This window comes from Dreissena polymorpha, chromosome 15, assembly GCF_020536995.1.
Source record: "Dreissena polymorpha isolate Duluth1 chromosome 15, UMN_Dpol_1.0, whole genome shotgun sequence".
In the NCBI taxonomy this organism is placed as follows: Eukaryota; Metazoa; Mollusca; class Bivalvia; order Myida; family Dreissenidae; genus Dreissena; species Dreissena polymorpha.
Window position 1 is genome coordinate 22,835,822 of NC_068369.1, and position 72,089 is coordinate 22,907,910.

The following is a 72,089-nucleotide window of genomic DNA, read 5'->3' on the forward strand; positions in this document are numbered from 1 at the left end:
TGTTTGACTTTTGAACTCAAAGTGTGACCTTGACCTTGGAGATATCAAGGTAATTCTTTTGCATGACACACCGTCCAATGATTGTGAACAAATGTACCGAGTAATTTTAAAATCTCACAATGAATGAAATAGTTATGACCCGGACAAGATCATTTAGTGCCATTGTTTACCTTTGAACTCAATATGTGACCTTGACGTTGCAGAAGTCGACGTTATTCTTTCGCATGACACACCGTCCAATGATGGTGAACAAATGTGCTAAATGATTTTAAAATCTCACAATGAACGACATAGTTATGGCCCGGACAAGCTCATTGATGGTCATTTTTACCTTTGAACTCAAAGTGTGACCTTGACCTTGGAGATATCGGCGTAATTCTTTCTCATGACACACCGCCCATTGATGGTTAACAAATGTGTCAAATGATTTTAAAGTTTCACAATAAATAACAAAGCTATGGCCCGGACAAGCTCATTATGGGCATCTCCAAGTGTGACCTTGACCTTGGAGATATCGACATACTTCTTTCGCATGACACACCGTCCCATGATGGTAAACAAATGTATCAAGTCATTTTAAAATCTAACGACAAATCTCCGGACAAACTTTCGGTTTAAAACGCACTAAGTGACCCCGTGACCTAGTTTTTGACACAACATGACCAATATTCAAACTTGACCTAGACATCATCTAGATACAACTTCTGACCAAGTTTGGTGAAGATCGGATGAAATTTGAGACAGACAGGTCGACCGCCCGGCAGACCGACCGACCGATAGTGACTCCTATATAGCCCCCATTACCCATGGTAATGGGGTATAATAACTATATCTACGATTCCTGCATACTAGACAGAAGATTGGTTCTGACACATCCACGCACGTACAGTGATTTCAGGCGTGTTTCACGCGATATTAAATGATAATAAGTGATGATAATATATGAATAGTACAAGTCGAAATAAACTGTCATTATGGTGTGTAGGATAACATTTAATCAACGTGTTATTTACATAAACGACTGTTATCTAGGAACAAATCAAATATAATTTCCAATGTTAATGTATTAACAAAATCATACGAATCTGTGTCGAAGGAATTTGTGCATATGACTGACGTCTGTAAAACTTGTAACAATATGTAATGTTATCATTTATTTTTTTGGAATAATTAATTTTGTGTTCATTATATTTTTTCTTAATGTGCATGTGATATTACGAATATCGCTTTCTTCTTTTGAATTATGACTTTGAAACTGCGTCAACGTCATCAAAATCTGATATGAATGGGAAACACCTTTCATAATTTACACGTTGGGTTGGGCATGTATCATGGAAACCAAAATATTTACTGTATTACTTGGTATTTTGACTACTAATTAAATTGTTAAACATATTTTGATTAATACATTTAATATACATATGGTCATTAACTGTATATATTTTAGCAGTGAATATCAATATAATTATAAAGAAACAGTAAATGTTATTTAAAGCATTCCCTTCCTACCACCCTCTCAGCATGGCAGATGAAACCACATTTTACGCCTTCTTACAAATCAAAGCATAAAATTCTGAATACATTAGTTATGCTGTCGGTCTAAGACAATGGGAGGTAATGTCCCCGATTCTTTTTTCACTGTCTGTTGAAGATTTAGAACTATTTTTACAAGATAGCACATTGTCTGGCCTAAATATAGACGACATAACCTTAATTTTATTGTTATTTGCGGATGACATGGCTGTACTAGGTAAATCGCCAGAAGAGGTGCAGAACCATTTAGATAATCTGTATGCCTATTGTAATACATGGGAGCTTAATGTGAATACTTCAAAAACAAAAATACTGGTTTTTGGTAAAAGGGTTAAATTTCGAAAAGATGAAAAATGGACATATAATGGCCAAGATATAGAAATCGTCGACAATTTTAATTATCTCGGCACTGTTTTGAATTACACTGGTAGTTTCACTTTAAATCAAGAACATTTGGTTGGAAAAGCACTTAAGGCTATGAATATTTTACTTTATAAATGTAAGCAGTATGATCTTAAGCCGAAATTATTTTGTCAGTTGTTTGATTCTTTTGTTGGATCTATTTGTTGCTATGCCTCTGAAATATGGGGTTTTAATAAATCAAAAGCGATTGAACACATTCATTTAAAATTTTGCAAGAGATTGTTAAACGTAAAAATAAACACATGTAACGCTACAGTGTATGGTGAGCTAGGCAGATATCCATTGTATGTAAATAGATAAATAAGAATTGTTAAGTACTGGTTACAAATTATTAACAGTAAAAATATTATTATAAAAACCGTGTATTTTCAAGCATTAAATGATTGTAATAAGGGATGCAACAATTGGGTTGCAAATGTTAAACAATTGTTAAACGATTACGGATATTCCTATGTTTTTGAAGCTGCAAATATAACAAATAGTCATGCTTTTGTAAGTGAATTTAAATACAAAATTATTGACACCTTTAAGCAAGAATGGTTTGGTGATATGAATAGAACTTCTATTCTAGATATGTATAGAATGTTTAAAACTACTCTTGAATATGAAAACTACTTAGATGTATTACCCAAGAGTCTACGTTTATACTTTGTGAAATTAAGGGCTTCTGCCCATCCATTGAGAATTCAGACAGGAAGATACGCACGCAACAATATCCCCCGTGAAGAACGTTATTGCCTTTGTTGTAATCAACGGGACATAGAGGATGAATTCCATTTTATTTGTGTTTGTTCATGTTACCGTTTTCTACGGAAAAAATTCATTAAACGTTTTTATTTCATGAATCCATCGGTTGTTAAGTTCCATAGTTATTAACATCAACTTGTAAATTTGAAATATTAAACGTATGTAAATTTGTAAAGGAAGCATGAACTGTTCGAAATGGTATTTTAAATACCGCTACTTGAATTAATAGTTTGACTTGCTTGTAAGAAGTGTTTGTATCACATTGCAGTAACTGATATTATTTGTAATAGTTTGTCCTTACTGCCTTTAAAACTATTATGTTTCTCCTTGTCAAAATCGTTATTATTCTCTGTTCTTATTTTGTCTAGAAATGTCAATTCATTGAATTTAGTTCAGAAATGTCATTTAACTTACTAATATATATATATATATATATATATATATATATATATATATATATATATATATATATATATATATATATTATATATATATATATATAATTATAATGATTTGGTTACCTACTATAGTAAACTGATACGCGACATTAATTATTTTATAATTATATGCATAATTGCATTAAAGATGATGTACTTATGTATAAGTCTTAATAAACTGTCTGTTCTGTTCGGTTCTGTTCATATAATATGCATGGTTGAACATATACAGGCCGGATCATTATTTAACAAAGTAAATGATGTTTTATATGGTTTAAATGCATCCATTTCTGTAAAGTAATATTTAGCAGCTTTAATTTATAAATGATGCATGACTTTTTTTAAGTGCAACATTGTGTTATGTCCATTTCTAACTATCAACAAATGGAATATGTATATACCATTCATTTTGGTTTCCAATTTGAATATAATCATCCGTTAAAATTAAAAATAAGTAAGTCCACATTTGAAATATAAAACTTTATTTCAAAATCAGATTGTATAAAATTATAATATTCATCGTATCATGAAATAAATAATGACAGTCAGTTAATACGTATATAATTAGGGTAAGTGTGAATAATGTGATGCGGATATAAGAAACCTTTATGATGGACACATAATCATATGAGTCTGCATCATGTGATGGGATAATGAGAATAAACTATTCAAAACTATTTTAAATTCACAGGGAAATTAATTATTATCCCCGTTTCATCATGATTTTTAATTACATTACTTGGAATCGCTTTACTCCCACTTTGAACTATTGAAAGTCAAGTTTTGTTAAAATATACATAATTAATGACATCTTTGTTTCAGTTCACCATCCAATATCATATATTCTGTCAAAATTAGAATGTAACATTGTTATTATCGTCATGCAGTGCAATAAATATTGTTCAATGTATCAATAAAAACGTAAATGCAGATGAATCAAACCTTCATGAAAGCATGAGGACCTCACACATAGACCTTGCTAGAGCCATAGATTATACAAAAAATAATGGACTGAAATGTTTATGGCGGTATAATCTAGCAAGGCGCGCCGTATTTTGATTAAATCATCTTCTCGGAAGACCACGTCTGCCATTGCAAAAAGAGGAATGGAAATAAACACAGTACGACACCGAAATAAAGATTCACTTCCAGAAATACGCCCCACCCAAAAGTATATGGTGTGTTTTTTCGATGCTAGTGGCAAAGTTAAATGTTGAAACTGCTGCGAATGTTAGGCACTTGTACTTTTTCAGCGAAATCAGCGGTTCGATTCCAAATAATCATGTTATTGCTATTTGTAGTTCATTTTTTGTTTTGTCATTCAACTTTTTAATTACCTCTGACATATTATATTTATGTATTACTATAGAAACTGCGCGACGCTGACTAGTTACAGTATTTCAAATAAATCTGTCCGATTGCCCAAAGTAACTGCATGTTGCACTATGAGTATTTCCGATATATGGAACATTCTCGGAATGTGTTCTTCTCTGATATAATTGAAAGTAAATAGTGATGACTTGTGAACGTGTTGCATAGTAAATGTAGGACATAAAGACGAGGCTGCTGGGATGTCTTCTCGTATAAGCCAGGGTCCGAAATCCAAGATCCGTATTCACCAACCGTTCTAGGTCAATAAGATAACACACAATACAACTAATACAAAACAAGAACTGTATTTGATAAACACGCATGCCTCTTGTGAAAACTGTATGAGTTCATATAAGGTTAATGTAAAAGTCAAGTTTGGTAAAATGGATGTGTTGGAAATGACCTATGTAAATAACTGTATAAGTATCAATGCCTTGAACCAAATGGTTTGTGTAATAAAGGAACCGTTACAAATTGTATCGCCAAAGATTGAAAGTTTGTATTGTTCTTAATCCAAATTAGGTCTTGGTCAACGTAAGTTTTGATAATATGGGTGGATCATTTATGATTTTAAGCAAGAATTCTGACAGGATCTATTGATGCTTGACGATACAGTAAAATCTATCAAGAACCGAATTAGGTTAATGTCAAAATGAAGTTTGCAATGGTAAAATCAAAGCACTTTGTCACGGACAAACGGTTTTTGAAATTATTAGTCCATATTTGGTGAAGTTCAAAGCAAAAATGTCGGTCTAATCATATAGGTGGTTAGAGAATGGTAAACGGTACAATTGTGTTCTAAATGAAGTTATTACACAAGCGGTCATGAGTGAAAGCATCCAAATTACGTTACAAACGGTGTTGGTGTTAAGAGAAATTATAATTTCTACTTAACAAATTAATTTACCATTTTAGACATTATAGATCCAAATACGATTAAGGTTTTCCTTGAGGTTATGTGATATGTTTGCTTAGGAATGGTCAAACAAAACACATTTTGGGGTACCACACAGTCAAAGTAATATGTTTTGATGCTAAACAAAACGCTAAATCTTCTTGATATATCTCGGATGAAATGAGGGACGAAAGGACAAGTTAGTCACTCTATTCCTCGCGCATCAAGATATCACTGTCTGGTGTCTAGCCAGAATAACCAGCTATGCCGCTTTGTCAGAGGGCGTAGCTTCTTCGGTTTTAAAGATTTTTGTATTCATTAGATTTAGAGGGTAAAATTTTCAACGCTTATTGTGTATGTGTCAAAGCCCTAGGCCAAAGGTAAACTATGAAAACTCACATGGGGCAATAACTTGCAATTATAGCAAGCGTGATTTACGGTTTGTGTGCACTTCAGTTCCCCTCGATGCTAGCATTCTACCAATAAGGTTTTACGTTGAACCTTTTATAGTTTCGAGATATGCCAAAATATGTTATAGATTAAAAATGAAGCAATAGCGTATAAAATATAAAAGCCAGAGTAATGGCTTCTCTACACTTGAATTTCGGTCAGTGAGATATATTTATTAACCTATGCAGTTTCAAGTAGACACCTATTTTATTTTTGAAAGATATTTTCCGAAAAAAAATCAATAAAAATATAACAAAGGGCAATAATTTTTAAAATATATATTAAATCTGTAGTAATGTCATTTGTTCACTTTATTTTCGCGCAATGAGTTGCATATATCTATACGTACAAAGTCTATATACATTGTATCTAATATTTATGAGATATGCTCCGGACGAAATTTGAAGATAAAAATTAACAAATGGCAATAGCTCTACCAAAATGGATTTAGACATACGATTCTTTTACCGTGCACGAATTATGAATTGTAATATGAAGTTTAAATTGTATACTTTTTATATGTTCGAGATATGTCTCCGGTAATAAAAAAATCACACATGTGGTGCTATAATTCTGCTTCATTGAATAAGTAACTAATTCAGAATACCGAGTGAATCATGGTTACACTTCAAATCAATATAGATCAAAAACATCGTTCTTGGAATACATCCAATGCCAGAATTGTGTTATTTTTTATGATTGAATAAAAACGATTTTCATTTAATTTCGACGATTTTTTCCCATTCGTTTAATAACAATAGATTATACATGGGAAAAGGGATATCAAATATGAAAAAAAATATCTTTTAAAAGAAAGTTGGAGTATACGGTAGCCTGATTTTGAAAATAAAGGTCAATATTTGCATTTCTGATTAAGAAAATAATTTTAATTAAAACAGTTTTTTTTTGTTATTCTTGTTTAGTTCTGTTGTAAGTCGCTTATCCACCGTATGTAATGTTTTTCGGGTAGTTTAATACATTTTTACATTCACAATTTATAATGCATGTGTTTACACTTTATAGATCATTACTTTATTAGATAGTACTGAACACAGTTGTTGTGAACGTTTATTTACTTAAGCTTGCTGGTATTTGCAGAATTTAAGACACATATGAAAAACCCATTACATATATGTGCATGTACATTCAGACATCACACTTGTGTACAGAGATATAAAATATGACAGACAGACAGACAAACAGACAGACAGACAGACAGTTTATTTTGACCTGTACAATGTACATCGTCAACAACACATAATGAAAACAGTACATTGTCAATTGTGATAGGAACAAAGTTTTACACATATTAACAAATCATTTACTTAGCTAACAAAGTGACGTGAGTACAAATTAAATACAAAAACAGGAACACAGAAAAAAAAGAAAATAAAAAAGAGGATGAACATTTAAAGCATTATTGCGTTAATAATAGATGTTCGTACTTTAAGTGATTCTTTTACAAGAAGGCATACTTTTATAAGTTCTATTTTATTATTCGATTGCAGTAAACTTAAATATTTATACATAGATGGCCTTTTGTAATTACATGTTTTTATGTATTTTTTTTAATGTTACTTAACGCCGGGCAAATGCAAATTAATAGAAATTCGTCATCAATATCGGTCGAATTGTAACACTTGCAATATCGCTGATTTCTAGCAACGTCTCTTGCATAACGAGCGGTTTGAATTTGTAGTGGATGGGCTGACAATCTTAATCTGGTGAAAAAGTATCTCAAACTTCTTGGTAAAATGTCTAAGTAGGACTCATATTCAAAATTGATTTTAAAATTTCGATAAACATCTAACATCGAACTGTTATTCAACGTTCTATACCAGTCCTGTGTAAAGTTATCATATACTCTGCGTTTAAATTCCTCTACAAATGAGTTAATCTCAATATTAATAGTATTGATATCATCAAATGCATGACTAAAACCATAGTCATCAAACAATCTTTTAACATTAAAAATCCAATTTTGACAGCCTTTATGATAATCTGAGACGGCCAGTTATATATGGTTTTAATAATGATATTTTCAAATCTAAATGTCTTCAACCAATATTTAATGACACGGACATATCTATGTATATACATGGGATATCTACCCAGCTCACCATAAACATATGCATTACATGTGTTAAGTTTAACCTTTAATAATCGTTTGCAAAATTTCAAATGGATTCTTTCAAGCTCCTTAGATTTAGTATAGCCCCAGACTTCCGAAGCATAGTTTAAAATGGAACCAACAAATGTGTCAAATAATTGACAAAGTATCTTTGGCTTTAAATCATAGTCATTACATTTAGATAATAAAATATTCATTGCTTTTAATGCTTTACCCGTTAGGTGTTCCTGATTCAATGTGAAACTCCCAGTATAACTAAAAACAACTACAAGATAGTTAAAATCATTCACAACTTGAATGGCATGACCATTGTAGGTAAATTTTTCATTCGGCAATAATCCGCCTCTTTTCCGAAATACTTAATTTTTGTTTTCTCTGTATTTACTTTAAATCCCCATGAATTACAATAAAAATGTAGATTATCTAAATGTTTTTGAATTTCATCGGGCGATTTACCTACAATAGCCATATCATCAGAAAATAACAGTAAAATCAATACAATGTCGTCAATATGCAATCCGGATTGTAAATCATTTTGTAAAAACAACTCGAGGCCTTCTACAAACAAAAAGAATAATAAGGGGGACATAACTTCACCCTGTCAGAGCACCACTGCGTAAGAAAAATATTCAGAATATGAAGACAGTGACTTAACACAAGATTTGACTTTTTGATACATATCCCGAACAATCCTAAGAATTTTATCCTGTATGCCACATTTATACATTAACTGGAAATGGAATCGGTGTTACAAAATTCTTCCCAACTTTCGTATGTCTAGTAAGCAAAATTAGGTAAGAGTGCCTGAACACAATCCGGTTTCTTTAATAATGCAACCTTGGGACCTTATTAACTTTGAAACACACTATTTATTTTGCGAAATACGCGTGGAACTTTCGTAACCGCTCATTATTTATGTATGATATACAATAGCTTGACGCTAATGATCCGACTTACATGGTTTAACCCATTTATGCCTAGTTGACTTTCCCATCCTTCTTAATTGGATTAATTTATTATGCTCCCCGAAAAAAAATTTTTTTTTGGGGGGGGGGGGAGCATAAAGTCGCCGCTTCGTCTGTCCGTGCGTTTGTCCGTGTGTCCGTCCGTCTGTGCACAATTTTTGTCCGGGCTATTTCTCAGCAATTAATGACCGGAATTCAATTAAACTTTATGGGAAGCTTCACTACCAAGAGGAGATGTGCATATTATCAGCCGGTTCTGGTCGGATGATTTTTCACAGAGTTTTGGCCCTTTGAAATTTTTCATTAACTGTACATATGGTGCAATTCTTGTCCCCCCAACTACTAGACGTTTCCTTTTATCTGAATATATAGTGCAATATTGTGACCAAAAAACCTTTGGGGAGCATCACCCGTCTCCGACGGTTTCTTGTTTCCAATAGTAGGGGTGTCTAGTATATTTGTTTCTATATTTAGAATATTTCTTACAGAAATTCCTTTAAGCAAACAGCGCATCATGCGACGTCTCCTCTGGGTCTACGCTGTTTGCCAATGCCTTTTTTCTATACGCTTGGCATAAATGGGTTAAAAACCCAATGTTGCATCCCAATATTTTTCAATTTGACCAATGCGGCAGTAGACTTTTATTCATTCGTCACTTCTGTCAGGAAACACATTTCAGTATTCAATGTCGTTTTCTTTAACGAAATATTAGCTCTAAAGGTCTCTAAAAATGTTTATTTATGGATGATTGGCTACTCAAATACCGAAAAATTTAATCGTATTTGTTGAATAACCAAAACCCAAAGAGGTTGGAATTAATATGTCGCATATCAATTTTGTCATTACTTCAGAGCAAAGAAAAGCATTATATATTACAGATATTATATTTTGAAATGAAGGTACGTGGGTTTATTTGAATTGAACATTGAAGACTAATGGTATCCTTTTTTGGAAATTCCGACACAGTGGTAACCTTGATCCGAAAATTGTGGCACATGGTTTCCCCTGTTCTTTTATACCATAGGGAGAGGCCTGATTTTCACCCTTTCGTGTTTTCTGTAAGCGCTTTTGTGGATTCGTGTAGGAAAATGTTTGATCTCCAGTTATTAGTTGCATTACATGCAAATATTAACGCAGAAGGAGTTTGCAAAATCAATACTTATGCAAAAATAAAATGTTAATGTATCAATTGTATGAACTTGATAGAAACCTTATCGAGCAAATTGTTATCGTAGAACTACAGTGGACTTAACTTCTTGAATAAAAATTAATTATATCATAAGTGTGTTTATCATTATTATCAAGAAGAAAAACTATTAATTATGTATCATCGACTTACGATACAATTTTAGTCTGTGTAGTATTAACGCTCGTCTGCACGAGAACCAATATTGAAACTCACTTAAACGGACCGCCCATATTGCTTGCGCAGTCAACGCCCACCATGGTTACTGCGCAGATGCAATCGCGCGCATCCAATATGGCCGCCTACTTACCGAATGATGGATCTGGACCACACGCTTCGCCCTTGTGATCGTATAGAAGCCGAACCTCGCTCACTGGTGAAATGCATTTTACTGCTGTCTTGAAACGGTTATGGCTCTTTAAGGTGAGTTTTCATTACACTTATAAACGTTTATTTTCTGACGATGGTTTCATGTTTATTTTCATTATTTATGATTGGCTATTATTTTCCTCATAATGCAACAAATACTATTTGTGTATTATTATGGTGTTGATCAAAGGTATAACTAATATGCATGTGATGTGCATGTATGGATTGTTCTATTGCATTGCGGTTGTGTTTATTGCGTTTTCCTGAATTCCACAGTATAACAGTCTGTAATAAATACTTATTTGAAACATAACGGTTACTTTGGTACAATAAACCATGCACCGGTCAATCCCTTGGGAACAACGTAATAATAAATTGTTATATGCGTACAAAATCAATATAAGAAATTTACAGGTTAATCAATTTAATAGCAATAACAAAAGAGTTATCAAAATCATCGTTGTCGCGGTTGACATCATCAAATTAACAAAATTTCGTAGACACGTTGAAAAAAATCGATTGGCATATTAATAATAAAAATTAAAATTATACGAACGCTTGTATATGAATTATGCTGCGGGACTCTGGTGTTGACTGTTGACATGAAAGTGTAGTCTTCCTTCTAGAGCAGAATAATTAGGTGATGAACAGATATATCTTAAATGTAATAAACAGATTAGATTAGCCATCATTTGTTGATCGTAAAAAAAAACATAGTTCACATACCAAATCCAAATCCGAACAGACGCCGAATTTGGTGATGGCGTTTATTGCACTCTCAAAATTTGGAAAGAGGTATATGAATAACATAATGCTGGGGCGTGCACCATAATTTAATTGGTCAAAATGATGCAATTTTCTTTATTCCATGTATCTTTATTTGAAATCCTTTTAGAAAGTCGCACAAAGCAACAAAACACACTTAGTCGGGAAGTAAAATATCGTGTGTTTTTTTAGTATCAAAATATAATTTTGTGTGATGTATGAAGAAATTGTTCATTAAGTTGACACTATTATTCTATGATTATTATTCGATTTATATTTCGTATCTTTTCTCAATGTTTTTCATGGGTAAACTCCTTGATACATCTAATTTGAGTTTTTGTTATTATTTTGATAAATTACTTCTGCAAACAGTGAAAAGGGAAAAAAGTATTTGTGAATGGATTATGTTTTTATTGCCGTTTTTGTTTTCTGCACAAATTGAATTTAGTGTTATTTGATTTAAATTATATGACATACATATATAGAATTTTAAGTTTCTAATGTTAAACAAATTGATAACACACAATACATGAATATAGTTAATGGATTTTGCAGAAATATTATAATCTAGTAATTGATTAACTTAACAGATATTTAAACAAAACTTTATTTATATCACATGTTCATATTGTATCTAGCAAACTATTTAACCGTTTTATCTTAATGATCAATAATTTTAAATAAAGCAATAATTATAGTTGTGAAGGAACACAAAAATAATAAAATGTTACCATCGATCACATTTTATTTACGTAGCGGCGACAATAAGTCGAATTATATTTTACTAAATCTGTATGCAGTATCTTTATCAACTTATAAAATATTACCAATTAAATAAAACAATCCTTATAATTTTTAAGGAACACAAAACATACGATTTAGATTCCAATCACATATTATTTAAGTAGCAACTGCACAATACCGTATTATGTTTGTACTTAATGTGTACACAATATCTATATCAGCAAATTATAGCTACAAATATATTCAAGTTGAACTTTTCACTTAATGTCAGAATGTATTTAATTTAAAGTTTTGCAAATAACAATTTTATACATTATTTTGGTATAATTTAGCGAATCTTGTAAGCGTCTAATATTATCTGTCCTAACTTAAAAATTTCACTTTATTTTTGTAATTGATAACTCTGTCAGATTGAACATGCTAAGTATGACCTATACTATCACATATTTTTCAGGCACACATGTATTAAGATCATGCATTTGTGTTTTTGTTTGTTTATCATACTTTTCATTAACATTATTTATTAACGATAACCGTCAATGGTCATATCCGCCATCTTTGTTAACGTCATCCTTGTTAACGTCGACTTTTTTAGCGTCGTCGTATTCCAAGTATTGGTCGTATTTGTCATCTTAGCAGACCGACAGATAGACAGGCAGTTTATTCAAACTTATCAAATACGAATCCAAATCCAAAATTAATCAACATTTGCTTGACATTTGAGACCGAATTTGTATAACCTTTATTACAATCGTGTAAAGCTTGTTTGTTAACTTTTTGCATTTTTAAGATTTTAAAACCAATATTTTATGATTTTAACAATCCTGTTTGGATATAATGGTTATCTACCTAATTTACCATATATAGCAACATTACAAGTATTTATTTTAACATGTACACATCGTTTGCAAACATTTTAATGTATGCGTTCAATATCATCTGACTTTGTGAAGTCCCATACTTTGAAGCATAATTTAATACAGAACATAAATAAAAAGAGTCAAACAATTGACAAAATATTTTTGGTTTATGTAAAAGTCACTGCATTTAAACAATAATGTATTCATTGTCATTTTATCTTAGCCAAAACCGTCGTAGACGCCATTCTCGACGTAGTCTGTGTTTTACGTGTAATTTCAGTGTGTCTCCCAAAGTTTATATAATCGCACATAGATCCGGTCAGGTCTCACGCCACACAATTAGTTACTCATTCTACAGTTAAGATATGAAACTCTTTTAAATCATTGCTCAAATTTAGAATAATAACTTTATAAATGTCTATTAAGTGTATTGGTTGGTGTTTTAGAATTGCAGTTTTTTTATTTTTGTTGATGTGTTTTTGTTTTGGTTTATTTGATGTTTTTCAATGACACGGAAAACAAACAAACATTGAATGCAAATGTCTTAAATTTGTGAAATAATTACATTCTTTATAAGAACCCATGGAATGACGTTTTAAACTTAAATGCAGGATAGTTTTTATATATATGAGCTAGTATTGATAAAATGAATAAATGTGAAATTGTTACGTTTGTATCATCGACTTCTTTGTAAAATGTTGTTTTCAAAGAAAGACCGAATACATTGATTTGTTTAGCAACGCAATGAACAAAAAAAAAGTATTATCGCACTGTAACTGAAATAAAATGTCAACCAAACTGAGAAAAACGAAGATAACCTCTCCAAAAAGTTAAAATATGAGCATATGTACATAATAGTAGTTTGATGTGTTATTCGTAACTGTGTATTTCTTTTCCTTTTCTCAATAACACGATTAGACATGTCACATTAAAATGGTTCTATATTATTTATTTTTTACAACAGTTATCATGTTTATTCGATTCTAAAAAAGCATATTTAGATCTAATGTAACTTTTATTAAAACATATAAAAAATGACTTAATGCTATATCTACTGTTTTTTAAACCTTGACAGCCGTTTTTGGAAATTACCGTTTCCATCTAAGACATACCCTACTTTTCATGAATATACGAAGAAAATAACCTGGAATAAATCCTTGGAATAAAATCAAAAACTGGCATAAAACACGATTCGCTTACTTTTGAATTGTTACTAGTTGCGTCTCTAAGACACTCATAAATGAATTTCCTCGAAAAAGCATTGCTACAAATATTATAAACCAAGTACCAAAAGAACGATTAAACAAAGATAAAACTTACTTCGCAGAAGTTTTCGCAATTTTAAACGACTCTCCATTCTCGTCCGATTATCGTCAATCAATTTTGTACGGATATAAAATCGTGTCAGTTGCCTGCTTAATAATTTAACGAGTGAGTTGTTTGATAGTCAACGTATAGTTGCCTCCCTTGGACTTTTAACAAACCGGCAAATTATGTCAGCGCGTGTGATGTTTGTCACTGTAAACTAAATTGCAAAATTTCATATTGTGGTTTAAATGGTTTATTTGTGTCGTCGTTTATTATGGTTTACTACGGAATTCGGATAGTGCCATCTATATAATATAATCTCGTCCTTCTTTCATCAAGGGCGACACACGACACACGAAGCGATACACGATTTTTTGCGCGACACACGAAGCAACACACGATATTTTGCGCGATACTCAAAGCGATACACGATATTTTGCGCGACACACGAAGCGACACACGATTTTTTGCGCGATACACGAAGCGACGCGCGAGAATGTACCACGAAATATCGCCCTTGTGTAGGTAGCCCAAAAGGCTATGGGGTCGCTTTTTTCAATCACCAAAGACATGAATGTTCCTGTTAAAATAATGTTAAATTTGTTTGGTTCTTATGTTGCTTCAATACTGTGTTATGCGTGTGAGGTTTGGGCGTTTGTAAATGCTGATGATATTGAAAGAGTTCATAGAAGATTTTCTAAACGAATACTTGGTGTCAAAATGAGTACCCCTAACTCAGCTGTGTACGGGGAACTAGGGCGATACCCGTTATATATAAATCGCTATGTACGAATTATAAAATATTTTATTAAAATTTTGTATACTGTTAAACAAACTAATTGTATATTATATAGTACACTATGCTATAGGAGAAATGGCTGAAAATATAATACGATATAACAATTGGATTACCAAAGTACGGGACTTGCTTCAAAATACTGGTTTTGTAGATGTTTGGATATATCCAGAATCAGTAAATGCAAATGTATTTAAAATTAGACTTATTGGCTAAATGACTTAAATGTAAAAAGGTTATTAACTTTATTCAAAGAATTGAAACATCGATTTGAATTATCTGATTACCTTAACATAATCCCAAACTTTAATTTCAGAACAAACATATCAAAATTAAGACTTTCGTCCCACATATTAATACTAGTAATTGAATCTGTGAGACATAAATATTCCTAAAAAACGAACGCAGATGTAATCTTTGTAACTCAAATGATATTGAAGACGAATATCATTTTGTAATTGTATGTCCTCTTTATACATTATAAGAAAAAATGTATATCTACAAATTCTATTATAACCGACCTAGTATGCATAAATTTATTATTAACAAATATTAAAACCAAAGTCCTAAATAAACTCGCAAAATAAAAAAATGCTTTTAAAATGAGAACTGATCAATTGAATGCAAACGTTGAGTAATATCATGGCCCAAGTGCATTTTTAACACCTTTTTATTTACTATTTTGGTCACTTTCGCATAACTATGCATGTGCTTATTGCTTATATATTGTCAGTTTTGTATATGTAACGATGAACTGGAAATGTTCAAGTTATATGAATAAACTTTCTGTTCTGTCCTGTTCTGTTGTTATTTATCATGTATACAATTGAACATCAGTTTTGTAAGGCGCGCATGTTGTCGTCGGCTTTTTTGTTTGTATAAGCCCCCGCGCTGGCGTTAAAATTGCTTGTCCCGCAATTAGTTGAGATACTTCGCAAGGCTGGAGTAAACTTCATGTTCATATTAACATGTTTATTTCGACGTTTATCATTATTTTATACGTTCTTTTATAGATCACTACTAATGAAATCTATGTCAAAAACTGATCTTTATTGGTTCCGTAAATGGGCTTTTGAGGCGTTAATGTGCTCTTTATCAATAACTGTGATAATCTTGATAGTTACGTTAATTGTTCCTTGGGTTATTTAAGGTGTCTTTGCTGTTATTAAATTCACCTGTCACTGAAATAGTAGATCATCGTGCAGACACGTTGATTTACGCCTTAGTGTGTGCATTTAATGTTATAGTACAGTCGAGCGAAGATGAAAGTTCGGTTGTGTATGCATAATGACTTGCGCAATTCATATCCATTTATTGTGCTTCGTGTAATTGGTTTGCTTAAGCGCCTAGGAAAAGACTAATAATATGTTAACTTTTGTCAAGACACAAATAAATATATATGCGTATATTTTGAGATTTTATAAATTGTGTTTTATTCGCGTTTTCAGATGAAAAATGACTAATCTGCTTGATAATCACCATCACCTACTTTCAACCAAAATATATTATAATGCTTATAAATCATTTGCAGTGTAGAGTAGTTTTACAATTAAATGTCTAAACACGTGTGCCTACTATTTTAAGAAGAACCTGGGTTATTTAGATTTTCGTGCGTAAATATGAACTTTATTCATACACCTAGAATCCATGTGTATCCTTTATACTTTTGTATGGTTACTAGTCCACATTTATTATAGTAGGTAACCGACACATATTTAAGTATCTATACCACAAGACATTGAAAGTTAATTAGCAGCGCATCACGTTCCGTCGACAGTAGATGTGTATTTCTATGGGGCATTATCAATCAGGTTACATATAAAGAGTATTGTAAAATCAATATAGAGTATTTTAAAATCAGACAAATTCCGTGTGCAATCCATGAAACATTATTTAAATATGATGATTTCAAACGCGAAAATTATCGAATGCGTATTATTCCAGATATCGATGTAAATACGCCCCAGTGAATTGCATATATGCATGAGGGGGAGGAGCAACAAATAACTAGACCAACCATAACAACCAATCAGCGCCGGGTTTACAAAATACTACGCGATGAAGGTTTAACTTTATAGTATTTGTAGTGAATACTACGTTTACCTCTATGTTCGTAAAATTGTTATTACTTCTCGAAACGTATGGTTAAGAATTGATATTAGATATCCTTCGACGAAAGGAATAAATAAGCTTTAAACTTTAGTTTACATATGAGTTGCTTATTGAAGATTGGGTTGTCGATAAGTTTCTTTTTTACGAGCGCATCTGTAATTAAAAAGAGATTGGTAACAGCTCATCTGTCAGTGTGTTTGCAGTGTCATTATGGGAACGCATTCTTGTGAAAATATATAGTGTTTGTATCATATAAGAAAAAACACAAGCTGGATACATAATTCGGACGTATCCGATTTGGACATAATTATACGGCCATCGTATGTGAACGCGAACTAGGCGACTAGACGGTTTGCAGGGTGAACTATGTACGTGTGAGCCTTAATAGTGGACAATAAACATCTGAGCTGATGGCGATTTTATCATTCGATGATTGCGGACTTCACAAGGCGAATTTCTAGGAGGTTTGTAATCTATTCGCCAAAGCACGCGCCTCCTTTTCCTCGATCCGCCGAGAGTTTTTGACTCATAAATGGCGACAGAGTGGTGAACAAAGTTGCCGAACGAAGATAAATGTGTGTTTCCATCGCCGCGCTGTTCGTGTTTTCCAGTCTATTTTCCAGTCTAGTTTATTACCCACCTTTCTCGCCCGACGGCGTGCATAAATGCCCCATAAACAAACAGGGTCCCATGGCGATGATGATGCTTAACGTTACATCGAAACAGTTTTAATGTTGTTTTACTTCATATTTCCCTGGAAACATAAAGAATAATACGTGAACACGAAAAACATTTAAAGATTCCAAATGAATATTTTGTATGTGCGCGAATTCCAGATATAATCTTGAATGTTCGTTTTTGCGTAGTTCATGCATTTAAAACACACGTTAATTATCGTAGAATATATTTAATTAAACGCAGCATACAGTTAATATAAATTATTGTAATATACTGTTAACAGTATGGTGTGTTTGTATATTTCAGAGAGTGTTCTTGCAGACAAGGATTTGTACAAGAGGATAGTATTCAACGGCTGGAACATAAATTACATATTTATTTTCTAGTTAGAATCTTCATAGTAAATGGTGACCTTTTGCGATCAAAAAAGGATGCATTGTGATACATAATATATCAAAGTGCATAAATGTTACACTAAATCGGGTAACGGATACTTGTTTTATCATAAAAAATATGTTATATTCGTATTTATTTCACAAGTAATTAGCAAACGTTTTCACACAGATATTCTATACAAAAAGTTTTTTTTTAAAGTGCGGTGTTTCTTGATTTCTACATGTGTGCACTACGACTATGACTGCGATGAATCCGTATGCGTTTCGAGGTTGGCATTTGCCGTCGTACGCCGACGGTGCGGCGGCGGCGAATTACGAACGTAACTACCACATGTATGGCTCACTTCCGTCCGGATACTTCGCGCCGTCATCTTCAATGTACCCATTCAACCCGGAACCTCAAAAGCAGCACATCGGTGGCGACTGGAAGCTGCAGAGCTCATCCGTCTGCTCGACCTCCTCGGACGGCTCCCCGAACAACCTGCGCGAGCAGGGCATGACCAAGCCCTCGTACGAAGGACTGTACAAACAGAACGCTTGCCGGAACGCCGACAGCTCGGACGAGCACGCGCGCTCGTGCTGCGCCCTCTCGTGCTCGTGCAGTAGCCCCCAGCAGCGGCTGCCGATGCTGAACAACTCGTGGGCCGGAGGCGACCTCGGAGGTGCGCTGGACTTCAACAAGACCTCCATGGCCATGTCGACGATGTCACCTTACCAGTCCCTCTGTCAGAGAGGTAGGGATCTTTGATACATTTATATTACATTAAAAGCGCAAAATTAACACATATAAATAGTACGAACAGATTTTTATGCTTATTCATTTTCAACTTATTTAGAATCAGGTAGGTCTTTCTTAATGAATCATACAGACAGCGTAACACATTTTCAAGCTGCAGTTCATCAAACTAATTAAATACAAAAACAACAGTAGTCGAAACTCAATTAATCACTTCCTTTTGTTGTTGAGGTTTGACGGTTGACGGTTTGTTGTATATATTACATGTATGTTACTTTCACATGTATATAGCACACAGAACAAAAACTAAGGACAATTCGCATAATTTCCAATAGGCAATACAATAAACATTTTAAAATCGAAGCAAATTATACATCGCCGTTTTCATTATACAAATAACATGTATATTAATAATGACACTTTAGAGGGTCACTAAATTTTCACAATATTTTGCAAACATTTGTATCAAGCTTGAATAAATATATAATAATCGGAACTAAAATTATTTAGATCTATTAGTTTCAATGAAACTATCAAATAATTGTGTAGGGTTAATTCGTTATTCTTAATATGTAGTTTCGGTGAAAATAAATGTGTATATAAATCTCGGCGGCGTATATAACTAATTTAAAACAATTTTCTAGATCAAGATGGTTTGTAAATGTGTGTTCATATATAGATAAATATTGTCATTGTACATAACACGATTAAATACGTTAACAAGAAATAAAAGTGAACGAATGGATTCATAAAACTGTTAAGCAACATACACGAGGTGCAATTAATGCATATTCGGACACGCGCTTTGACTTCTGACATGACTGAAGCGTTCGACTGATAATTAGACTTGTTTCAATTAGGTAAAGAAAACAAACGTTGACCAGCAAATAATCCTGTCACAAAGAATGTCAAGCGACCTTACTTTGGGTGCACGCTGTTTACTGCTAACCATTGAAACTTGCATGTACTGCTAACAGAATTAAATACTGAAATACTGCAATAATCTATGTTTATTATTTATCAATTTATTAATGTATTTTTTATTGTGCTATTCAATGTAAGGCTTCTTACCTTAATTACAAAAATTAATTGGTTTTAATCGCGACGTGTATATAAAATAACCATTACACGTATTTAATCTCTTTTTTTCTCAAATGTGTTGATATACATAAATTATTAAAGCTTTACTTTATCTTTTTTTATTTCAAACACTGTTTTTCCCGTTAATAAACGAATACTTGTAATTTTATAATATTTATGTTTATTTTAAAAATATCGGTTTAACTTTATTTTACTATGCATTATCTTTTTTGAACAGCAAAAAAAGTTATCTTGCTAAATTTTAAAATCCGTCAACCTTTTCCAAATTAATGTTTATGTGTTTTCGGTTTAAGTTTTACATGTCGCTGGTTATCATATTAAAATTATACGTATCATCCATACTTATATGTAAGAAAATTATCAAATATTGCCAATATAAAATACATATCTGTAATTTATGCAGTCTAAATTCAATATATAAGCTTCACATTCCGTTTAAAAATATTAAACATTACGGTATTGCGATGATAACTTCGTCACAAAAGCGAGAAATAAATTTGATTTACAATTTGTATTTCCAGTCTAAATTTGTATTTCAGTTATAGCTAACAATTATGTGCCGTAATTGATACATAACGCCTGTTATGCGGCGGCCATTTAAATATTACAAAATCAGCATTCTCCATTAGGGCAAATATAATTTATTGCTTAAACTTTTTATTCGCACCAAGTTACATATCGACAAATTACAACTCAACATTCTATTTATCAAGGACATGTTGATAACAACTGGTATATATTTTATTAGCCTAAAGCTAAATGATAATGTTACATATGTTTAATGGTTAATAACCTACCTTTCTTGACTTTTTATAGAATTAAAAATCGTAATAGCGTAATCGTATAATATGCGTCGAAAAAAGCTTAGTGTCTGGGAAAAAACTTCCCTAAAATTATCTGCCAAAAAAAAATAAACAAATATAAATAATTTATAATATTATTGTTTAACAAATTTATGTAAAAAATAGGCACATGTATTCATTTATACATAAATACGTACCAGTTTCTATAAACATATTATATACAATTTTGTTTATGTTAATATATCTTAATATCTTATAATCTTATTCAACAAAGCATAGAGCATAAAACACCCTTTCATTAAATCATCGCCATTTTTTACATTATTTTTTACAGAAAAATAATTTCGGCAATATATGTATTGATAACTTCACAAAGTATATCTGATCAATTGTGATATGAATTATTTTGTAGTATTTAATTTACATGCATTGATCATTAATTCATCAACAGAATTATTTACTTATTAAGGTGATAACAATCGTCTAGGCCACACAACGCTCAAAAGTGCTCAAATGTTGACATGTTTGTACATTTATAAGTAGTGCACTCACCTGCATTTATGATAAAAGGCTGTTAATGAAAAAAAAAAGTTTTAAAGAAAGCAAACTTTTTTGTTTTGAGTTTAATTTATTTCTGCAATTCACACACACAAAAATAGGAGAGTAGCGAAACCTCATTAGGTGGTACGTATTTTGTACTTCATCATTTCGCAAGGCCCGGGTTGATGGATTAAAGACCATGACAGTAAAACAATAAAATCAGGCGAAATATGTTTGCAAGGCAAAACACGACAACTTTGCGAAGTGTGCGTTCGGTTATGGAAGAGTAATTAATCATATATTTTCGCGAGTCATTCTGGATTTTATCAAGTGTAATAGTAGGAGGTCAAATAGAAATAAATGCCCAATAAAGGAGGTTTTTGTGGCAATCAGGCGGTGTCCGGTGGGTAACGACGATCACGAAAGGTATACAATGTAATTGACATAAAGTATCTATATTGTGACAATCTCGACATTTGCCGATCAGACTGCGTTAAATTGTTTGCCGTAGTCGAATTAATACCTTCGCATTTAATATGGACTGATGCACGTGACCATTCTTTTGTGTAATCCTACTTATATCAAAAGTAAATGTATATACTTCAAATCCTTCTTTGCCTTCAACGTAGTATAGCATATCACATACCAATTAGTTTCACATAATGCTATTTCCATAAATATAATCATCATTAAATCATGGACTGATTTTTCTCACCAAATAGCTTTAACTTATTTCAAGTTATATTTTAACAGTAAATCATGAGTTTTCTAGCGATTCTTTTGTTCCTGTAAATATGTCCAGTTAATCATTTTAGTTTGCAAATTAACAACGGACATCATACACGATTTGGTGATTACCAAATTTCCGCAATGCCGAAACATCACAAATAATCTAAATTATTAACGCAAAATCTCAAATAACCACTCGTGAAAAAATATTAGAAATTTAACGCCGTCTGTAAAAAAACAACATTGTTCGTAAATGAAATAAATGAAATAGGAAGCGTTTGTAGCGCAAGTACATTTGCTAAACAGAAAGCAATTAAATACATACACATATCAATAACCACTTAATGAATAACAACCCGTTATTGAGCGACACTATTTCAATAAATATGTAAATTCCTGTGAATATGAAACTATTAAATTTTTATTAATAATCATTTCGAAAAATATGGACAGTTAATGAAATTATATCGGCGTTTCCTAAACGTACACACGTTGCCGCAATATAACAGCGCGTGTAAACTGAATCCATGAAGGAAAGAAAAATATGACATTTTTGATCGCTATTGATGATGATAATGTGTTATTCTGAGTCATGTATAACTGATCACTTGCGCGTGCGCACTCTCCATTAAATGGAATATACTTTATTAAGTTGAGTTGCATTTGATTGTTTTGTTATGCAGTTCTGAAGCTGGGTTGATACTCTTTCGTCCATAGCTATAGTATTGAGTACAATATGTTTTCTTTATGTTTGCGTTTGGTTATCTCCTGTCATTTCCTGTTATTATATGTTAAATCCCGAACTCCGGCTTTAGATGTTGTTCCAAATAAAAGTCTGCAATCTTTATGTCGTGATGATTACATTGTTAATAATTTTATGACTTCGTGTTAACATAATATCGACCTATAACACATGTTAAATTTCAAAAACCGATAACTAAATTGTAATTGCAGTATTCAATTCTTTACGGCGTTCTATTTGCGGGATACAATTCTTTACGGCGTTCTATTACTTATTTCCATTGCGGTATTCAATTCTTTACGGCGTTCTATTACTTATTTCCATTGCGGTATTCAATTCTTTACGGCGTTCTATTACTTATTTCCATTGCGGTATTCAATTCTTTACGGCGTTCTATTACTTATTTCCGAATCACGTTTAATCATATCAACGCTGATTTATTATCACAACAGCAAAATATATATATATATATAGAATAAAACCCCAGTAAACAAGCGTGACATTGAATTTTACTTTGATGCACTGCAGTTCGAAAAAACGTACGAAAACCCGCATACGAAAATGGTTATAAATCATAGGGCAGGCAACATTATAAACTTTTTCAACAAGGCCCTTTAGGCAGGTTTTATTACCTCCTCGGGGCTAAGCATAATAATTGTAGCTTGCTCGCAGACAACGTTAAGCTTATTCATAATCTTTATTTCACATCTAAGCATAAAATCTTGCGTTTATTGCCTCTTTGTCGAAACTCTAAAGCAAGCAGAGAGTCATGTTGCCAGACTTCATAGGCGCGCTCATTTTCATGGTATATTCTTCCAATATACTTTTTAGCGCCAAGTGATTGCATAAATTTAACAGAAAATGCCATAAATTACCAGTCCACCATGTTAATCCTGCTTTTCTTGTATTCGTTTAACGGCGTCTTCAAACTTTCTTGCCACCATGTTTTTTTTCCTTTTATTATTCGTTTAATATGAGCATCTAGCACGTGCAATCCTAAAATTAAACGTCGCTTCACCTGGTCTTGTCCTTCGGGGTTATAGGTATTTAATATTTTCATCCGATTAAAAACAACTATGGACACTATTTAGGCCACTGTTCTCGGCTGCTTGGTCTTCATGTAGTTAGAATTGTATCGATGTTGAAATATTGTTGTTCTCGTTATTTAAATAAACGATTATCGTTGTCTCCTTAGAGAGAATCGTCGCTGTTGGTTGTTCTTCGTTTGACATAAAAACTTCTTTCATTTTCGAGTCTCTAAAGTCTAGGCGAATGTTTACAAAAAATATCACGTCATGTTTCTATAGTTTTATTTTTGCTATTAAGTACTTGTTGATGTTTTTGGGTACTTTCGGCCAGTTGGAAGTTTCCAAACCATCTAGAAATACACATGTACATTAAACAGCTAATACAACAGTAATATATCAATTATTTTGTTAATGTTTTTTCCAAAATAATAAATACACCAAAAACGCGTGAGATATATAGAAACATATGCACAAGTTGCGTGTTCATAATGGTTATTCAATTATAACAAAATGTGCCAAACATGGCGTTCAGACGGATTGGTATAAACAATTCATGAGCGACATTCGTGTTATGATCCTGTGTGTATTTCTCATTAGAAAATGAATTTTCAGTTACTGTTTTTCTTTTTATTGTTAGAAATCGATTAAAGTCTCATCTATATTAACAACTAGCATCGTAATTAATTAAATTAACACATGCGCGTGATGTTTTATTTTGTATGCTTATAGAGTGAGTGTATGTTTCATGGGAACGCTTCTGGTATACACGGCAGCGTAAAAGTGAACACGTTTCTTTAAATGTATTATGGACTTTAACCCATATATCACTAGTGGACTCTCCCATCCGTCTAAATCGGATCAATTTTTTTTCAAAAATAAGGGATGTCTAGTATATTTATTGCTATATTTAGAATATTTCTTACAGAAATTCCTTTAAGCAAACAGCGCAGACCATGATGAGACGCCGCATCATGCGGCTTCTCATCTGGGTCTACGCTGTTTGCCAAGGCCTTTTTTCTAGACGCTAGGCATAGAAGGGTTAACTCAGAAGCCTGTTGTTCGTTTAAGTGTCCGCGTAACGTTTCAGTGTTTATTTAATTATCTAGACCAATATCTAGAGACATGGTTTGGTACTTAAATTAACACAATTTACTGACCTAGCTTGAATAATATGGGCCTTTATTGATTTCCGGAAACTCTAACGCTTGACACTGCGCGTGAGGTACTCATTTAGAATGTCACGTGGAAATACATTCAACGTTTTTTTCGCTTGCAATTTCGATTAGTAACTGAGAGATGGCTGTAATAAAAAGAATAAATTGCATCCAAAAGTAAAATTTAAGACCAGTAAATTACGTTATAGCGTCATGATTAAATTCCAATGCATTTAAAGTACTTTCCGGAACTATTTTATGTCATTATTGCGGAAGAGTACCTCACATGTTTTCCATTTCTCATCTGCGGACTCGTCCTAAGTTCAGGAGCTCGCGTTAATCTAATTTAAGCGGATATAACTGCGGGAGGAGGTAAAAAATGAACATTGACTTACAGCAGAATAGTATTATTCCGACATTATCTGGTCTATTCACAGTTAAATACCGATTCGCCACCCAATTCATTTTGCTAATGTTCTCAATAGAAAGCTGCAGGAGTCTTCGGAAATGACTTTTCCTTGGTGTACACCTGCGTTTAGACTTACAATTGCACACATAACACTTCAATCAATTATCCTCATTTATTTTATCATTTCATCGCAATGCGGTATAATGCGTTGTTCGTTCCAATTTACATATTGTATCCATGCTTATATAACAAATGTAGCTTTTGCAGCAAAGAGGATATGCACTAAGTAGAAGAAATATGCCAAAATTTACAGAAGGAATGGTATCCATCCCATACGTTTTTGGTTCATGTTGAGATATTTGAGTAATGTTTTGATTGTTTTAAATTATTCATGCTAGAAGAACGTATTAATATCTCGTCTGCATTCTGTTAGACATCGTTGATCTTTCACGTTCCGGGCATGCGTCGTATGATGGAAACGTGAAATTAAACAAAGTGGAGCTTGGGCCGCTGACGAGAACTCTATATTCGTATTAAACAATACGATGTCCTTCACTGACCAATTTCCAGATACGCTATTGAATAGTACATCACAAAACCCTAACAACTTAATTATGAGGATGCATATACCCTTATCCTTATATACCGTATAGTACGGCACAAAACCCTAACAACTTAATTATCATGAAGCATATACCTTTGGCTTAATATACCAGATGGTACAGCACAAAACCATAACAACTTAATTATCATGAAGCATATACCCTTGCCTTAATATACCAGATAGTACATCACAAAACCCTAACAACTTAATTATGATGATACATATACCCTTACCTTAATATACCAGATATACATACCTTTCAAGTGGGATGCTTACATCACCCATATATTTTAACCCATTTATGCCTAGCGTCTAGATAAAAGGCCTTGGCAAACAGCGTAGACCTTGATGAGACGCCGCACGATGCGGCGTCTCATCAGGGTCTGCGCTGTTTGCTTAAACTAATTTCGGTAAGAAGTATTCTAAAAATATAAATAAATATACTAGACATCCCTAATTTTGGAAATAAATTGATCCAATTTAGAAGTATGGGAGAGTCCACTAGGCATAAATGGGTTAATCTTTTGGGGAGATTTAAGACCAAAAAATATGGAAAATGTATTTTATCATCTATGTTTAAATCATTCACATAAAAAATTGGTTCATCTGTTGTATTAAGTCCCAGTACAACTCAAAAATTATTTTCAGACGCTCGGAGAATAAAGGGCGTTGCTAATAAACAAACTGAGCACAGAGAAAAACGCCGTGCATGTTTCTGTCTTAAAACTCTCAATGAACGATCTATTCTATCTATTCCTGGTGGGACTATCATATTTGTTGATTAAATCATTAAAAAAAATTAAATGTATTTTTATTAGATAATTGAGAAAATAATAACCCTACAGTGCTCGATGCATGCTGTAGACTGGTCGCTTTCAACGCTGGTTTTAGTTTTTTTAATGTTTTAAAAACCGATATAAAGATGTCAAAATTGATATGTGCCATTTTAAAGCCGGGCTTCAGATATAACCAAAGCCCAACATTTTTGCTTCAGCATTGTATGGTCCGCATAAGTGTCATTAAGACAGATAAATGGTAGATAGCGCTCGGTTATGGCAAACTCGAAACATCAGCGTTACTTAAATGCATTTTGCGATGCTTAATGCGCTAAAACCGAAGTAGCGTGACACATTGTTAAAGTTAATGTGGTTTAAAATAACGATCTATGAGTCTAATAGAAATCAAATTAAATATTAAATTTTGTACTAGATTGATTACAATTTCTCACGCTTGTAATTCCTAACCATAAAATATAATGTTTGGTACATTATTACGCGTAACGTACACTTTACAGTAAAATGTGAACTCCAATAACGTTAATGTTGTTACATAACTGGTGTTTAAGGCAGACATTATTATATGAAATGATAAACTGGTTTTTATTTATCTCTTTAACGAGAATGATCCCTGCCAAATCTATAGATTCTTGCAAAAACACGTCTCTTTTCAAAACATTCCAAGCAAAACGAGCCACCATTTTCCCGTCCAACTGCGCCGATATATTAACCCTTTCAGTGCGGGAACCGAATTTTAAAGGCCTTTGCAAACAGTTTGGATCCAGATGAGACGCCACAGAACGTGGCGTCTCATCTGGATCCAAACTGTTTGCTATTCTGATAGTATTCTTTGAAAAAAAATGAAGAAAATGCTTATTTTACAAATTCAGCAGACGACATTTTAGCAGACGATAAATTTCCCAGCATGCAAAGGGTTAATAACAGCAACACGGTGAAATTCCAGTAAACTATAAAACAATAATATAAATCACAACTGCTGTATTGTGAGTTATTTTGTACAGGTACACACGATATTTCGTGATGCCCAATGCAATAAAAAACACTTGAATGTAACATCAATTGATTTCAAGAATACAAAGTAGATTTTTGTAATGTATTTAACTCTGGATTGAACATTGTTTGTTTGTTCTGCGGATATATTGCCGTGAAAATATATAATAATGTCAAATATATATAATTGTGTGTCAATCTAGTAGTATATTTAAACTTTTACTATTTTTAAAGTAAAAGTTAAAAATTCTTTAATGACTTTTAGATTTCAATAAATAGCCTCGGATAGTTTGGAAATACCGGAAGGTATTTTTTTGTTGTAAATTCGTATCCTTAAACTTTTGTTTAATATCTTTGTATAATATAAATCATTATTTGAACATACGTTTTAAGTAGAAATATACATGTATCTTACATACCAGTTTTCTTTAATTTCAATATTAAACTAGCATTACATGAATTTCTCTTGAGCTTGGAAACAATTATCACATCTAGCTTTATGCGCGTAGTTGTAATATTTAATTTAAAAAGCCATAAAACCTTCGAGCAATTCAAAGTGAGCCATTTGTTATGCCATAAAGCACCCACTGCGTTAGAAGAAACATTAAGAAACTAAATCTGAACAAAGAAAGTTTGAGTTTCGCTGAAATGTGCATTAGGTTTTCAAAGGAACACTTTCCCGTGTTTATTGACTTTTGCATTAAAAGAATCGAATTTTACGATTAATTGATCTTTAAAGAAAACGCGAATTATACATATCAGATCTTGTATATTTGAGACACTATTGCGATAACACTTCGACCATATAATCGTATTACCTATCTTGAAAATCTATATGACCGGCCTTAGGGCACTTTTCAGTATCACACAGAGGTCAATTTTCCGCTAATTGGCGGTCGCCATAAAATCAGGTACGTGTCCCCCCAGGGCTTTAATGTGGTACACATTTTATTAACTTTAAGTTTGAAGTGTAAATTAAATAAATGTACAGAATTGTATAACCGGACTACCACCTACACAGCCTTATGTGCATGTGGTGGAAATAAAAGTCTTGTCCAACCTTGTCTTAACCCATTTATGCCTGGTGGACTCTCCCATCCTTCTAAATTGGATCCATTTATTTCCAAAATTATGGATGTCTAGTATATTTTTTCTATATTTAGAATATTTCTTACAGAAATTCCTTTAAGCAAACAGCGTAGACCCTGATGAGACGCCGCATAATGCGGCGTCTCATCTGGGTCTACGCTGTTTGCCAAGGCCTTTTTTCTAGACGCTAGGCATAAATGGGTAAATGGAATGTGTACTCTCTTGCACACTGGTGTCAATGTTATTTTGTATACAATACAAATGTACACATTTAACAAAACAAGACGCGATATTTGTTTTAAACTAGTCGCGCAATGAAATGTCATTAATTGCACGTATAAGTGTCTAAAGGTTATGTCTAACAAGTGATTTTAGACAGTTCAATTATGCAAATAAGAATATACATATACAAATACACAGCATGCATATAGCGCACACATTATTTACATGTTCTATTGCGCTTCACAATTATAGATTAGTTATTAAGACACAAACTTGTCAACAATATACATTTCTGTTCAAGAACGTTAAAACAATTTACTATTTTAGTTACCGGTAACAAAAATGCTTCATATTAGTCCTACAATAATACACATTTTGTTATCTATCTGAAGAAAAAAGGAAGGGACTAAGATCTCTCTTGGTGTTTTTTTTCAAGGTCAATGTTTTGTTAAAGTAAAATAAATGAATAGTATGATGCTCATATAAACATAAGATAATTGTAAGTAAATACCATGGTATGCTTAAAAATCCGGAAATCAAATAACAATATATTTGAAATATAAAGTACATTTAATAACAGCACAGTATAGCGTATAGTATATACATTATGCGTCATTCACTTCATGTTGATAATGTAATACATAAACCTTGAAATAAAGTGAATATGACCGTTTTAAGAACAATCTTTTGATTTCTTCCAGAATATTTTCAAAAGTATTTGGCGATTTATTTCAAGCACAGTTTGAAGGCATATACGCATGCATGGATCTAGATTCAAGGGCGTTCGAAATTGAACTTTCCTCAGTAATAAGTGTAGGCGCTAATTCTACAAATCATTTCTTAGCACACACTGTGAATGTGTGCTTTGAATAAGAGATAAACAATGTTAAAAACTTCGCCTGCGTCCAGACGAAAGAACAGAAATAATTACTGACAATAAAAATTAATGAAACCATCTTACGATGCGAAAATAGTACGGGATTTTTCACCACTACACTGCTGATAAGCATATTTAGGCTTTACTGCTGTGTTATCTGCGCCGTAAAACCCGTTAGTGACAAAAACAATAGTAGAACCATCTTCAAGTCACGACCTGAGAAGCAGAGAGATATCGTCTGAAATTCCCACTGATCTTGTTTATTTATTGTCAAATTCATCCGCGCCTGTTCTTGGTACTCTCTGGATGTACCAAGAGTCAGCATAGAGCGCTTTTGTGGCAGACGAACAATCTTAGAATCCCAATGTTGCAACAATAGGAAACAATTAGTGTCTGTCTGCTGCGAAAAAGCCGTCTGCTCAGATAGGCCGTCTGATTATTGTCGAAAATTAACTTTGTCACGTGGCAGGGGCCGCGTGTCCATCAAAAAGGATTGTTTGACAAAATTTCTTTGATGTCTTACTTTGTAAATGGATGTTGCATGTTTCTAAATTGTTTACACAGTGCAAAACAGAATAGAATACTTTAGTTTGACTTAAGCATATATACAGCTCATTGTCACATAGTACGGAGGTGGTATTTTTGTTTGTGGGAGGTAATCATCCTCAATATTTTGCTATTTATATACTCTTATTAATTTGGCACAAAAATTCATATTAACTCCAGGTCTTTTCTCATTAAATTATAAACAAAAATATACACAATCCTACAAAAGTAACGTTTTAGAAAACGAAACACGTAAAAAAATGAATATATCAAAGGTATCACCAAACGGGAGCCAAAATAATCAATGATTATCAAAACTTCTAATGGATAATTTTACCATGAAACTACATAGCTTGCATACTGGTACTGCAATCAGTATATTCGGCAAAACCAACATTAACCCATATAAACACGGCCGTAAGACTGTAAATCAACAAGAGAGTGACATACACCATTAAACTCATTATTTAAATATTTACAAACCACGCTGCTTTGTTTCAAAAAGACGACGTTTACGACTTGTATTCGGGTGTTTGATCTGCATAAGTTTAAAGGGGACTGTTTGAAGATCTGCATGTATTGCAAAATAAACCATTTATGTTGCGCATATCAAACAAACACAGTGTGACAAATATACGTATAAAATAAAATATAACAGACGTTAATCAATCCGTACAAGTGTATTACAAGTACGTTATTAAATTACATATAGCTTCAACTACGTACGATATTTACGGCACGTACTTTACTAACAAGATATTACAGGTGTGAAACGGTTAGTGCTACGCACACCTTTGAAAACTGGCAAATATAACTTTATTTATTCATAAATAACACTTGAAACGTATTATATTAGTATTATAAATAATCGGTGTACTCTTACATTACTCGTAAACGTGGTTGTGTACCAAATTATTCATTTGAACAGTTAAGGACTTTATGGTACGTCCAGGGAGGTTTCAAACAGACAGTTTTGTTCTTGAAATATTTTGAATTGTTATAAAGCACTATGCATGTTTAAAATAAAAATTAATCGTTCCATGCACCAAACTTTGTAACTGAACGAACACAGCTATGTTTTCGCTTAGCTGTGCTAACACGATCTCCCTATATATTTTATATGACCAAAAAGATCATATCATAGCGATGAAGGAGGAGAATGTATATGTGCTTTAGGTCGTACCCGAACAGTGGATCCCAATACTATGCCTCTGCATCCGCATATAAAGCGTAATAATATCCGCGAATGAGATCACGAGTGAAATCTAAGGCTACAGACAAGTGAATAGCTGGTCTGGAGCTATGCGAGTCGCATAAAGCATAAGAACTATTTCCGCACTATTGAATTGGACGAACACCGCAAAATAAGTAAGCACAGTTTGATTAAATATGTGTGACTTATCATCGTGGTCAATATTACCGGCATCATCGCGGAACTAGTTTAATAGGATATATAGTATGATATGAATGTATTATTTAATGTATTCCTATGAAATTATCAGCATTTAATAGTATACCTCAGTCAAACGCTGAGGTCCATTGCCCGACTCATTGACGTGTATAGTTATAATGACTAAGTGAGTCAGGCGTGCAATGTTCAAACAGATTTTCGAAGGAGCAAATAAGCATATTTTCTTTAATTATTGCAATAAATTGTTCAATTTTGTCTCTGTTTGCCATAAAAATAGTTACTGTACTTTCCTGAAACCCCGAATCACTTTGTGTTGTGTACAGGTTTTTCTTTGTAGTAAACCACTTTGGCTAAACATACCTTGCGCTACCAGGGTAATCATATTTTTATGACACATAATAAAATCAATTTTGTCGCTATGATGTATCTGCACTTATTTCAAGGCTGGGTGGTGATTGCTGTTAATTGTCTGTATTATCAGACTAAAGGATCGGGTGTCCGTATATGCCTCGTGGTAGGTTAAGCGATGAAAACAGTTTGTGTATAACTGAAATTAATTACGGTTATGGCTTGCGTCTAGAAAAAAAGGCATTGGCAAACAGCGTAGACCCAGATGAGACGCCGCATGATGCGGCGTCTCATCAGGGTCTGCTCTGTTTGCTTAGAGGAATTTCGGTTAGAAATATTAGAAATATAGAAATAAATATACTAGACATCCCTTATTTTGGAAATAAATTGATCCAATTTAGAAGGATGGGAGAGTCCACTAGGCATACATGGCTGTAGAACAGCACCAAACCTCGCAGCACTGAAACGCCACACCAAACGTTCATTCCAAGAATCTGCAATTGACTTGTTGAGATAAAGCCCATGCTTACAGCGTTATATTGAAGGTTGATCGAAACTACACAGAATAGTTGACATTAAACATTTGATCAGAGCAAATGTAATAAATGAGAATCCATTCGTTTGACCAGTTGATGACTCCGATATAATAATTATATATATTAGTAATTGAATTACCAAAATAGAGATTCAGCATAATTATAAAGGAAATACTAAGCTACTTGGTGTAAATAAATGTAAACGAAAGTACCGTTTATTTACTTTCAATACACGTTGCAATATTTTATTTATGACTGAGTCTGTACTTGCACGCTGGGTATGCGGATACTTTGATAACAGATGGCACTTCGATACCAGATAACAACAAAAGCTACGCGCGAGAGGTAAATTCCTGAGTTTTTTTTTAAAGTTATATCATAAATATTAGTTTTTTAGACAAGGCGAGTTTATTAATGGTGTATCCTTTTTATATTGGAAAGAAAAAAATCACGGAAGAATGGTAGATTTTTGTCCCAAAAATAGAACATTCGGTCGGAAAAACAGCATGAACTGGGTGAACAGTAAACATTTCAACAAAATAATACTACTTAGAAATATTGCAAGAAATCGTTTTTGATTTTCCAGCTTGTAGGGTAATCACTGTGCTTCAAATACTGAAATTTTGATAGTATTCAATGAAATATAAACAAAGATAGAGCATGTTTTAATAGGTGGTATTCATGAAGTTGCGGATACTTTGATTCCCGATATAGGGCACTTCGGATAACAGAGACTTTCAACAAATTGGGGACTCTAATAACCGAGTTTTATCTTCTACATGAAATGCATTTATGTATATTATGGCTATTCTTACCAAACATATTGAAGTACGAATCAATTTGAATTGTCAAGCGCGACACATGGGGAATCTATGCATAACGTAATTACATACACATGTGAAATATAACAAATGGCGCTGTTCGTTTTCAAAATTCTTATTACTATTAATTTATATAATTAATATTATAAATGAAAATTTTAAATAAGATTCAAATGCTAATTTATGCTTATATAATTATGTCACGTTTATCCAAGTTCGTATGCAGAATGTTTTGTGTTTAAATGAATAACAACGACGGGTATGCACAACTTTGACACAACCATCGTGTGATTAAATCGACCGCCTGTACCATTATTGCTATTTTTTATTTCATGGCATTAAGCCAAAAAGTTCTAATAGAATTTCGGACCTGCATCGCTGCTGAAATTTAGCTCTTAGCAGTTTTAGCGGAGTGATGTTTCATGACATGCTATCTAGTATATAAGTAAATGGCCTTAGTACCTTCATTAGGACATAATTATACATGCTTTAGATCAGCCGTTTCGCTACAAAGAATGTAAATTAAAATTACATAGTACATGAAGTTAAACAATTTTAAATTAACATCTTCGATATGTCTGATGAGTTACATTTTAAATGTAATTTAAAATTGTTAAAGCTTGTGTACTATGCGAAGATCCAGCTGTTGGGTGACTCAAAAGCTGGAAAATTTATGGTCATAAAGACTGAACTCATTAGGCATATCGAATAGTTTCACGTGTGTTTATCACATTTATACCAAATCATTATCATATTCCAAAGGGATGAGAACATGTTTCGGTAATTCGTTTTTAATTTACGTCAGTACATACATTTTTATTTATTGCCTGCTCACTAAAAAGTATTCCACAGCGAATTCTGCATTTCTGATCACTAAATAGTGTGTTATATCTGGTAAAAAGTGTCGAGTAATCTGAAATCGAAGCCCCATTGTCTTTGGGATGATCGGTAAAACAAGTGTCCATGAAAATTTGGCATCCGACTCTTAAAACATTTGAATTTCCTCAAATACGTTAGTTAACTAAAATTTAAAATGTTGTAACATTTATGGACATATTGTTCTTTTATTTCGATTAGTTGGCACGTTCTTGCTTTATTTCCAAGTATTTTTTATTTTGGTGAAATACGTACTGATCATCGAATTCATAATGATTATAGATGGAATTTTATCTTTTTTATTATAATCTACTGTGTTTTTCCACGATTTTTCTTACTCCGCAATACGAAGTACTATACCATTAATCGACCAAACAATGTTACGTGTCTGAAAACCAAATGAACAGTACATACATGCAAAAAAGCTGAAGAACTCACTTCTCGCTTTTGTTGTTATCTGGTATCGAAGTGCCATCTGTTATCAAAGTATCCGCATACCCGTCGTGATTTGTATATGGCAAAGATTCACTAACGGTGCGATTCTTCGTTTAGACTGTGAAAATGTATACTGGATATGCTGCCAATACTTCATACACGACCTAACACGTCGAGCGTTAAGGTCGTCGAATAGTATGGGAATATTTCATCACAACACATGCATGGTATCTATTGACGAATTCTACTCAGTTAAGACTTTTACAACATATGTTGTATTAGTCTTTTATTTTACTAGGCAGCAGCAACCCTTGTAAAAAGAAATATTGATTTATACAAACGTGTACAGCATTGCCAGCAAGGATAACTAAGAAGGCTAAAGAACAAAATAATAGAAACATAGCATATCGTTCACCCTTAAAGCTATTCAGCGGATTTATTCCCTGTCTGTTTTTTTTGGTTGCATAACAATGAGTTTGAGATGAGTATGTAATTTTCCAGCATCATATGTAGCCTTACTGTACGTAAGTGTAATAAGTTATTGTGGAAACTATTATATGAAAAATTGTGTATTATATATGTTAACGTAAATATATTAGTCAAAGCAAGGTTCAATACATTTGAAACGTTACATATTTCCCATCAATCGTTTTAACTAGCGCTCATTGGGTCATTGTCGACCTGAAATGGCTTGAAGTCACCCGGGGGTGACTTCAAGCCGACTCATGTCACCCTGGGGTGACTTCAAGCCGACCGGGTGACTAGAATCAGCTTGAAGTCACCCCTGGGTGACATGAATCGGCTTCTAGTCACCCCCGGGTGACTTCAAGCCATTTCAGGTCGACAATGACCCAATGAGCTTAACTAGCAAACACAAGTAAACATAATTGGTTTGATTCGAAGCCTTGCAACGTTACTTGTGTGGGGATCTGTTATTTACTGGCCTCAGTAAAAGTAAGGCATAAGCACTTAGTTCTTGTTAACCAATTCACTTGGGGAAAGGTATGTAGACGTCACAAGGATACCGTTTTATGAGTTTAATACTTTTTTGTAATATTCATTAAAACAGATCAACAAACGAAAGGTGTTGGACATACGCGATCTTTATTTCCATGCGATTCAATAAGTGATATGAGTTGAGTGCTTAGTTATGTATTGCAAAATGATCAGCAACTATTCATTTAGTATATTCCACAGTGACTACTTCACAACCGCCTTTAGATGTTTACTTTTGATGCCTGTTCAATAAAAATGCTATATAAAAGGACTATATACATAAAGACGACAATAAATGTGTTTCTTTTCTACATATTTCAACATCGATTCTTCGGTGCACGCTTCAGATTTTTCCGTAATACATTCGGCTTGAATAAAATTTGATATGCCAATAAACTTAATGAATACAATTTAAGAAAACAATAATCATACATGTAACGTGTGGACACTAGTGGTCATCGATGACTAAGTATTCAAATTTAATAACCTAATAAATAACGAAAGAAAGAAGTAAATTGCGAGACATAAATTTTATTCACCACACACTAAAACAGGAAGTGGTCATTTTTACCATTTATGACATGGTTTACTCCTTATAAACAAGGAAAGTTCGATTTATATGGGCAAAAAATACAGGAACCGGCTACACTACACTATGCCTCAAGGCTAACATTCACTTGATTGGACGCCTGTCAAACTCAGTTTATTTACATGTAATGAACCAGGCATGTGCGCGAATACCGGACACGTCATATCTCGTTCATAATGCAGGTTAACGTCTGAAAACGACACAACTACATGTATCTTTAATGAAAATTAAATTTTAAAGCAGGTGAAATTTGTTGACATGAGGTCACGTGTGCAGCACTCCTCGCGCAGTTATTAAAATCTCACCGGTACTTGTCATGTGCTTGGAAATAAATTTAATACATCATTCATTTCGTGTCAATTATGTTTTTGATCTAAAGCCAATAATAGAAACATCACAGAAGGTTGTGGATAAACAAGAAATACTTTTCTTAAGTATATAAAGTGACAATGTTTGAATATATTTTAAACAGATTCATGTCATTGTAAAATAATAAAACACACCAATGTCGCTCAAATGTCCAAAGAAAACAGATAATTCTTGTGATTTAACAACGCAACTCAACACTATGTTACCTACAAGACCATTATAATTAACAACATGATATTGATTGTTTGGTTTTTTATTATTGATGTATGCGGGAAACAGACCGTCGTTACTTGGCATGCTTTTACTAGGCCAGGACAATTGTCAGTGTGCTACTGAACTATTGATTAACAAGCTCTCGATTTTTTTCTTCAGAAATGTTGGGCAGCTTGACATCGACTCATATTGGCTCAAGCCAAAAAAGAAGCGAGCAAGTAAACGTTGTTATGTAGAATCATTGCTTTAACATTGTCGAGGTATATAAAGTTATAAACATATACATGTGCTCGGATTTCGGGGTCAATTGATTGTAAATTGTGGGAAAACATTTTTATTTAGCTTCAGTCAAATGTAAAGATAGGTGAATTTGATGACTACTATTGAAATGTGCATACTAAGTAATTCAGTGGCTATTTTGTTTTTATTTTGGTAGTAGTAACCTCGCGAAATGCAATCGGTGCATCTCAATTTAACTAGCTGCAGTGTGGTCAATGACACCTGCCATAGCGGCTGAGACCTTTGCCATTTCTACAAACGGCAAGCTTTTTTGTTACCTTAAATGATATTTGTAAATAATGTATTTTTGTCTATTTTGCTGTCGTTTGTGGTAAAAAAGTGATTAAAACATTGTGGACCACTCATCTGGCACAAATCTCTTTTACGTAGACTGAAATTTTCATATGCAATCGTGTCGTGCAAATTTTATTATTTACACATATGTTTATATTCTGATCTATCGAATTTCGGATATGGCGAATGTAATATCCGAGTACTTGATACACCAATAAATTGGATTCATTTTAATCACAAATAATTATATAATTATAAGCATGCATACCATTTGATTTATTTTTTATTAAAACATGTATGCTAATGTTGCGTTTTGACCCATTATTCTGCCTAGAATGAAGCTTTAATTAACAAGTAATAAGCTTACAATCTTTGACTTGAGCTGTCAATACACACTAGTGCAACTGTGCACATTAACCTCCAATAAATAACTAACTTGAGCGTTTACAGCGCTACATCAAACGAACCGCTATTAATCTCAATTGCAAATGATATAAGTAAATCTACGATAGGGGACTGTTACGCAATTTATATATCCTATAAAACCACGGTTGTCTAATGCTGTACACATTCGCGGTGGTGGAAAGTAAGGATTTGTTCTTCCTGGCGCCGATATGTTCTCGTCCAATTAACAATAATTAATGTGACTTTCGTGAAAAATTCCATTACCATGTCAAACATAACTATGTTCTTAAATGTGTCTCCTTGGTATTACAGAAAAGACTCGTATAGCCATTTATGTCGAATGTACATGTATGGATTCCGTCACCGTCCATGTTTCAATGTATTTCGAAGACAGATTGTTGTTGTCGTCTAGCCAGATCAGGTACCGGAAGTAAAATCCAACATTGGGTAAATAATGTATTATGGGAAATATTTGGCAAAAGTACTCTTTAAAATTACCCCAACAAGGATGAACCACTTCTCACTTTGATGACTGCTTGATGTTATCTCCTCGAAAAGTTGTCGTTCACATAGTGTGCCATCACAAGAAAATCCGACCAGATTGTGTAGGATTTATTTTATCGGTTCAGGTATTATATTATGAAAAGTAGTATCCTTTTCTTTTACATTTTGAAAATAGTGTATAAGTTCAGGCTAAATTTTAAAAAAAGACAAAATAACAACGGTAAAAGTATTGAACCACGTGGCAAGGCTATCATCACGTGGTTGATTATTAAGGCAAGGATTTGATCTAGCTATGCTGGTTCCAGTCAAATCTTTTCGCGGAGGTTGTGCTTGATGGTGAGCTACAGTCTTAACCCATTTATGCCCAGTGGACTCTCCCATCCTTCTAAATTGGATCAATTTATTTCCAAAATAAGGGGTGTCAAGTATATTTATTTCTATATTTAGAATATTCCATAAAGAAATTCATTCAAGCAAACAGCGCAGACCCAGATGAGACGCCGCATTATATCATCTGGGTCTACGCTGTTTGCAATGTCCTTTTTTCAGGACGCTATGCATAAATGGGTTAAGAAACTATGGAAATTTAAGAGTTGGAATCGTGTGAACCACTTTTCCTTTTGCATTGTTACAAAGCACTACAATCGCTACATTGGTTGTTAAATTCATATGATTTGGACGCAAATATACAAGGTACACATGACTAATATATTTGTTAATCGAGCGGTACATATAATTGAACAAATGGGGATATAAACATGTTGATGAAAAAGTTGTTTTGTCATTTTTGGCGGTTGCTTCGAATTAGAACTGACACGATTTTAAGCAAGAAGTACATATAATTGAACAAATAGTTATACATATTTACACATATAACTATGATGAACAAGAAGTTGTTCTGGCACTTTTGGCGGCTGCTTCGATTTAGAACTGACGAATTAAACGCTTTGTGTTTTATATAACATGGACCGATAACGTTGTGTTGTATAGATCCATGTAAAACAGTATTTATCAGATGCATTGTATGTCCAGTAATAATGTTTTCTAAGCAATGTGGCGTTGGTTATTATTGTACAGATTTAATAACACCAACAATATTCATGATTTCCCAAGCGTGGTAGCGCTAGCAGATATATGTTTGGTGTAAATCTCTAAAGGAAATAAACAACAAAAAAGTTGTTTCGATGAAACATCGTTGCAAAATGATGATGACGAGAACAGCGGAAAGTCTCCAACTCCAATTCGAGATAGTTCCTCGCAGCAATACCAAAGGCATATTTAAGATTTAATTTCGAAAAGCTTGCACAGTTACATTGCATTGTAGATAATGCATTTTAAATGGTCGCAAAATGATTCTAGATTACTATTGAAACATTATTTTATTCTGCGTTGTGTGAAAAGGCATCGGTGCAAGCAGGTTAAATTTTTGTTGATTTGATGTTGTTCGGGGAAAGTCTAACAATCTTACTTCTAGTGTGTTATAAAGTTGGTCTTGCATAGGCTTGAATGTTATTGTGATTTAATGCCAAGGACCTATACACACGGCAACTGTATCACGTAGGGAAACTATAAGATACAATACACTTTTATTTACATATTTCGAAAACCAACATCATAACATTTGAACACACGCGATTAATTAATTTGGTAGTATTTCAAAAGACTCTTCATTTAACGATATCGTACAAAACTCATTAGAAATAACACTTAATCGAATACTGCGCTTCGTGCAGTTTATTATACCACTAATTGTTCACTATAAGCTTCAATGGACCATAAAGCACGTTCTTATTTCCAAGCCACGACATTAACGCGGGCGAATTATTTTGTAAATTGCTACTTTTCTTAATTGATAGGTACTTCTACTTAGAGATACTGCGCTTATCGATGCGACGGAATTGCGATGCGCATTATGTAATGGCTTACATATGCATGTAATAGGATTGCGATAGCTGCTATTGTGCAATGCATACAGCGATTTCAGCTCTTGAGCCAACACTTAGGTCGATAAAAGTGAAGAATGCAGTGATTTTCGCGTAATAATGTCAAATATTACTACATAATGTCCATGTATGATTAGGGGTTTTATAGTTTTGTCCCAGGAAAAAGGAAGACAATGAACCGTTAACAATTCTCTTTTCAATAAATATATATTTAATCATAGTTTTTACGCATAACGTATTTTACAAAATGGCTGTATGATTTTGTCTGGTGAGAAGTTCGGCTAGACCCTAAGCCTGCTTGAACCACGTGTGTTTTTCATGGACTGTTTCGAGGCGGTGATCTACTTTTTATGTATAAGGCTCTTCTGTTACAAAAGTAGTGGATCATAACAAAAATGTATCTCCCTTACAGTTTTTGGTGATTTATTGTTTTCTATAGAAAAACAAACTTCTGCACTTTTCTTAAATTAAACTTAAATAAAAAAGGACAAAATAAGTGAATCGTTACTAATGAAGTGAACTTTTACAATTATAATTCGTAATAAAATGATACATATGATGTTAATTTAATTCTAGTGACGCATGCTCATATTTCACAAAATTGAACACTTTACATACAGAATAATATAAGACATATAGCAACATACTGATACAAGTGATACACAACAAATGCCAATGTTTAAGGTTTATATCACATATTATAAGCGCATATAACAGTCACAATTAAAACACATTTATTCATCTCTTATCAGTGTATGGAATTTAAACGCTAAACACTTCACCCTTCTACTGCAATATTGGGTTTGTAAGTAAGTCAGTAAGAATCATGCACATATATAAATTATTGTGATAAAATAAGTTAAATAAACAGAAGTTAAGGCGAACAGTACAATTTGCTGTCATTGGGAAATTCGCGGAATCATATGATTTTATTATAATAAATATCAAACCTTAAACCAAAATATCTATAACAATTCATTGCAACCGATCTCCGTAATAAATAAGCAATTAAGTAAATGCCAACCACATACAACGGAAGAACCGTTTTAGATTTGTTTACAAATTACACTGGCGTCTTTTCTAACCCCAAATTCGTAATTTGACATCACCAAAATTGCAAAGTTAAAATATTCGGCATAGGTAACACAGCACCATAAAATATTGAGCGAATCGACCAGTTCACAATAACATCTTTCTTCTTCCAACAACGCCCACGTTTTGTAGGAAACTATTGATGGATATTTAAAGTAGAGCACTTAGCAGATACTTTAGCATAATTTTGATAAGTTGAATAAAATACTTTATTGCAGGTAAATAAATGTTTCACACATTGATTTAGTTTTTAGAGAAAATAGTTTCCGCATTTATACAACTTCAAGCAACACATAAGATAATTGTTTGTTGCATATTACTTTGTTGCAATAGAATGAAAGCATGAAAGTCGGCATACCAAAATGGAAATGCGGACATGTGTGTCTGCAATTAAAATTTTGGGACACATGTGAGATCAACATTTGGCAAAAAGTCATCCAAAAGTTTGGGAATAAATCAACTTTTCTTTCGCTTAAATGAAAACTAAACATTTGCAATTCCCGTTAAATTGTTGCCATATTGCAAAGTGAAGCCGTCTTTAATTGAAATTCTCAGGTTTACAAATAATGACTTTTAGTGTCGTAAACTCTAGCGGTTGTAAACAAGATATACCCTTTGAGAGCGAATTAGTCATAAAGTTTAGCCAATTAGAGGACATTGCTTTAAACAGGTTACATTTTTACGACAACCGTCTTGTGTGGTGTCTGCAGCATTTCATTGCGATCAGGTTTTACGACATCAAGCGGTTTAGAGGTGACGGAAATCTCGTAAAACTGGGGCCACATATTGCCATATGATCAACGATATCGGACTTATATCGTTGATTCACAGAAAATAATAAAATAAAATTAATCCAAAGCCATCTGCACAATGATCGCGAGTTCGAAAGCGGCTAGTTTTACCTTATCATCCCTGTCCGTTATTGACACTTCGTTTTATTTATATATGCTTATTCAAATATCATCAACCAGCTTGACATTCGGGTTTGATGGTGGTCTAAGTATTAATTATTATTAAACAAATAAACATACGTCGCATGACTCCATATTTTGTTACTTTAAATCTTGACATTTAGAGTGTCGATTTAATGATTTAGACCGATAATGTGTTGATGATGTTGACGCTCAAGATGTTCTTCAGTTCTAAAAGTTAGTTTTATCAATATTGAAGTTTCATCCTGCCATTCAAAATTAATTTCATCATTGAACAGTGTGGATTTGCTGTTGTTTCTTTTTATTATGGCACCAAAACCAGCAACACTCGATTTATTAAGTCTTTACCTCGTATGCTGATATCATTGTTGTTGTTGCTTTCGCTGCTGGATTGGTTGCTTTCGTCGATGCGGTTAACGGTATTGTTGTTGTTGCTACTGCTGTTGTTGCTGCTGAAGCTCTAGCTGTTATCGATGACCCTACAAACGAAGTTGCTTTTGTCTTCGAAACTGTGCGTTGATCTATATTTTACCGTCGACGTAATTGAGCCCGTTGAGGTTCTCATCGAGATAATTACCATTTGCCGTAGGCTTATGTTCCTCAGAAAAATTCTCAATTTCCATACGTTCAAGGACTAATCATGCTCCACGTTTTTGATATCACATTAATTAGCAGTTGGCATTAAACGCGTGCTTGCATGCTCCATCAAAGAACTTTTTGGTTCTTGAAATAATTGCCGAATATATGCATGTATATAGTACACACATTTTGGTTGAGTGTCAAAGACTGTGTATTTTACTTGAAAAATTGTAACTATAATATAAAACAATAAATTATTTCATGTGTCAAGCTTTCCCATAAGGATGTATACGATTGATGCTATATTTCCTCTAATTAAAACCAACTGCATATAGTTGTTGCAATAAACAAAAGATATTAATAGTTCGTCGCTGCAAATAATATTGTTATTGATTAAAAATATAGCGTAAACTTAAAGTTTAACCTTCAATATTATATTAAAAGATGTCTTGAATTTAAAAAAAAACACAGTTCAAGATGTAAACGGCATTTTAAGTATGCCGGACATTAGCTGAAATAACTGTGAGATTGTCGTCAACTTTTATTGAACAACTATTTACGGACACTGTCGAAAGTATTGCTTCTATATCGTGATGTTTTTATTTGACGCTGTAATTGTGTGTCAAGTCGTTTTGTTAAAATAACTTTAGGTCGCGAGTTTCAGTGTGTTTTTTGTATTGTGCCATCTTGGAATATGCATGTCTTTTCGTAATAGACTGTCAAAAATATTTCTATTTTATAAGTAATGTCTTATTCAATGTGATATAAACATAGCAAGTCCATACAATGATGGGGATTTCTCTTCAGTATATTTTAATCTCCAATCTTTGTATAATATGTCTACATTCACGATCGAGCTCCAACATGGATATGAAGTAATGTGTACATTATAAATATGAGAATATTGAAAATTATAGTACATTTTCAGTTTATTTCCGAGACATATGTTACACTGGCTCTATGTATAATTGTAAATGCGTTATGTGTCATGTAATAAAATATTGAGTCATCAACTATAATCCGCGAGAGAAAAAAAACACTCAGATACATGTATTGCGAAAAAATCATAAAAAGACTATTTCGCTCATTGCAGATGTATACATATTCAGACTCAAAACTAAGATGTATACATATTCAGACTCAAAACCAAGATGTATACATATTCAGACTCAAAACTGAGATGTATACATATTCAGACTCAAAACTAAGATGTATACATATTCAGACTCAAAACTTAGATGTATACATATTCAGACTCAAAACTTAGATGTATACATATTCAGACTCAAAACTAAGATGTATACATATTCAGACTCAAAACTTAGATGTATACATATTCAGACTCAAAACTAAGATGTATACATATTCAGACTCAAAACTTAGATGTATACATATTCAGACTCAAAACTAAGATGTATACATATTCAGACTCAAAACTTAGATGTATACATATTCAGACTCAAAACTGAGATGTATACATATTCAGACTCAAAACTAAGATGTATACATATTCAGACTCAAAACTTAGATGTATACATATTCAGACTCAAAACTAAGATGTATACATATTCAGACTCAAAACTTAGATGTATACATATTCAGACTCAAAACTAAGATGTATACATATTCAGACTCAAAACTTAGATGTATACATATTCAGACTCAAAACTGAGATGCATACATATTCAGACTCAAAACTAAGATGTATACATATTCAGACTCAAAACTTAGATGTATACATATTCAGACTCAAAACTAAGATGTATACATATTCAGACTCAAAACTTAGATGTATACATATTCAGACTCAAAACTGAGATGTATACATATTCAGACTCAAAACTAAGATGTATACATATTCAGACTCAAAACTTAGATGTATACATATTCAGACTCAAAACTAAGATGTATACATATTCAGACTCAAAACTTAGATGTATACATATTCAGACTCAAAACTACTAATTTGAAACAAAAAAAATATACATGGAATCGTGTACCCGGTAACATTCAATTTATCTTTTGTTAGTTTTCAAAGATGCTTGTCGTTTTATATTAATATTTATAATAATATTATATTTATATCAGTTCTAAATAACTTTTAAATATTTAAATACTGTTTTTGTCACTAATTTAAAATTCAATTATAACTGTATATCACCATGGCAAATATTCCAAATGAAGTTCTTTATCATGCGCAAACCATTTACTTACTGAATCAGACCATAATCTAATAGCCATTTTATTACACATGACGCATAATATATTCTCAATTATTTTAGTATACAGATACTTATAATGAAAACATGAACCACTTAAAAAAATATTAAAGAAGATAATTTTATTTGAAATCAGTGATTAATTGTGTAAGCGTACTTATACATATTAGTACAAGTATATAAAAGATATTACTATGAACCCAAATACGTTTATTTCTTGTCAATCAGTCTGAAACTGTGAATAATGTTGTCTGTATTAATCGTATGTCAATATGCCGGTTGTTCTGTTTAATATTTGAACAATTTAACAAACTGCCCCCAAAACCACTATGAAGGACTAACTAGAGTTTCCACAAACACTCAAACGTTGCAATTTCTTATATTTGTGAAAGCCTCGACATTAACAAAAAACCTTTTTATTTGTCCCTTAAAGGGATCTTTTCACGCTTTGGTAAATTGACAAAATTGAAAAAAGTTGTTTCAGATTCGCAAATTTTCGTTTTAGTTATGATATTTGTGAGGAAACAGTAATACTGAACATTTACCATGGTCTAATATAGCCGTTATATGCATCTTTTGACGATTTTAAAACCTAAAAATTATAAAGCGTTGCAACGCGAAACGATTTAATAATTTGGAGAGTTCTGTTTTTGTCGTTAAATTTTGTGAAACTACGAAGATTGCTTATATAAGGTATAAAATACGTCAAGTATGTGTACTCGGCGGAATAGCTCAGTAGGCCAAGGCGTTTTTACTTCAGGACTCCGGCAGGACTCGAGGGGTCACTGGTTCGAAACCTGGACCGGGCAATGTTCTTTTCCTTTTTTAAATTTTATTCTTGATTTTTTACTGGAGCTGTTACGATCCAATGTTTACATTTATCGATATAAAGCATTTAATGAATAAGTTAAAAAATGCCAAAATCTGTGAAAAGGCCCCTTTAATTTAAACCTTCATTGTCAATCAAAACTTGTATGTTAAAACAGTGAAAAAACACGTGTACGAGTACTTTCCCAATTCATTTCCGAAATAGTATAAAAGTATACAAGTTCCACGTTTTAAGCAAATTCGATAAATATAAAGTGCCTTTATTTTATCGAAATATACAACATTATAATTATTAAATATAAATATTTGCAAAATCAAAACGAAGTACTAGTATGTGCGTTTTTTAAGTTTGTTTATGATTGAAACATGAAGTTAATTCACACACATGTACTGTTTCTTAACTGAATTCTAAAGTACTGACGTAGTTATAATAACATGGTGTTTTTATTTTTAAAAATGTTTGGTATAATATTGGTGTTGTATGCTTAACACTATTTAGTTTACAAAAAACATTTACAATGCCATTTGTTTTGAGATATTTACTACCTAAACCGCCCCACACACCCACGCATATCCACATTTATGAAGTGCAAAATTGCCTATTCTAAGTTAATTGTTAAACACTAAGTAAACATATTTTAAGTTCAATGTTTTCACGCTTTAAAATATTTACACTTTGGAAACTTCCGTTTGTTTAAAATTTGACATTTTTTACTATTTTACTAATTTTATTTGAAAACTTACGTGTGTGATGTTTAAATAACGATAAAGAACAAGAAAAATGAATATCTCAGTGTTTGCATCAATTTGTTTATGAAGATAATAATTTGTCTGACATAAAATCACACACAATAACAAATCACTAGAAAGCATTAACAAGAGTCCTCTGTTGGGGAAACACTCATTGCGAGATAGATATCATTTGAAATTTTATGGATTTATAATTTGCGCAAGATAGAGTATCCGTATATCTAATGAATGTACCAGCCTGCTTTTATTGCTGTATAAAAACAGTTGCGTCTCTCGTTTAATCCAGACTTTCAAAGGAATTGAATATCGCGGGTATTTAAAAATGCTCCATTATGTATATATGACAGACATTATATCGGCACATAGGCACCCACTTTGTCTAGGTAAAATCAGGAATTTCAATTATCTATCATGAATTTTCTTGCTGAAAATTGCAGAAAGATTTTATTTTGAATTTTTTAGGTCTTCGGATCATGTATCAGAGTGTGATACCGCCCTGAAAGCGGATTTAATCCGCGTTTGTGGATGCCCTTAAATAGATTTATATTTCTATTCCGATGTCATTATTACACACGCAAGTTACCTAATTCAACACACGACTGATCTAATTGTGTATTATGATTATTTCACTTTTGAACGTCATTTTCCTTGTTCTTGTTGTTGTTGCTATTAAACTGAGATCATAGTATTATATATCTATTATATATCACACGATTCAGATTTCCTCATTAACTACAATGGGTTGCAGATGGTAAAAATGTTAACTGCTATTGACAAAGAACAAAAAATAGGACACACTGATGAAAAACACGTTGATATTGTAAAGTTCAAACAGTAAATTTAATGAAGATGACATAACAACACATACTTAAAGGCGGTGTGAAGATTACGTTGACGTTTTATGGATTTTTGTAATTTACAATATAATCGCTAAAGTGCATTAAAATGTGCGCATGCGCGTCGTATGAAAACGGGTTTGTTCGATAAAGATTTGCTGTTATCATGTGGTTGTTTTCCGGTGGTAGACTTTTTCTCTTCCCTCTTGGAGACAATAAAATTGATATCGTTTGACTTTTTCTGGGGAAAAAATATAGTGAAAGGTGAATTAATTACGTTGCATGGGATGTTCCATCAGTTAAGGTCATGCCATTGATTTGTAGCGGGAATTCAATTAGAATAGATCTGTAAAACTACACCGAAGTGAACCGATTGTTAGATGGAATAGGACAGATACGCTGATTGTGTCGTGTAGAAATCATTGAAATATTACTTCGGACACGACACTCTGTATCGCCGGGTAATTCCTCTCTTTGAGTGGGAAGAAAACACATTCGAGCCGTGCTCTGTGAAAGGGGATTTAATATGCATGTGCGTAAAATGTCGTCTCAGATTAGCCTGTGCAGTCCGCCTAAACTAGATTTTTGCTAAGAGACTTTCTTTACACGAAAAATATTATAAAGGCGGAAAGTGTAATGAATGATTAGCCTGTGCTGACTGCACAGGCTCATATGGGTCGCCACTTTACGACATGCATTATACCCCCTTTTCACAGAGCGAGATTCATTAAAATATTCTTGAAATAAAGCCAAAGTTAGTGATATTGTTTAATCGATGCCGTATGTTTTATTGTACTCGTTGATTGGACATGTGAGTGAGAATTTGACTATTCTTTTAAAAAGTTACTGAGCTAGAAAATGCACAGTATACTCTGGAAAAAAACTATATTAAATGTTTCTTCGTAAACGGTACGGATTGAATGTTGCCCCGTGGCACTAGTTCTTATAAAAGCTGTAGCCATCTGGAACCCAGGTATGACACTGATAGAGCGAACCGCATATCCTGGGTTTTCAACGGTTACTTTTTTTCGTGATTGATATTTGATTGGTATGCAATTCAATAATTAGCTTGATATCTTAATGGGACAATCCGTCTTCCACAAAGTGCTCAGCTCGTGTGTTTGTCATAAAGTGATGACATGCATCCCCTTTCTTTTGCTGAAATCCAGAAGGTTCACCCACCCGGACTAAACCTAGGACTAAATTCGCTTCATGGCTGTATTAGAGTATTGTGAAAAGACGGATTTCAGCAAATAATTTGCTTCATAGGAAAGATTGTATGGAGTCAAATGCATTTAACCCATTTATGCCTAGTGGACTCTCCCATCCTTCTAAATTGGATCAATTTATTTCCAAAATTAGAGATGTCTAGTATATTTATTTCTATATTTCGAATATTTCTTACAGAAGTTTCTTTAAGCAAACAGCGCAGACCCTGATGAGACGCCGCATCATGCGGCGTCTCATCTGGGTCTACGCTGTTTGCAAAGTCCTTTTTTCAGGACGCTAGGCATAAATGGGTTAATTAAGGATATCAACCTAGCCTTATAGGTAAAGGATCAAGAACATATAATGGAATTTCGGAAGATATCCAACATTCCCATGTTCCCAAGACTATTGAAAAGAATGGCAGAGTGCAGCTATATCAACCTAGATCTTTTCTGGCATTAACGATAATTTCCTAATAAATTTGTAACAGGACACTGTGGCCATAGCCATCTAGTTGAGTCCTTTCTGAACTTCAAAGGACAGTAAAACGTAGTTTGTTATAAATGTTATTAAATTTTTAATGTTGTTGTTGTTGTTGATGGATTTAGTAAGCAATTAATAGTTTCATATACGAACGGTATAAATTTAGGAGTTATTTTTCAGTTGCATTTTACTATGTGCCAAGTTCTTAATAATTTAGCATTATGTTTGAATTTCTTGCGTAATTAATAAAATGTAAAAATAAAAAATACAACAAAGTAAATAATAAATACTTCTTAGATGACTATTAAAGACGTTGAGTTTGTAAAAAGACAAATTGTCAAAATAAGTTAGGTTCTTCATTTTATACCTTTTGAATTGCAAACAGTGCGAATATAATCAAACCGTCAGCATGACGTTTAAGTAACGCTAAGGTTCGCTTCGTTTTGATAGACGTTTTGACGTTTATGGGAACGCCACATACGTCAATGTAGAGACCACACACCGACGTCGTCTCGTGTGTATTGAATTTGGTTCCATACTAATACAAATTAAAAAATTATACGGTTGGTTTCCTCAGCCTCACGCATGGACACAGAATTGTTTTTCTAATTGATTCATGACCACTGTTTAACTCTAGTGTTTGTATATCTTAACACGTTAATAGCTGGGCATGTTTTTTTTAATTGTATTTTCTTCATGTATATATGTAACCATACAATAAAATATTTTTTTAATTCTACTTTAATAATTATTTTATGTTATTCAGCAATTTAAATCCTTAGATTTCATAACGTCTATATCAAAGTATGTATATGTTTTATTGCTGTATTTCTGTGAAATTATTTTTTATTAACCGTTGCAACCAATTAAGAATATTTGCAACGTTGGTATTTTTGCTTTTTATTTCGTGTGAATTTAAAGACTGCGCAACGGTCTTTTCACGTCTTCAATATTACCTAAGTGTTGTCTGGTGTAATGTTGACGGCGTATCGGTCGACATATCCGACAATGGCCCTGTATTCCATGATGATTCTTTTAACAATAATAGATTAAGACATATCCAACAAACAGCTCGAATGTTGTCAGATGATCGTTGTGTCTAGTGTCATGGCGTTTTTTTGTATTATTTATTTGATGGCCAATTTGAAATTTCTTTTTTTGGCGATAAGATGGCATGTTTATATCAAACAGAAACGCCCTTGTCCTCATACGTGTATTTATGCCATAGAGTAGCATGTGTAAATCTTGCGTACCATGTTTTCACGAGATGAAACATATGTCCTTGCAAAGAATAAATTAGTATAAAAAAGTATCATGTGGAGTATATTAATGATGATTTGGAATGAATTAAAGGGCAATCAGTGGTGATAATTAAAGTTCAACTTACACGCAATGATGGATCATGAATGGGCGTTTGTTTTCATCTGCGTCGCGCGTGGTTTTGTGAGTAGCGGTGTTCGCTTTTTTACCTGTTGGAAGTAGCAGTCGCTATTATGCTAGGCTAATTACTCCGAGAACATAAGTTGTGCATACAAATATATAGAAGCGAACGCTATTTCAATGGTGCATATCTTTATGCAAACACCAAATCCTTTTATTAAGTCCCGTACCTACAATGTTACCCGTTTCTGTTAGCATTTATCGATACTTGATCAAAGGATTCCCACCTCGTGCGCAGAAGCGGAACTGTGTTACCTCGAAATTCTCGAGCAGGTATCGCCTCGCGAAACCTGCGAGTGCTGGCCCTATCAACACCTATCTGCAGACACCCGGTCTCCAATCTCGACCATCAGTCTATCAGAACACAAATGTCGCCTCTTAGGTTGTTTTTATCCCATAGTTTTTATCCCAGTCTCTTCTTCTCTGCGGATTTGATTTAGCGAAGATGTGATGGTGCGTGAATCGTTGAAAATAAATTGAGTCATAAAAAAAAACTCGCACACTTCCGGTTTGTAATAAAAAACGATTGCAATAATTTCAATTGAAACTGTTGTTAGTGAGTAAAATCAATGGTCATATTGTAAAAATTACATGTAAGCGTACAGTAGCATTCGGTCCAAATATTTTGTATTAAAAATTCCTCGCAAACCTGACCCTTTTCAGTTGGGCATTAAGTTATTAATACGAATAAGCCAATTGAAAAAACAAACGGTTAATTTCCTAATTCTTCTATTTAAAAAAAAATCGTCACTTAGCATCTAATCTTTATTAGTTTTTTTTTTTTTCAATTAATGACACAGAATACTTTCAATATTTAATTACACAAATAATTTAACAGAAACATATGTGCATGCATCTGATGCACACTATTTTGTAAATAATTTACAAATACATGCATGTTTAATGTTTGTCATGCCCTAATTACGCATAACCTTTTTGTGGATTTGACTAGTCCACACAGTGTTATTATAATTGCAACCGTTCTACAACCTAGCATCAATAGTTATACATCAGCGTACACATGGCTACAACAGGTTATAAGTCAGCGACTTAAAGTTAAACATTTGCAAAGTGTATTAAAACACACACATATGAAGCGTGCACAAGAATGGTGTGAAACCATCACAGCTTGATGAACAAAAAACGCGAACTACTGCAAAGGCGCAAACATATTTCAATTAAAAGCTGTGCTACATTTTATCATTTTCGCAAATATTAAAGGTTTGTGTAATTGGAGCATTTAACATGTTATAAACGTGCCACACTTTTCCACGCCTTGATGATTACATATTTCATATAACCATCATATGTTCAACAAAGCGCGCCTAAGTTTTGACAAGGCCTCCCATTCATTTACAATTGAAGGTCATGTGCTAGCTGGTCTACCGAGAAACTGGTCTTCTACTGCGGTACTGTCAAATGTCGTCCGCTGTGATACTCTCAAATTTCGTCAGCTGAAGTATTTCACTAGTTGTCTCTCCGCTCATTTCAGATATAACTTTCTTCGGCATTGCTTAGGTTTCTTTCTGTTATTCTCTATAGACAGCAACGCGATTAAAACTATAAGGTCATCTTTGTTTGGCATGAAAACTGTTTGACCCTTTCCACTGATTTCGGCATCCAATGTGTTTGTTCCGCATTATGTACTGCAAACCATGGTGAATTTCAATCTATGAATCCATGTCAGCTTTGATGGGTGAAGATACTGATACATGTTTGTGTTTTGTGTTGCCCTCCTACTCTTGCTACAAATAGCATGACTTCTGGTAAAAACAATGATACACACAATGAGGAATTGCTGCTTTGAACTGACAAAAACAATCTGCATACATCAACCACATCAGTAGCGTCTGTCTGTTTTAAACGATACCGCAGTTTTATGCATTTCAAAAATCGGGCTTGTGTATATCAATTTCAAAAATCTTTGACGTTTAAAGCCAGTTTCGGCTGAGGTGCGATAGCTACCTCTGCACCTGTATGTGTTGTCTAGACTTGACTGTACTCTATTCTATGTCATCGGTTTGCTTGAATTTGGGTGAGAAAAAAAAAGAAGGAAATTAAAACCATCGTCGTTTGTTTAAGGATGTCGGTTATTTAAACATGCGTTATTGCCAATCTGCTATTAGATGAGTAATGCTTTTGGATGCTGTCATTGTATGTATTAAATGTGTACTCAAAGCAAACAATTGAAAAATATCTTTAACATACTTTAACATGTGTATTAATACAAGCATTCGAATCGTTGATGCTTACACAGAAAATAAATAATAAACCGGCTATAAGCAATACCCAAACTGCCGGTAGCCACAGTTCATCACAAAGTTGTTCCAAATTAAACCTATGAAAACGCTGCTTACATCGGCAGTTTTCCAGACTGTTTTCTGATTGGTTAATTTTGCGATACCCGCCTCGACGAAATGATGCATGAACGCAAATACCGCCCTGGTAGACATTGCTATTAACTTAATGTTTATTTCATGTGTCCATTAAACTGGAATCGCATCTCCCGACCGAAGGAAGCCGTATTTATTCTCCATCAACCAACCACAGTGCATATCATTAAAGTAGTTGTGAAAAGAGATATAGGCTTTTTGCTTATAAATGAATATTTTGCTATAGCTTTTTTTCTTGCCATTAACATGATGGAAATTCGTATAAAGAAATATGCAATTTCAAAGGGAATACCATTGCGTGCCGATTATCTCCTCGTGTTATAGGAGATTACATACATTGTGTATTTCAGAAACAATATTTTTAAGAATTAATTATTTATTTAAATATTTTTATTATCAATAATTTTTTTTATCAAATATCAATTTAATGTACATTAATTACTATATTTCTTCATTCATTTTTGTCTTAATGTATTTAATACTTCACGAAATAATTAATTAACATATTTATTTATTTATTCTTTATTAGCTCTTGGAACGTCCCAGCACAACTGCATACTCGTTTCTTATAACATACATTAATTTTGTTAAAGAATTAAACTGTGCGTAGATTCTTTTACGGGTGATATGTTTTTGTATTTGTTTTATTATTGCGAATTGCTTTAAAGTTAAATTCCTGTATGTGAGGACTAATTCAAACGATGGGTGCGTGCTTATTTTGCACACTATTAATCTATTATTATTTCTAAGAAATAACCCTACTTCATAAATTAGTGTAAATTATGTTTCATGTTAAGTGTACAAGGTACTTGTTATCTCGTTAATGCGATTGTTCAATGTTCTTGAATAATAAAAACATGCGCCTATTGTGTATAGCATGTACCAACTATATGCCCTACATACTCAATCCCCAGTGTGCACAATACAGCGCGCAGGAATTCAACTTGAAATGTAAAGAGATCCTTAAATCCGGCATAAAACTTTATTCTGTTTGTCGTCTCACTGTTGTTTCAAACGGGGTTTTGTATTTTCCGTAACAGACTCTTTGAAGTTGTATTTTATGTGGCAATAAACACAAACTTTATATCCGTATTTAGTATTTGTATTAAACGGCCAACGAATTCGATTGTTTAATCTCGCGGTTATAAAACGTTGTCAACTCCGCCATGTATGCGAGGGTTTCATTGACTCAGACAAAAACAACACCCTAGTATTCTTTCCTCTTGTTATAGATTTTATAGTTCAATATAAATGTTATAAATATGGATAACGTCATTTATAACGTCATAGGAAGTGCATATAATATTTTATTGTGAACTGTTTAAAGAAGTTCAACTTAGGAGTCCTCAGTGTTTTTACATCAAAAGGGTATTACGAAAGTAGGATCGTGAGATGTATATATTATCGAGACTAAATAACTTTGTTTCATGATCGCGGTCTTACGTAACACTCCATACATACTCTCTTGTATAAAAAAATGTCCTCTTAAAATCAACAATTATTTATTTTAGAAATATAAAAATAATTCGCTCATAATTTGCAATTCGCATTGGTGTTTTTGTTTCGTTGTTAAGACTGCTGACGATGACAATGATGATGCTCGCTTTATGTCCTTGGTTCTCAGTTTGTGTTAGATTGTGGCGATTCGGCACGGCGTTTTTAAGACGGGCAATATCAAACAAATATTGGATTTCAAGAGTAGCATAAAAACGTTTACGCTGTTAAAATCCTAAGGATTAAATTTACAAATAAACAGCCTGTTTTTCATCAGTCCAATAATTCCATTGACCGGTGTAAATCACGGAACTCTCTCGTGAGATTTATCTATACTTTATTAGCTTTTTATGACAATCGGTCACAATGAATAAATTTCAAATGACCCTCAAATTTCGTCTGTTTGCAACCCAGACCCGGTAACACTGATTCAATACGAGGCCTATCTGCCGCGAAATGTGGATTTTATGTATTCTTGTGAGAAACTCTCGTTCACATACCACGTGATTGCGATTTTAATTAAGCCAGAGACAGATTATGAACTTTTTATGCGAATTTGAACTTTGCCTTAGGTCGCTTCAAAGGTCGCTTATCTCTCAGGACAGAACAATTCGGTTTGTAAATGTCCGAATAATGACCTGTCCGAATTGCGGGTAAACCACCAACTGGGCATAATTTCACAGATAATAAAACGGGCTTTTAACTTTATAACTGATTCGAACACAGGCGATAACGTAAGCAAACGATCAGAGAAACGACCTGAAACTAATAAAGCAAGAATCTTGGAACTTGAAAAGAAGACAGCAACATTCAATCGTGAATTGGTTTGTTCGTGTATCTCTTTGGTACAATTAAATTTATGAACAAATGCTCGAATTTGTTAAAATTTCGATGAAACCTTATTTCAGTATTAATGAACATTCTACGTTTTGGGTAATTTTTAAATCGTTACTCTAAGCATAGTTTTATTCACCAGTGAACCAACGGTAACTGAACATGTCGACCGCCGACGATTTGACTAACAACAGTATTATATTGCTTGTTTTAACGTAACGCACCGTGTCATGGCGTTACGTCTACGCGAAACGACGTCGTCTGAAAGACTGCGTTTAACAATTATTCGAATAATAAATAAACAATAAATGCTTTAGAATTACTGTGTAAATGACGGCTTTATATGCAGGATTGCTCTGGTGGTCGCAATGTGGAAATAATACACTTCTAAATATAGTGTATATCATTTCGTTAGTTTCGCGCAATTTCACAAAGTATGTGACATTTACTTCAATGTGAATCATGCATATATCAAATATATTTTAAGTTATAATGATAGGGTTTCCAATTTTAATGATAATAATTTAAAAAAAAAGTTATAATACTTATACAACAACAACTACTACTACTACTACTTCTACTACTTCTACTACTACTACTACTACTACTACTACTACTACTACTACTACTACTACTACTAAAAATAATAATAATAATAGTTATCATAATAATCATAAAAGTAATAATAATAATACATGTAGTAGTAATAATAATAAAATAATAATAATAATAAAATACACAAACTTAAGTCGTCGTCAGAACTCATCAATGTGATTAAATTGTTCTAACGGGTCGCTTTGACCAATCATTATATTTTACCAAATATTTCATGAAGCACATTCGATCACGATCATATTTGAGCACACACATGTATAAATATTTAAAGGGGCCTTTTCACAGATTTTGGCATTTTTTAACTAATTCATTAAATGCTTTATATTGAAAAATGTAAACATTGGATCGTAAAAGCTCCAGTAAAAAATCAAGAATAAAATTAAAAAAAGGAAAAGAACATTGCCCGGAGCAGGTTTCGAACCAGTGACCCCTGGAGTCCTGCCAGAGTCCTGAAGTGAAAACGCTTTAGCCTACTGAGCTATTCCGCCGAGTACACATACTTGACGTATTTTATACCTTATATAGGCAATCTTCGTAGTTTCACAAAATTTAACGACAAAAACAGAACTCTCCAAATTATTCAATCGTTTCGCGTTGCAACGCTTTATAATTTTTAGGTTTTAAAATCGCCAAAAAGATGCATATAATGGCTATATTAGACCATGGTAAATGTTCAGTATTACTGTTTCCTCACAAATATCAGAACTAAAACGAAAATGTGCGAATCTGAAACAACTTTTTTCCATTTTGTCAATTTACCAAAGCGTGAAAAGATCCCTTTAAAAATGGTACAAGATTATTACAATGTCATATTTTTCATTTTAGAGTGCTGTTTATTTATAAGCATTAATAACGTCTTTATTTACCGGCTCGTTTGCTAAACACAGCAGTGAATTTAATTAATTTGAAGCGTCAAGTTTTGTTTAATAAAGCTCAGCGGCGCGTTCCTTACGGACGTTGAAACGTCGACGTACCCTGTGTGTTGGGGGTCTGGTAAACGGTTTTTGAGCCGCGTTAACGCTAGATAATTAAAACTAATTGCGATCAGTTTAAAACGTTGTTACGTGTTGGACAAATGATCTAGACCACCTACGTTTTGACATTTATTTGTTGAGACACAAGAATGTTTGTGATTGAACATAAGGAAACCCTAGAAAATTGTTTAGCGCAAATGCATTAATTATTAGTTGTATGTTTGTTTGAATAAACAAATCCTATGGATAGTACACAATTCATCATCTACGATAGCTGTCACAGTGGGGTAATCACGTGACGATGACGTGGCAACACCCGAATTAAACTACACAGAAACCTAACGACTCCCTTTGTTAACACTTTTGTGAACGAAATGGACACCCGATTCAGTGATTTGCAGACTAAGGCAGCCATGTGATTGAAGTTTATACCTGAACAAATGTGCGCCTCTCCTGTCAGTGCTAGTGACCTTGAATGGTTCATTGATGATCTCCCTTCCCCTCAGTCCCTCCCTGCTGAGTTGCACTTTATATGGCAGGCTAGGTGGAAAGGTGACATAAACATTTTAATGTTGTACCTAAGTTGACCTAGTAGGATATCCAGCATGGTTAAACAGGAGGTCCACCCATCTTACTCTGTTAAAAAAGTTATGGATAAAGATAATGTCTCCCACCACTTCAGTGGTTGTAGAGACATTTGATTTACCCATGTGTGTATGTCTGTCCGTGTGTCTGTCACACTTGATGTGTGAACTCAAGTTCTTATTTGTTTTACATGCACTTTTATCATGCAAAATGCTGATTAGATAGCAGGAAATCGCATTATTTCAAGGTGCCAATTCAAAAAAAAATTCGTCGACGGAAGGGGACACCCCTCCCGCACCCTCCCCTGTTGAGCCCCCCCCCTCTAAAAAATTTCTGGATACGCCTCTGCGATCTAAAGAAAATCAAGATGGCGACGTCCAAAATGAAACAGGTATTTCAGCCGTTTTATACCCTTCGTTACTATTATTTCATTATGTGTGTGCCACCCACTTTCCACTCTTTCGTGTTTACACTTGTTTGAAATAGTATAAAGGCTAAGCCATATCAATAGAATTTCCCGTTATTAAAGACATAGTCATGTTATTTCATGCACGATAGCCTGGTGCATTTCATGTGTATGTCTTTGTTGTTTTCGGCTAATCAAACGTATTATTATTCCGACAGCAACATACTTTCATTACACACTTAGGTTTTAATGGTACCCGTATAAGTCGTTTTTTGTAACATTCTTCGAAATAAAAAAAATCAATTACACCTATTGGTGCAAAAATGTACCATGTGACATTGAAAAACGAAGGCACATGGTACCTATTTGCACCACTTGGGTTGATATAAATGTATGTCAACTTTCATTTAAAAAACGTTCAATACGGCTCAGAGGTCCAGATAAGAGGCGTATCTGCGTATTTACGCATTGAAAAAAATATAAAAAACGCATTAAAAATCGGCCCAGTACGTAACAAAACGCTTTACAAATCTTGGTACGAATTTTAAATCGATTAAAGTGCGTAACCGGTTTAACAATAATCCAGTTAAGTTTTTAGTGTAAGGTAACCTTTGAATCAAAAGTAAGTCAATCAAAATAAGCTTGTAATAAAAATGGCGGCCCATCATGTTTATGGATCGAAAAGGGACGTTTTAAGCAACTTGCGGGAATATTTTTAAAGAAAGTCTGTTCATATCGTCTTTTTAAATATATTCTGTTTGCATTTAAAAATATAAATAACAAATAATAATACTATTTCTAGATTAAACACGCCTTTTACTTTTTCCGTTTTCTATGGAAATGGAAAATACCCCTAAATATTCCTAACCCTTTATGGCTGAAACAAAGGAGTAAAATACGCATTGACAATAATATCAGGCGGTGAAATGCCCTTTAGACTAAATCCTTATCTGGAGCTCTGAATACGGCCGATCATTTTTTAGACATTGTGCAATGTTTTAAGTTTTACGGCAGAAAACGGGACTTCTTTTTCTCACAAGCAGGACTATAAAGATAGTTTAACTAATTGAGTGCATATTACTTGACAAAACTATTCTTAAAAGGTTGTCTTTTACCAAACAAAGAAATACATATACTCATAATACTCGTGGCGATTTACGTTTCGCCTTTTCAAGATGAGAGAAAAACGAACACTTACTCAAAAATATGACTGGAAAGTGGACGGATTAAAAAAAATGATAATAGTAATAAAGGGTGTAAAACGGCAAAAGTACCCGTTTCGGCATGGACGTCGCCATCTGCATTTACCTTAGATCATCACGTGATTGCCTCCTCTGTGCATTTTCCACCATTTAAACGAATCGGTGCAAGTTTCGTCATTACAATGGCAATTATTACTATATGATATGCAATTTAAATAATGGGTCAAAAAATGTTTCGTGGTTACAAAAATCTACACGCTAATGTTACGAGAAGCAAATATTAATGGAAATTGGTTTTTATCAATGTAGCTTAGACGTTGTCAATTTTAGCATCAAACGTTGTAAATGTTTCATTGACAATTAATATTCGGACGTGTTTATTTTCAGCCGAAATACCGAGTGTGATTCACCTGTCATCAGCAACGCTGGCGCCTTCAGCCGTGACGTTACGCAAACGTCGACGTCCATATTCAAAGTTTCAAATCGCTGAACTGGAGCGTGAATACAACAGCTCTACGTATATATCGAAGTCCAGGCGATGGGAACTCTCACAGCTGATTAATTTATCAGAAAGACAAATCAAAATATGGTTTCAAAATCGTAGAATCAAGGCCAAGAAAATCACTAAACATGACGGTGATTCGGATAAAAACGATAGTACGGATGAGCCAGACATAAATCTCCATATGGGCCAATGAGAATCCTCATAGACATTTACTGCTGAAAAGTGTGACATCATGCAATTTACAAGTATCTGATTGGTCGTTAGTGTAACACATTAGTACAAAAGTAGGGTAGCAATAATTTTGGCTGGACAAATTGTAATAATGCATATCCTCCTAATGATAATATGACAACGATGATGTCATAAGGAAATATATCCATCGTTCATCAGAACGGAGGACGGAATGTAGGCGAAAATGCAGACCTTAAACGGCATTATGGGTCATGCTTCTGTGAGCGTAGTGTATATTAAATATTTTAAATTGAACAATTAAATTCAGCAACCATACAGATTGCTTGGCAACAAGATATTATACACGTGACAGTGATGGTCACATCAGTGTTTGTGCTTGTCGTGTTACAAAACGAAAATCTTTGTTCAAGTTCTTTGATAATTTATAATTGGATAATGGCACATCAGTATAATATATAATGTACAAATCTATATTTCAGTACAGAACACGTATTTATGTAGTATTAAAATGGATGGTTTCTTTGTTTACTGAATATCTATTTTTAGTTTTGCCGAAAATCTCACTGACATACTGTTTCTTTTATGTGTTTACATATTTCACAATTCGTAGTTTAACCATTAGCCAATACCTCACAAAAAAAATAAGAGTGAAATCTAAATTATAGGAGACACGTTTTAAATGTGTGGTCTCTTTTTTAAGGAAGTGTTCAGCAAAGGTTGTTTATAATAATTAAAATTACCATAGACACAATTTAATTGGAAGTAACGTCAGCTACAATTGTTTCATGTTTTAGCAGCAATATCTTAACTTTCACACTTAAAGCAGCTTTTTTTTTATTGTTTTATCAATAATAGCTGACATAGCCTGGTTTTATGTTGTAATACATATGGCGGTTTTGTAGTTATGTATTTCCGCGCATACATTTATTTATGTACTATATCAAAATACTGTAAGCTGGAATTATGAATAACGTTATTATGACATAAGGGAGGTAACTTGCCATGCCGATTAATCGGAATATACAATGAAACATTCATTTTGTCAAACATTAGATTGAAACTTTAAATCACTGATCAAAACAGACGACATTATATTGCCTTTTTTTATATAAATACGAATAATAATAAAATCGTATACTGATTATACTTTTTGAATAATAAATGGTTATACGAGTATTAAAATGAAATGTGTGCGTCATTAAACGGTGATGTTAAATAATGTCCACCATTTCAGGGATCAAACGTCCAAAAAGCTTTTTGTCTACATGTATATTACTAGATGATTATGCGTGTGAGATTATTGAGCGTGCGTTCACACTAACGTATATAATACTATTGTTACTTGGTCACATGATTGCAGCTTACCGATAGTTCACCGTGATTTACGTTTTGTCTCGTTTTTGTGTAATCCATTTATGCCTAGTGTCTAGAAAAAAAGGCCCTGGCAAGCAGCGTAGACCCAGATGAGACGCCGCATGATGCGGCGTCTGATCAGGGTCTGCGCTGTTTGCTTAAAGGAATTTCTGTAAGAAATATTCTAAATATAGAAATAAATATACTATACATCCCTAATTTTGGAAATAAATTGATCCAATTTTGAAGGATGGGAGAGTCCACAAGGCATAAATGGGTTAATTATTTAAAAAAATTGCCATTGGGTTCGGACAAGACATGTTTTTATAGTTTCCACAAAGCCATTCAAAGCGTTTAATAAAAATTTGTGTGTTTCTTATAACCCAACCGATTCAAATTGTTGGTGTCCTCGCTAAACATGTTTGTTGATTTTTTAGAATAGGATAGTAAAAAAATGAACGTCAAAAAGTGTTTGCAGACCTTCATCTATTCTACTGGGAAAAATTGTGTGGCCTAATGGAAAATGCACCACCCGTGATTAATAAGTCTAAATATGTTGAATGAATTTGGTAGATGGACAAGCGTCGAAAACTGGTATGAAAATATTTTGAAATTCACAAATCGTGTTGTTGTTTTTCCAGATTATTTCAACAAATAATAGTACACGTTTGTAATGAGTGGTACTATAGATTGCCTATTTGTATTGTGGATAGAAATATGTATACCCAATATTCAGATCAGAATCAAAGTTTTGTTGTAAGACGAATGGGAGACGTACTACGATAATTACTCGAGGACAGATGGTTTGAAATATAAGGCAGGTGTTTTGAAATGTTTTAAGTTCAAATTGTGTAAAGGTAAATGTCAAATTGAGGTATAATTATACAAGTGGGTTGAGATCGTAATAATCATTTAATATGTAAATATCACGGTGTTCAAGCAAGCGGTGTTTCTAAAAGACAAAACAATACGCTTAAGTTAACCAAGAAATAGCTCGATTTATAAAAATTCCCAATCAGGCCATGGTCAATACGAGGCCAGATGATATAGATGGATGAAGAACGACCATAAGTAACACATATGCAAGTATTAAATAGATGCTTGGTGCGGTTTGAAGACAAAACGTAAAATTTAACTCACCTGACACGGACGTGAAGCCATACTGACAGACAGATTAATCGCTATATGTCGAGATGCATCAATATCTCTATGGCATAAAAACGTAAAATTTGTGTCGAAACATCAAGGCTTAATAAAAATGCATTATATCAACCATTGAAAGCACCCAGATAAAACGAATACAACTTAAATGAAGTCACGCACTATACACTTAAAATGTATTTTACTCATTTTGAAAGTCCATTTTTTTATAGAAATGTACGACACTTTGCAACAAGATATCAGAAACTCTTTACCTACCCATGATATTTATGACAAACATTCAATCCCTAAAACCATATAAGCACTTTATACTATTCTAAAAAATCTCCTTAAATAGAAACCTTAATGAAAAGACCACAACTTATTTAAAAAAAATACATGTATACGATAATTTCGGTTTTATAGAAGAACAACCTTGGACGTTATACCTTAAACGTGTATGTACATTAAAACAAGACATTTCTATAAAAAGACAAGCGGCGTTGAAATTAATACTGATATCATATTTGCCCGATAAATACAACAGGCATATAACAAGTGCTCTCAAACTTGTGAGTTCCCGTTAAACCACGACCAATATTAATCTGCACCGTGAACAAAGGGGACATACACCACCTCATATCGATTAATAAATTGTCAGAAAAAAATAAATATTAAATCAAACATATTTTATCAAGCATAACAACATCTTTTTCACTACATTTTACTTCAAGAAATGTATTTACCAGGGATGTGAACGAATACCCCAAAAATCGTATCCAGATATTTGTGTGTGATGTACGCATACTATCCGCTTACCGTATAGATTGATGATCAGAAATCTGGAGTCATATTTTCTTAATTAAAAAGATGGATTATATTTTTATTTCAACGTAATTAATTAATCATAAGTCATTAAAAATATGGAAAAAAAAAAACATAATATAAGCGTGTTCATAACACCGGAAGATGAATCAATCTCTAAACCAGTAAATCCTTAATAAAACATTTGATTTCATAAAAAAGAAATAGCTTCGAACAGTCAAATCAACGGCTTTATATTCATTACAAGTAATATGTTTGTGTTCTATGGCATTATGGTTGTATATAAATTCAAAGATGATGAATTTAATTAGGCATTTAATTTCTAACGTCTCTCTGGTATATGGTAATAGATTTCGACGATCAAGTAGGGGGAAGTTTGATTTTCTGTAATTATTAGTAGAGATCCATCTGTTATGAAGAATTGCACACTTAATTCGCATCCTCGATAGCATAAAACATTGTGACACATCAACGCAATTATGGTGTTTATAATCCGTCTGGTGACGATATTCGTTGACATTCATAGTGTTAGTCGTGTTCTGAGAAAACTAGACATAATGCATGTGCGCAAAGTGTCGTCCCAGATTAGTCTGTGCACTCCGCACAGGCTAATCAGGGACGACACTTTCCGCCTAAATTAGATTTTTGCAAAAAAGAGACTTCATTTAAACGAAATATGTCATAAAAGCGGAAAGTGTCGTCCCTGATTAGCCTGTGCGGACGTCCATACCGAGACAGTTATTTTTCGCCGTGTTATACCCTTTATTACTTCTGTTTATTTTTTAAATGACGCTCACTTTCCAGCCATATCAGTAAAAAGGTGATTAGCGTTCATTTCGTATTTTAATTCGCTTTATATCTCGACTTTACTCGGTGTAAATTTTTTAGTGGAGCCCTAATTAGGTCATCCCGCTAAGAAATTTTGCACTGAGTAAAGTTGAGATATAGAGCGAATATTACTTAGAAATAAAAGTCAGTAACTTTCTTTCTAATATGGATGGAAAGTGGGCGGAATAAAAAATAATCATACAAGTAATAAAGGGTATAAAACGAAGAAAAATACGTGCCTCGGCATGGACGTCGCCATCTTGTTTGTCACGTGATTTCCCCCTCTGACATCTTTACATAGCACCCGCTGATTTTAGAAAATCCCATCAAACATTGGCTACCCATCGTTTTATAGAAATGAAAGGAACGCGAAGTGTTAGTCATACATATCTCTTATATATTTTCTTTAGTGATTCACTTCGAAATGTGCGTTGTTCTTTTCGACCAATTGACATGTATTTACCCAACGATCTTTCACTAAACAATTGTAGATCTCTTATTTTCCGTTTCACATTCACCTCTTTATTACGGCGAGGTCGATATTTTGAATACATGTCATCCCGTACTAAATACTAGTAAATAGGCAATACATGTACTTAATGACTCTAACCCCTATGGCAGAATATACGAAGCTGTGTATATGTGTACGTTCTAAATTATACAAAATCAGACTTGATGCAAAAGCTTGGTGTTTACTTAATGTTATATAAGTTTTATGGAAAATTGTTAACTTTAAACCCATTATTTCATTGTAAATAAATAAACGTATTTTAGGTGTCGTCCCGATTGTCCCACATTTAGAAATTCAATACACCGTACAAATAGGTGTGAAGAGGCGTAAGATGGGTAATACAAGTGTAAAAAAATATCATGTCTAGGATTTATTATGATTAACTACGATCAAAGTATAAAACGATAATTATCTATTGTTTGTCTGCTGTAACATAAATACAATTTAAATTTAAAAAAAATAAGATAAATAAAAACTGTTATTTTATATAATTAAATAACAGTTGAACATCTCAAACATGCATTAATATATATCCATGCGTTATCAATAAATTAACCTAACTTCACTTTTTTTCAAAATTCCACGTTATTTAATTACTAATAAACACGAAGGGATGAGCATTTTGCTTGACGGATTCAGATTTGTATTTTAATATGTATACTTGTATACTCATTGATCTTATAACAGTGTTACTTATAACTAAGTAGTGTTAGTATGCCATTCGAATTAAAGTATACAGAATCTTTATTCAGAGGGGAGATTAAATAACGGATTGAATGATTGATGCTTTGAATCGAAATATTAAGATTAAATGGAGATTGTTAAATAAACAAATTACCTGAGATTGTTTGATTTTTTAATACATTCATATTTCATTTTTATAGGTATTAAATCGATTGGTGATTAAATATAAAATGTTAATAAAGTGTGTCTATATTCCCTCTATTGGAAGAAAATAAAAATAAAACATTTATCGAGAAACACTTTTGTGTTTATGTTTTGTTAATTTAATCCAATAAATACACGAAATAAATACCCCTTTTCGAGCCCCAGATATGCGACTTACCTGTATGTTCCGTTATCGATATTTTACTCTTAAAATAAAAATGTGGGACAATCGGGAGTAAACCGTATTTTATACGGTTTACTGTTTTATTTTCTATGTGTTCAAGATCGCAAAGTGTCTGATACTGTTTTCATAAATTGATCAAGCATATTTGGAGCGGCAGGTGACGCACACGTTCGTGCAACTTTACCGTGTGCCGGTTTTTGGTGTTGTTGTTTTGCCGAATACAGCTGCTATATTACTCGAGTGGACATTTTATTTTGTCGTGATGTAATTGCGATCAGATCGAATACTGTTTGTAGATGGCATTTACCTGTATACTCTTAATTTGTGAAACCTACATATTTAGTGTCTTGTATTCAACATCTCTAGTATATAATGGTATCTACAAAGCGTTTGGTTATCGTGTGCGATTAAGTTTTTTAGTTATACTGTTTTAAATAATTATTTTTGAACTTAATTTATCAGCATTGCGTGCACAATAATTAAACATACTCCGAATATCTTATTTAAATATATTTCTTTGCTAATTTATCATAATTATTGTTGTTGTTTTTAGCTTGAAACATACATCACTCGGTTATCCGCCACATTTAAAACATATTCGAAGGGGTGCACATTCAAATGCATATTTACGCACACATATACAAAGTTTTACGAGGTGATACAATTGTAGTTGTCCGTTTTATGTTGCTGTTTATTAATAAACGTATAACGTCTTCATGTACTGAATTGTTTGCTTTTAGCAATCATGTGAATTTAATACGTAAAAGCGTTCAGTTTTACCACGTTTGTATAGCTCATCGTCGCACATTACGTACGGAACGTGTGCGGTAGGGTCTGTTAAACGGTTTTGCGGTGTGCTAACTCTCGATTATGAAAACTAATGGCTATTAGCGCAATCCATAACGTTGTCATGTGTTTGACGAATGATCAAGACCACCTACGTTTTGACAGTTATATGTTGATACAAAAGATTTTGTATGATTGAACGTGAAGAAAACTGAGTGACAAATTTGCACAATGCATTTATAGATGAGTTTTTGTTGTAAATAAAACACGCTATCAAATCCTAGTAAAATTGCAATATTTGTCATTAACGATACCGTGTAAATGGGGAGTTACCAAAGCGAGTAAGTAACGTGCACAAACATAAATAATATGTATGTCATATCAAACAATGAAATAATAAATCAAAACAGTAAACTTTCTTTTTGTCAAAGACATTCATTACAAAAACATAAACAATCATAATGCTATTCATCATCATCATAATCATCATGATTATCATCGATATCATCATCAGGCTTATCTTTATCATCGGCTTCACCATCATTTGCATCACAATCATCATCACTATAGTCATCACCAGCATCATCATTAACAGCAGCAGCAAGAGCAGCAAAAATGATCAATAATAAATTCATTCGTTATGATTGATCATAAGTATCATGTACTATCATAATAAAAGCATTAGAAATGAGATCGCTTCTCAAATATATGCAATTTTAATGATACGTCGAATTATGTTTTATAAATAGCACAAAATAACCCCTAGCATTCGAATCTAATTCAAAACCATGATAAATGCAAACTGGTTGTAATCAATCTAGCAAAGACGCTGCTGACGTTATCTATTTGAACTGTAATAACTTGCATATGTTTTTATTCACAATTATTTCTCTGACGTTATTTTGTTGCAGCCGACATCCAGAGTATTCACCTGCCGTCAACGACGATGGTGCCCACATCAATGACGTTACGTAAGCGTCGACGTCCATATACAAAGTTTCAAATCGCTGAACTGGAGCGTGAATACAACGGCTCCACCTATATATCGAAATCCAGGCGATGGGAACTCTCACAGCTGATTAATTTATCAGAAAGGCAAATTAAAATTTGGTTTCAGAATCGTCGAATCAAGGCCAAAAAGATCATTAAAAATGACGGCGATTCGGATAAGGAAGATAGTCCGGATGTACCAGACATCAATCTCCCTATGAGCCAATGAAAATCGTACTAGACATTTACTGCTGAATAAGTGTGACGTCACGCAATATGCGCTTATTTGATTGGTAGTCAATGCAACGTAGTAACAATAACGTAGGATAAAAGTAACTTTTGATGGGATATTTTGTAACGACGAATGCCCTCGTTATAAGCGGATGACACTGATGATTTCTTCGGACATAGCGATGGTCCCAATTTAAAATGCCCAACTTACAAAAACACAAGTTTTCAGGAGACGTATTTTTGTTAAACATTTCTTGCACAAAATCAAATAAATATTATTTTAAACATTTTTAAAAGTGTCTCATGATGGAGCATGTTCGTATGGAATCAATTTGACGTTAAGTTAATAAATCTGCTGTAAAATGTATCTTCGTCATTTGGACTTGCATTTATGTTATGTTTTGGCATATTGGACAGCTAATTGTAATATATTTGTTTCAATAGAATAACTTATTCCAATGTTTTCTATTAGATATAGCAAAGCAATACATGTTTTTTCTATTTTACATGGTGGCACAGAGGTGACAACCGCAATTCTTTATTTATATTATGGCCTCAACTTAATAACTTGTGGAAACAACTTTTAAAATAACAGCTTAGTAACTTCTGGCCACAACTTCAAAACTTGTTCCCAACACCTATTAAGTTGTGGCCTCAACTTAGTTATTTGTTCATTTAACTTTTTAAGTTATTCCTTCAACTTAATAACTTGTGGGAACAACTTATTAAGTTGAGGCCTAAGCTTAGAAACTTGTGGCGACAACTTCATAACTTGTTCCCACAACTTATTAGTTGTTGCTTCAACTAAATAACTTGTGGGACCAACTAACTTAGTTGACACCACTACTTTAAGTTTAACCAATCAGATCGGCCGTTTAATCTTTACCGTTTTATCACAATTAGTACCCCTTATACTACTAGGTGCTCGGGTTCGAGCGCCGGTCTGAGCACTATCTCTGTTAGCTATAGATCCCCGGTTCGAGCCCTGTCTGAGCACTTGCCATGTAAGCCGTGGATTCCAGATTTGAGCCCCTATCTAAGCAATCGCCAAGTAAGCGACTGGGTTCAGGGTTCGAACCCTTGTATGATAACTAGCCACATAAGCGACGGATTCCGGTTGCGAATCAAGTCCTGAAAGCTCCCTTTTTAAACGATGGGTCTTTGGGTTTAAGCCCCAGTCTAAGGACTTTCCCTGTAAGCGACTGGGACCCAGTCGGAGCATTCGCACCCTACGTAACGGGTCCCGATTTGGAGGCCCTGCCTGAGCATTCACCCTGTATGCTATGGGCCCCGGGCTCAAATCCCGATTTAAGTACTTACCATTTAAGTGAACGGACCCTGATCCAAGTCCTTGTCTTAGCGCCAGACCCGAAAAATGCGGGATTTATAGCTTACAGGGCTAGTGCTCAGACCGGCGATCGAACCCGAACACACATCGCTTGCGAGGCGAGCTCTCATTCCGGGACTCGAAACCAGGAAATGTTGCTTACGGATTACGTTGCTTATTTCGGCAACCGGTCGCTTAGAAGGCGAGTGCTCAGTGTGGTATGTTAGCGACGGCTGTTTGGTTCGAGTCCCTGTGTGAACCCGTAGCTTTCGGTGCGAACGCTCAGACTGAGGATTGCAACCGGGATCCTTCCCTTACTGGGCAATGGTAAGACACAGGCTTGAATCCGGGATCCATAACTTTCAGGGCTAGTAACCGACTGGGGCTCGAACCCGGGACATGTCACTGTTGGTGCAAATTCTCCCATCGGAATTCAAGCCGATGCTTATAGGGTAAGTCCTCAAACCGAGGCTCGATCTAGAGACCCAAAGCTTTCAGCTCTTTTAGTGCTTGTACCGTGATTCGAACCATGGGACCGTCGAAAACTCCTAATTAGCTTTGAGGACTAGTGCTCATACCGTGATTCGAACTCAGGGACCGTCGACAAATTTGGCATCTAGCACTCGCCTGGTAAGCGATGGTTCCCGGGATTGAGCCCCGGTCAGAGCAATCGCCCTTTACAAGAAGGGTCTCGGGTTCGAATCCAAAAACCATGAACCACTCTCTTATGAAGCGACTGCTTCGGAACTCGAAACCGGGATCCGACGCTTACGTTGCTAGTGCTCAGACCGGTGATGGAACCATAAACCCAGTCGCTAACAATGCAAGTACTCAGAAAGGGGCTCAATCCCGGTATCCATAGCTTACAGGGATAGTGCTCAAACTGGCGCTCGAACCCGAACACACAATAATACGAGTATAAGGGTACTTACTGTGATAAAACGGTAAAGATGAAACGGCCTATCAGATTGGTTAAAATATGTTGCGGTTCGTCATTACATCACATGACTTTTTTTAGCTGTTGCGATTGGTTAACTAGTTCGTTATTTTTGGTGGTATAATTATAGGCGCATTGATTTCCCGCTTTGTACAGTATCAAAATCGCAAAATGCCAAAAAAATGTAGGTTCGGCATTTTAAATTGGGACCATCGGTATGTTAATTGGTCATCAGCGTAGCATAGGAAATTAATGAAAGGATACTGCAAAAGAAACATTGTTATTTCTGAAATCGAACAACCAAGCAATTTCCTAAGCAACAATAACAATTGTATAATATTTGATATAGATTGACATTTATGATTTAAAGCAGTTTCTGTTATTTTCGTCATACAGCAGGAATAACTATGCATCAATTATATTATAATATGTCTGTGTATTGGCGGTGAAGTATAAATAACAATACACATTTGTATATTTAGTCCATTACAATTATTTGCGCATTAGTATTTAAATTGATTATTTTCTGTCTATGTACGTAGAAGGACGTATGTCGTGTTTGATACTGACGATTGTGTTTCTATTTTTGTATACATTTCGCCCTAAATTTACACAGATGTATAGTAATAAAGAGAACTCGTATGTAAAAACTTTTAAGGATATAATTGAACAACAAATATAGATTGTAAAATATAACAGTCTTCAAAATCAACTACGATACAGTTAACTGCGATAAAGGTGAACAATGAAAAAAGTTCATTTCTCAAATACCCTACTTTTAAGGCGATGTAAGTATAAACAGATGAGTCTGTCCTAACACAATCTCATTCTGCAATCTCTCAACCAAACATTTTAGATATATTTTAAAAATATATATAAATGGCAACAAAAATATCTTTAACTGTAATTCGTGAATATGACATGCGTACCGGGTACATCAATATTACATTTAACGTTATAAATTGTAAAATGATGTCATATTGATTTGAAATTTTAAAATAGAACGACAATAACATTTATATCAGGAATTAATTAGCAAAATATATATACGTCAAGATTGTTAGACGTTTGCGCGTTACAGTCTGAGCTTGAGTCTGCGCATGCGTAGCGTTGCGTGCGGGTGCGTGTGTGCGTACACTTTCACGAATCTAAGGGTCAAATGACTTACAATATGTTCTAGCTATGACTCAACTCAACACCATGCAAACAAGATAAACGTTTATATACTCGCAAATAATGTTTTGGTCGTTTGTGACTTACATAGAATTATAGCATTATTCTTGTTTTCGTAGAACTATTGTATGTGCTGCATAACTTGCCAAATGACATTAAAGTCATCGCGTTTTAGTGAGTTTCATACCTGTCATAACATGTTGTTACGTAAGTTAAAATGTTACCAATCGCGCATACCGTACAAATACTTGTCACCTTCTGGGTGTAGAATAAAATCATCTAATTTTTATCGCATTTAAATATTTCTGATAAAGGAACAAAAATAGACACACAAATATAGGTGTGTCATAAAACTATTGCAAAGTTTGGTTTCGTGATTTACGAGTAAATGGTACATAAAGTGTACATACCTCAGGAAATGTGTTAAAGGGCCTTTTCACAGATTTTGGCATGTTTTGAAGTTTGTCATTAAATGCTTTATATTGATAAATGTAAACATTGGATCTATAAAGCTCTAGTAAAAAATCAAGAATAAAATTAAAAGAAGGAAAAAAAAGTAGCCCGCAGCAGGGCTCGAACCAGTGACCCCCGGAGTCCTGGAGTAAAAACCAATATGACCGCTCGGCCATCCTGCCAAGTATGTATGAGAGACGTATTTTATACTTTATATAAGAAAACTTCGTAGTTTCACAAAATTGAACGACAACAGAACTCTCTAAATTATTCAATCGTTTCGTGTTGCAACGCTTTATAATTTTCAGGTTTTAAATCGTCAAAAGCTGCATATAACGGCTATA

The 72,089-nt window shown here is 33.5% G+C and overlaps 1 protein-coding gene across 1 annotated transcript; it reads left to right on the top strand.

Annotated features, from left to right (window-relative positions):
- Nucleotides 1-18,412: 18,412 nt before the first annotated feature.
- Nucleotides 18,413-60,508, top strand: LOC127860541 (homeobox protein php-3-like). The gene is made up of 2 exons (XM_052398648.1): nucleotides 18,413-18,899; nucleotides 59,810-60,508. The coding sequence occupies exons 1-2, from the start codon at nucleotides 18,413-18,415 to the stop codon at nucleotides 60,118-60,120; spliced, it is 798 nt and encodes a 265-aa protein (XP_052254608.1). The 3' UTR covers nucleotides 60,121-60,508.
- The last annotated feature ends 11,581 nt before the right edge of the window (nucleotides 60,509-72,089 follow it).

Bases quoted from the DNA above. Each gene is read 5' to 3' on its own strand.
- LOC127860541 (XM_052398648.1), top strand. From the start codon at position 18,413: ATGAATCCGTATGCGTTTCGAGGTTGGCATTTGCCGTCGTACGCCGAC. The intron at 18,900-59,809 runs GTAGGGATCTTT...GTTTATTTTCAG, and splicing joins CCAGTCCCTCTGTCAGAGAG to CCGAAATACCGAGTGTGATT.